A 66,397-nucleotide genomic window follows, 5' to 3' on the forward strand; every position below is an offset into this window, starting at 1 on the left:
AATGTTGTTTTTTTGTTATTGCTATTTCTGTTCACCAAAGAGGATAGAGGAAAAAAAATATTTTGCATAACTAAAATAACTGTTTTTAGCATCATAATGAGAAATTATGTATCATGTGGCACTGAAGACCAGAGTAATTTTTTTATTTTTGTTATTTAATTACTAAAATTCTATATATTATATTTTATTTAAATATTAATATAAATAATAATAAAATCACATGCTACAGACCATACGAACTTTACAGTGTGAAAAAGCTTGAAACCCTGTATTACATTTTGTATTTTGTGTGTGTGTGTGTGTGTGTGTAGGAGGCTGAGAGTCTTTATAAAAACATGGTGAAGCGCTTCAAACAAGAGGGAGCTGTGTATCTGAGCTATGGCACCTTCTTGCTACGACAGCATCAGAGCGATGCTGCAAACGCCCTTCTGCAGAGGGCGCTGCAAAGCCTGTCCAATAAAGAACGTGAGTGCCAGCCACACTACAGACCTGCATGCTTTGAGACCAAGGATAGATTTGTTTATAATTAGGAATCTGAAAGATGGTTTAGGTGATCTTCAGGCCATGCAGGTTTTCTGTTAGAAGCTCATGCGTCGTGTCATTGCTGTCTTTCCAGATGTGGACCTGATTGCCAAGTTTGCCAGGTTGGAGTTTCAGTACGGGAGCGCAGAGAGAGCCAAATCCATGTTTGACAAGGTCCTGAGTACCTACCCCAAACGCACAGACCTGTGGTCAGTGTTCATAGACCTGATGGTGAAGTACAGCTCTCAGAAGGAAGTGAGGTAAACACAGCTGCAGGGTGGTACTACACACGTTTTATTTCATGCAGCTCGTATTATGAGTTCTTAAAGGGATAGTTCACCCAAAAAACAAGTCACTCAACCCTGCCTCTTTACAAACCTGTATGAATTTCTTTCTTCTGTTTATATACTGAAGACTGTGAGTAACTGAACATTTGACGGCAGCCATTGATTTCCAAAGTCAGTGGCTACCGGCAACCGTTTGGTTATTCACACTCTTTTTAAAATATCATCTATAAAAAATTAAAAAAATCTTGAGGATGAGTAAATTGTGATTTTAGATTTTTGGTTGAACTATTAGTTCAACCTTAACATTTTACTTAAACTTAACATTTTTTATCACTTTTTGCCGTTTCATCCAGGGAGCTTTTTGATCGTGTGATTCACCTGAGCGTCTCCGTGAAGAAGATCAAGTTCTTCTTCAAGCGTTACCTGGAGTACGAGAAGAAGAACGGCACACCTCAGAGCATCCAGACGGTCAAACAGAAAGCCCTAGAATATGTGGAATCCAAAGGAGCAGAAGCTGACAGCTAGTGCCGTCTATTTTACCTTAACATTTATTGGATATTTGAGGAGCATCTTTAATCCCCCATTTGTTTTATTTTATCTTTTGTTTACCTTTTTTTTTACATATTTCTGGAGCTGTGTTTGTTTCCCGAGCTTTAGTGTCATACAGTGTCTGTGACCACATTTGCCCATTTCATAAATGATTATCATGAATTTAATAATATTGCTGCAATATGAAATCATAAATGTTTTGCAATAAAAATCCAGCTATCGAAACGCTTCAGGTCCAGCATTTCTTTCATAAAAATGAAAGTTAACCACAAAAACATGACATTTTATTCAAAAACAAACAATACAAAATAACAATGAAAAGGGAACAATTCAAGCAATGGACACGATATTGGATAAGAACTGCTGGTTACTGATTATATATTTAATATTTCTGTAAGGACTACGCAGGATCTTCTTGAAGACCTGTAGTACCGGTCAAACGGACAGTGCACTACACCTATTATCACATATATACGGCTGTCCACCGACAGCAGAAGTTTAACTGCCGAAGTTTAATGTTTTCTTTTGTTGCCTGGTTAGATCCCCTGAGGCAAACTCCTGAGATATTTACCTCTCGTTTTAACATCCGTTACCCAGCATGCACGGTGCGTCTCACGCTTTAGAACCTCGGCACGATACTACTTTTAAAGATTATTGTGGCACGATAATATAGGAGATTATTCTTATGTTTGGCTACTGGCGATATGGTACTGAATCACTAGTGTCGTCCTGGTTTCCCCGCGTTCTCTGGGTCCGCTGTGGCGGTGCATATAGATGGCTTTGGTGAGCCTTGGCAGGTCACATGATATGTTCTATCAGTCGCAGAACTTGAGGGTGTTAAGTCTGGCCGTGGGCCGTACAGTTTCTGGGGTCACACCTCCTCGGGGTCTTGTAGCCCCTCGGCTCCTCGGGGGGCGTCGGTGTTGTGGAGACGCATGATGGGTTTATTGCACATCGGGCAGACGCTGCGGATCTCTAGCCATTTCAGCAGGCACCTGCAAGTCACGCAAATGGCAAACTTTTTTTTTTTTTTACACTTTTACTTGTCGATGCAAAAAGTGCCACCGCAATGTTAGGTTGTTGCTTGTTAGGGTTTGTTTAGCAGTCAGAAGCGTTGTGCATATATAAACATACATTCTTCAAACAAATTGCATTGCTTCGATATTCATTTTAAAACGTTATCTTTATTCATTGATGAATAGGAGTGTGTAAATGGATTTATTCCGTTAAAATACACTGCATTACTAATTTGTATTTATAATAAAGTTCAAAGGTATGATTTTTGAATGTATTTGAGGTGTTTTTAATGCTCGCTGCGTTTCGATTAAAAATAGAATTCTGTAGAATTCTCCTGGCTGTTCTAAAGCAAGTCTTGGCATGGAGTAAATGTTACATTTCCTATTAAGCAAACACTTGTTTCAGTGAAACTCACTTCTTATGGAAGGTGTGTGAACACGGGCAGACGCCCAGCTCGTCTCTGGTCTTGAATTCCTCTAGACACACGGCGCAGGGCTGCTGTGATACACAAGAAACAAGCTATTTTAGTCTCCTTTTCTTTTACACATATAACTCAATTGCTTCAGTAGGATGCAACAGGAATGCGGGCTGTAAGTTTGCCAACATTTCTCTTTGTTTTGGCTTCAGCCACGCTTTTTCCTACTGCATGACGGTACACGGGGCCTGGAGTTCCATTCTATTCTACTGGATATCGCATCTGGATACCCATAATGCAGGTCACCAGTTGGTTGAGAGGACCAGAAAATCCTGCAGAGGTCTGTTTGCATAATCAAGAGTCCACCCTGAGGTTTTTAGAAATCATATGAGCACATCATAACCTAGCCTCGCTCGTAAAGGAATTTTTAATGCACTGCGAGGGAGATCTGAAATGCAGCATCTTTGATTCTGATGCTCGAAAAATAGTCACATAATTTACTCTGCTGGACCTTGTTTATTGTGCAATGCAAATACATTCAAATAAAATTCAGCAGCCAATGTGCCTGTTCATATCTATTAGGCTACATTGTATTAATCTTTTTTCGCTTTTGTTAAAAATGTAATTTTCAATTTGCCCCATATATTTTATGTTTGCTTTTTTATTTTATTTCTTAAGACATTTTCCCCTTTAAAGTAATGCTTTGATACTAAGATCATACACTTTGCACACCACACAACAGTCACACCCAGAGAGCTTATGACACTTACTCCCAGCAGGCTCAGCTTCTTTCCCGCGCCTTTCAACACCACCTTTCATAGAAGAAGAAGAAAACAAAAGAGCAATGTGTTGTTTGTATTTTTACAGTAAACCACTTCAAGTTCAAAAGAGTAATTTCAGAGCTACTGCATCCATTGAACGGGACTGCATTTTCGAGAACAGCTCTACGAACTCGACCGCCGTCGGCCATTGGTCGAACGAACAAATAGCCCCGCCCCCAGACGCATGCTATTGGTCGAGTCAGCGTTGAATCCAGAGCCGTTGAGAGCTCGTTCGGAACCGTTGAGAAACACCTCAGAGGACTATAAAACTAAAAAATAACTTCACAGCGACACCGGTTTATCCTTTTTGAGGTATATTACTATATTACTATACAGTTATCTTTACTTTGAGAAATGTACCTTTCCCAGCCACTGTGAACGAGTAAGTTGCTTTAAGTAACTGGCAATAGTCACGTGCTAGGAGTGCTAGGAGTTTACATAGCATTTTCTTTGAAAACAGTACACCAATGATTTTTAAAAGTAGTTCCCATATTTTATTGTGAGGCCCAGCTATTTTAGAATAATTGGCCTATTATCTGACATAAAATCAAATAAGCTTGATAAACATTATGAAGGTTAAGTACCTCCTTTTGAAAAAGACTAAATTAATTTTTAAGGCTCAGGTTTTAGCGCTCTTGGTTTGAAAATAGCATCCTGTCTTTCTTGTGTCATATAATGCACGGTTCGTATAATAATCCATATATAAAAGTATCGCATCTCACGTTCGCAAACTATACGAGGAGCAAAGCCTATCACGAAGGTCATCTTTTAGATTGGATTTCGTCAAGACTATGGCTAAGACTGTGCTATGTTTTAACCGCATTGTTTCAGGCCCACCTCGTTGTAGCTGTACTGCTCCCTTGTACCTTGCTGTTTCAATCTGTAAAGAGAAGAGGAAAAAAATGAAACACTTCTGCACTTCCTGAGCGTAACTGCAAAACTGCTGTGGGTGGTGCAAAAGAGAGATGTTGTGATTGTGTAATTCATTTTCCTGCAGCATTTCCTGTGTCAAACTCTTATTATGCACACAATACACTTCCACATAATATATGCTAATAATTTACGACGTGTAGACTCAAAGTCTGATTAAATATAGCATTCAGGAAGTCACGTAAATCGCACCATTTAAAAAAAAAAAACAGTGAATAAGATGACTGTATTCATTTTGCGAAGTCTCAGATGTCTCTTTCTGTGTCTCTCTACGTGTCTTTACAGGAGCAGAGAGCAACAGAGGACGGATCTGATTTGTGTAACAGCAGTTGTGCGGGTGTGGTGGATGTATTTGGGTTCTTGCCTGAACAGATAGCAGCAGAAGATTACACTGAGCATGAAGATGAACATGCCTATGCCCAGTACGATGACGTACACGTTGAGCGGCAGACGGTAGATGTCTTCCTCTGACATATCACAGTCTGAATGCTGCAGTCCTAGACCACAGAGGCAGCCTGCACACAAACACACGCTTTAAATAACACAAAGATGTCTCGAAAATATCTGAGCAGGAAGCACGCGGTTCTTTAGTGCGCCCATTTTCAGGAAATTCTGGGAAATTAGCTATGTACAAAACAAATACGAACAACTGTGTAGTTGCCGCCAACAAACCACCATCTGGCCTTTTAGGAAGCCATATGCGCGTTAAAAAAATGTACAATTGATACTTGACTGTTTTCTAACCCTGCTAAGTTCATCTTCATTCATATTCTCCTGTCAGTCAGCATAAGAGTTAAAGATTAACGCAGCGTCTGCAAGAAACCCCCTCGAGAATGATTCATCTAAGGTGCTTATATAGAGGGGCTTCCACAGAGATTATTGTAAGCTTGTGTCATTCTGATGAGATGGTAAAGTGCGATTTAACGTGTGCCATATGCATTCAATTTGTATTATTATTATTATTATTATTATCACTAAATTAGGATATTGAATGAATATCAATTTTTTTCATTCAGAGAATACCATAGTATTACCAGTATATTTGTATTAGTGATTACTGTCATGTTCCTTTGTAGTGCATACAATTTTTATAATTTAAAAAATTGTATGCACTACAAAGGTAAATGGCAGGTCCACATTTGTTAATGCTTTATTCAGAAGAAGTTTGCTTGCTCAGCAGCATCCTGTATACATATGTTTGCACATATACATACACATATTTATGTATGTATTATTCAAAAGTTTGGGGTCAGTAGGATTTAATTAAATTTTTAGCAGTATTTTATTTATTGGTTTACAGAAAAAATACAACCTTTTTAAATCAAAGACCACATTAGATGCATCAAAAATATATTTTTACATAAGATTGACATAAGATTTATATTTTAGAGACAATGCAGTCCTTTGAATGTTATATTCTGCAAGGATCCTGACAAAAATGAAGTACTTTCCATAAAAATATACTTCATATGTTCATTATATTAATGATTTCTGTAGGATCATGTGACACTGAAGAGTGGTTTAAAGTTTTGCATCACAGGAATAAATTATGTCTACAATACATTAAAATAGAGATTAGTCATTTTAAATTGTAATAAAATGTTAATATTTATATATAATGTTTTTCTTGTATTTTTTATCAAATAAATACAACAGGGTGAGCATAAAAGACTTCATTTAAGAACCAATCATACTAACTTTTGAATGGTATGCACGGTATTTGCATACCCAAAAGTCTTGATAATATATAAATATGCCAGTACGCCAGCTGTTTTGTTTGTTTTATCTGGTTAAGTCAATCCAGTTGACGCGTTTACTCAACATATGACATATATAATCAGAATCTGAGCAATTTCTGCTAATAATCAGAATGCAGTCCTCATCTACTTCCTTGGTTATTGAACATTTGCCTCGTTATAGGCCGATCCGTGTTTTTATCTAAAAATAAAACTCTAGACATATCAGTTTTCAGAAGAGCAAAAGGCTGACAGCATGCGGGTTGTTAAAAACAGTCTAGGCATTGCACGTATACTTCTACAATCTTGACAAGCTACTCTTGACCTTTCCAAATAGTTCCCCTTGACTTCTTCAAACTGGCTTCAACATCCCGAGCGGCGAAACCACTTCAGTGTCTAATGCTGGTGGAAAAAACAAACTCAAGTTCAGCTTGGACTTTTCTCGCAAAGGCCACTCACCGTTACACCATTGGAATGGTTGCATGTAATCTGACTCCAAGCACTGCCGCTGCAAACTCACTGCTTGTCTGGAACAGGCAATGCGGGGGCTGGAGGACACAAGCAAAAGCTTGATTCCGGGTTCACTTATTCTCAACAATTTTCCTGACGTTCTTCCCGTAGGTCAGACGGGTCTCAAAAGCAGCTCTTCAAATGACAGGGTGTGCTGTCTTGATTATAGTTCAATTATTCCTCCATTCATCCCACTTTTATGATGTCAGCATCGAAGAACAAAAGATTTCAATCACTCTTTGGCTCCGCTGATGTGAATATGCACAAGGTGCTTTGTTACACAGACAAAGGGAGCATAATGTGCCCTTGATATTCTTCTTGTCGCTGAGATCCAGTCCGTATGTGGCCGGATGGCACTTCTTTGTGTTGTCATACACAGAAGTTGCCAAATTCCTTAATAATAATTCCTGCGTATGGTGGTTTAGCGAGCACTAAACATCCACAACATCCAAACTGACACAAGACTCCATCTACAGTCTTCCCTCAAATCCTCATTGCAAAAGACTTTGGCATGTCTCTCTCTGTCGATTATTCTAGCTCCTCTTCCTTGACGTCGCTCTCGATCCGTCTGTTTTGGGGTTTTTTTAGGTATATTCCTTTATCGAACATCAAGCGGTTTAGAGATCGAAGAGAACTGTATTTTCGCCACCATCCAGCCGCTGGAGTGTTTATGTGTTCGCCTGTGTGGGGGAGTATTTTTTCTCTCCACCTAAAACCATCTGCTCCCTCAGTCCTTCCATCAAGAAAGTGAACCAAAAAACCCCCCCGAACAGTCCCTTAGCTCATTCAACAAATATCCGAGCCAAAACGCAAGCATCTGGGGGTTAAAGATGTGTTCTAGTCGGGCCAGCCAGTAATATTCTCCAGGAAGGCTCCTGCGTCTTTCCTGGCCGCACAGTTTCAGTTTGTAAACAGATCTGCGCTCATGTGATCCTGGTTTGCCTCGCAACTCTGTCCTCCAATCCCTCCCTCCCTTCCTGAGCGATTCCCCTCCTCCAATCCTCTGCACGACTGCAGTCACAGGATGGCCTCCGCTGCCTCTATATGTCTCGCTCAGAGGGCTGCAACATTTTAAAGGAAGTAAGGCCGCATGCATGCGCGCTGCTGCGGAAGCCGAAGGTGACAGACAAAACAATGAGAAAAAGCAACAGTAAAAAAAAAAATAGGGCAGATTGAATTCGCGAACGCAGTGACACGTATATGCAGAGGATCTGATGCAGATCATGTTGCTGTCTGACCTACTAAAGCATTGGCATGATCAAAGCCTGTTTATGTTCAACCGCGGGAATATAATTGTAGCTTTTAAACAGAAAAGGGGGGGGGGGATATAACAGACTCAGGCGACCAACCCCCAACACTATAGTGCAGGTTTCAGCTCTAGAGACAACAGCTGCTGCTTGCCTAACAACCATGTGCTCTTTGTTTCTCTGTTTGTTGCACTCAGCGATCTTGACTTGTCTACGAATTGAGTTTCGCGTTAAGCTGATTGTTAGCTGGTTATCTAACAAATCGCAGATTACACTTCATTCTGAGAATGCCATTCGCAGTCATACAGGTGTTTTTTGATTTTTTTTTCCCAGAGTTGTTAATGGAAACTATAACTATTAAACATAGTTTTTGGTAATTAAAATATAGATATTGGATGAAAAACACTAACTTCAATGAAAATTTATTTGAAATGTTGCCTTGGCAAATAACTGAAACATGCAATTAAGTTTAAAAGGTTAGTTCACCCCAAAATGACAGTTCTGACATTTATTGTTCACCCCCATGTTTCAAACTCGCAAGGCCTTCGTTCAATTTTTGGAGCAGAATTTAAATTTTTGGGTGAACTACACCTTTAAGTTGAAACTAACAGTGAAATATGTATAAATAAAAGCAAAACAGAAATAAGGCAAAAGCATAAGGCATAAACGTAAGGCAAAAGCACATAACAGAATAACTAAAACTTGGAAAAAATCTAAATTGTAAAGATGAATCAATTTTACAATATAAAACAACACAGGCTTATTCAGTGTAATGTGATTACTAAAATGACCAATTAATTATTACTTTTTTGTTAAATTAAAATCACATTTTTATTTGCGTAAAGTTCACTTTATATTTCCTAATATGCAGATTTTATTGTTATGCACATAATTTATCCATAATATTTGTAATGAATTTTGACATTTTTAAAAGTTAAAAATTTAAATATGAATAAAATAATGACACATTCAGTATTAATTGTGCAGAAATTATATATATATGTATATATATACACACACACACACACACACATTTAGTGGGAAATTACATTGACTACCAGAGTGTCAAATGTGGGGATATGTGCTGTATAGTGGCCTCTGGTGGCACAAAGCAAGACAGCATATTATTTAAAATCTTGTGTTTTATTCATCATCTGCTCACATTAATTTACAATTATACTGATATATTTTGCAGAAAGTAGAACAAATAATATCAAATTAGAATTATGATTTTTTGCCTTGGTTATATAATGTGATACATAACTGAAAAGATCTTATATAGTATTTCGATGGTTGAGACAACATACAATAACCAATATAGTAGTATTCCTAGTCATAAATATAAAATAATCTCAAACCTTGCTATAATACACTGCCCATGCTTTTCTATGAGTATTGCATGGAGAAAAGACACCACCATTCACAAATCCATTTTGGCTTAAACTAGCATTGCTACGTCTATTCGTAAAACCGTTTTGTTCTATGCTAAAGCTAGCATTCTCATGTCCCTTGCCAGAATCACTTTGGCCAATATCAAGGCCAGGATTCACATAACCACATTTGAAGCCATTTTGTCCCTCATTAAGGTCAGTTTTATCACAGATATTTTGGTCTTCATTTTTATTAGGATTCATGCTACAATCGCCATTCTGTCCAGTGTTAGCATCCCCAATTTTTTTCAGACTTAGAGGAGGTTTGCACGTGTGCCAGTCCCACAGCACCTTATTCATGGTGTCCTGACGCCGAACGCCCATCAGTTTGTCTTCTTCTGTAGCAGGCTTATCGTCCTCATCGCTATCATCATGTGAATGATCATGAAAGGGTTGAATCTCACCGCTAATACCCTCAAAGTATTGCTTAATGCAGATCTTGGCGAAACTTTTGGCATGTTCTGTGCAAGTCTCGTCAAACATCTTGCGCTCCGTGTCTACATAGTGGGACCAGTATTTGGTTTTGAGAAAGGCAGCCTGAGTGAAGCAGGGACGAATTGCTCTGATCAGGAAAGCAGTGATTGTGATGATCAACAAGAACAACCATCCAAAGGCCTGTAATTAGAATACAAAGAAAGAAAATGCATGTATCAGTATTTTTAGACTCATTGTACAATACCATTAAAACAGGAAGACCATACATTATTTCCAGATGCATTCTGGCCAGGATTTCTATATTGCTTTAATTCAAAGTACCTTCAGAGTGTTTGAAAATGTAAAGAATCAGTGTCATACACTGATTGGTCTGCACATGCAAACAAAGCCAAAACCTAGACATTTTAGGCCATATCGAAATCTTGGCCAGGACGCATCCAGGAAAAATGGCACGTATGGTCACCCTAATTAAAAGTCAAAATTTTTAAGTTAGTCTATGCCAGGGGTCATCAAACCTGATCCTGAAGGGCCGGTGTCCTGCAGAGTTTAGTGCCATCTTGCCTCAACACACCTGCCTGGAGGTTTCTATTATATCTAGTAAGACCTTGATTACCTGCTTCAGGTGTGTTTGATTAGGGATGGACGGGCCTAAACTCTGCAGGACACCAGCCCTCCGGGACCGAACTTGGTGACCCCTGGTCTACACTAATAGTATTAGGCTAGAACACAAATTAAGGATTTTGGATGAAATCAAAGAGCTTTCAGAAAGAACGCAAAAACAATGACTTCTCTTCAGTGTCACCATCTACTGCCCAAGAGTACCACGATGCATGCCTGAAAGAGACTACTTACGAGAATAAAGTACTTATTTTTGTTTTCTTTGCGCACCATATTCTTGTACCTTTTAAAAAATTACAGTTCAGTCACTGATGTCACATGGAGTATTTTAACAAACGTTTTACTACTTTCTGGTAATTCCCTTTCTGTCAGAGAGCTGTTGGATTTCATTAAAAATAACTTAAGTTGTGTTCCGAAGATGAACGAAGGTCCTACTGGTGAGAATGAGTAGTTAATGACAGACTGCAGTAAGCAGATCATCTTACCTGTGAAATGCAGTTTATGTATCTGGTGGCCGCCTCTCTCGATAGGATGTGCTGACCATCATATATATTGTTGCATGGTATTTTAGCCAGTGTTCGTAAGAGTTCCTCCTGAGATAGTCCGTGTCCACTTACATTCTTGTCAAATTCAGACATGTCCAGGTCCATACTATAGGCACACAGGAAGCTTTTACCATCCATTAGAGTCACTGAGATCCAAACGGCTGGTGCGATGAGGGACCGCTGAGATATGGAAACACACATGTACCGCATGACCGCCGGGTCCTTCCTCCGCTGTCCCACCGGCCGTTTCCACTCCTCCGCCAGCATCGAGACATTGTTGTTTAGTACAAAACCCAAAAGGAAGAACCATATAGGTGGAATAACTAGCATACTGATCCCATACGAGTAGTTGTATTCAGGGATACAGGGACAGTTGAATTCAAAAGACGTGTAGAGCTGAGCACTCGCCAGAGCCATGACGCCACAAATACCGTTCATAAAAGACTCTTGGTTGGACTGGAGAATCTGGGCCATCATACGAAACTTATCCATGTTGATACCTTGGACTGGTCTGTCCGAATATTACCCTGTATGAGAAGAAATTTTTCTTGCTTAAGGGTCTTAATGTTGATATTTTACATGCAGAACGTCTTCTGTTTTCTACAATCTTAAAAGTAAAAGGAGAGATATGAATTTTTCAAGGTTAAAAGGTCAGAGGTTTACAATAAATAACAAACTGAGCTAACATGAATATTTTTCATGAACTAACATAATTAGGTTAATGCTATAAATATGCATTGTTCTCTGTTAGTTCATGTTAGTGACAGCATTAAATGTGAACAAACGAGACCTCATTGTAAAGTGTTACCGAAAAATGGACAGTATGCAGTAAAATGTAAACCTTTTTTTTTTCAGAATAATGCACACAGCTGAATTACATGATTAGACGACGTACTGTAAATAGGGTTACGGACCAACTTATTAAAAACGTAATCATGTGCGTCTGAAATAATTGAGCAGCAAAATGCTGTAAAGAAAACTGTCTACTTACAGAATTTTGCAATGTGCTGCCAAATATTCATCCACCTGTCAAAGCAAATGATTCTGTGTCATCTGTTTCAGCCCTAATTATCACTCTCTGACATACAAAACAGCATACACACCTTCTTCCACGTCACGAGAAAGACTCTGAATGGTGAAAATGTGAATCTGTTGATATCCTAATCTTCCGTCTGCTTGTATTTTTGTCTTTACGAACATCACAATTTCAGTATCGATGTAAAAAAGTGTCTATGTATTTTATCATAGTATATATAGTTGATTGCATGTATTTACATAGGTGCTGATACCATGGTAACAGGCGGTGTGGCTCAGAGCACATGCAAAAGTATTGCCTCTCCCTATTCAAATGAAATCTTCTGTGGGATTGCAGGTACAGTTGGTGAAAACTTTTGAATTGTTTACAATGATTATTAAATCAACTATATTTCCTTTAAAACCATCATGATATATATATATATATATATATATATATATATATATATATATATATATATACAGTACATAGTATGTAACCCAGTTTGTACATACAGTACGTAGTATGTATCTCCATTTTTTTTTAAACATGACAGTTACAGGATTGCAGTTATTTGAGTGATCAAAGACTTGTGTCTTAACAAGGTAAGTGGACACAAGCATCATTAAAGAAAACCAAATTAAACAACCATTTTTAACTTCAAAGAGTCCACATGCTTCATTGCTGTGGCATGAACCTCAGCTGGCATCTCTATTGAGACTTTTCAACAACTTTATTCTAACAAAAAATTATTTTTAATAAAATAGGAAAACATATAATATACTCATACTACAAGATTCTAAAAGTTTTCCATTGAATAGTTTAAAATGCACTACTAATGAGTTTATTTTAAATACTGACTGATTTACATTTTTGATTTGGTCCATACTTGCATATAACATTTTATGTAGAGGTGTACTATTTTAAAAAAGAGGAAGGGTTGTTTGACAGCACACTTCCTGAACACTGCTGTCAAACTCTGAGAAAGTACATCCTGTATGAGAAGCAAAAACCCGAACAGAGCTCTGCAAACGCATTTTTAGCCAACTTATCTTTTCGGATTTACACCTGAGAGATTCAGTTATTTGGCCATAAAGTTGAGGTTCTGAAAGGTAAGTTGTGTAATCACATAAAAAATTATCTATTAATCAATAGTGGGTAATGTAAATGAAATAATATTTCAGAATGACGGACACTGGTGCTGCCGGAACTCTAAAGCTAACAAAAAATTTTTTCGAAAGCGATTATTACTTGATGTTTTATTGCTAATTATGTGTTTTATGAATATTTTCACAGAGAATATACAGTTTTGTGTGCAGGAAATAACCTTCTTTACACTTTTACACAGGATGGAAGACACATTGCTAAAGATGTTTGTTGTGGTCGTCAGTCTGCTCCTCTCAAAGGATCACACTGTCTTTCACGACCAGGATGACGACATCATGGTGAGCATGCAAAACCATGAGCATTTTCTATTGGAGGAGGGGGCAAAGCTAGAACAAGGGGAGCACATTGTTGCCATGGAGCTGCCACATTCAAATCAGGAAGAGTCACAAAGTCGTCGCAGGGTGCCGAGAGGAGAGGGGGACACATCAGATGTTCAACGAATTATGCCAAATGTCAAGACCACGGTACTGCACGAGGAGCAAATGTCCCCAGTGGGAGAACAAAAAGACTTCCGCCAAAAGGCATTTGCACCAGATGACCAGGGAATATTGGATATTGACACAGACAAACTGACGCTGCATATGTCAAAGGGAGACCTAACACATGAGCATGTCAGTGTGGACCAGAATGTCTCTCAGGGGGATGCCGCACACCCGGAAATACCACAAACTGGCCAGATTGACACCCATCATGAACATCAAGTTAATCAGGGATTACTCATCAACCCAAAAATACCAACTTCGAGTCAAAGACTGACAACTGTAACTCAATCTAGTGACCAAGAGGACACCTACAGTTGGTACCTTTGGAAGACACTCTCCTTGATTTCATTTTTCCGTATTTTAAAAAACTTGCTCAGAAAGGGTTCTAAACTGCAAAGGAAGATGCTGAGATGCCTGAACATCTCCCAAATTTCAGATTTTGATTCCAAGACCTTAACTAACTTCCATAACAACTGTATCCTAGTTCCACTCAGTCACAGTTGGCAAACTTGTGAGTTTGTAGAGGGTTTTGTAAATGACCTGCTAGAAGCTGTGAGGACTATAGGTTCAGACATGGAGATTGAGGACTTTGTTGGCGTTGGGAGTTTATACGAGCAATGGGCTTTAAGGAAGAGCATGGTGTGTGACTTACATGTACTCATAATCCCTCCAAAGCCATATAGCTTCGAGTTTGAGGTTTTGAAAGAAAGTAGAGGTTCTTCTTCCAGCCAGTACTGCTGCAGAGTCAAGATGGTCAAAGGTGGCGCCAATTCAACCATCTGCCCATCTTGCAGCAATTCCAACCTAGATGACGATACATTGTGTCTTCTACATCCAGATAAAAAAGAAGACCACGTGACTGAAAAGTACATTAATGACCTTCTTTGCCAAGAAAATAGCCCATATCTTGCTAAAACGCATGTTGTGAAGTGGTTTAAGTCAGCTATTAGGAAAGCATGGGATGGGATTAGTCACAAGTATGAGTTTGACCTACTATTCAAGAATAGAGAAAACTCTGGAAGTCTCAAAGTTCGTTTCAGGTCAGGTCGGGTCATTCTGTTCAATCTCACACCTGTGGTCAGATTTAAAGACTCAGAGGTACATCTGATCCCATATTCACACTCTGACATATTTTCGGACACCCACTGGCCTGTATGTTTTACACGCTACGAAAACGCCCTTCTTCAACACATGACCAAAACGCTTCCAGACAACTCATGCCATATTCACTGCCTACAGATCCTTTCCTTCCTACACAAACACCAGACCGGCCTCACTGGACCATGTGGGCTAACAAACTACCACTTGAAGAATGCAGTGTTACATTTTCTGGTCAACAAATCCTTATCTTGGGACCCTGAGCAGATGGCTTGCAGACTTAATGATCTGCTAAATTTTTTACAGCAGAAACTCAAAGCGAAATCACTAAACCATGCTCTGGTTGGGAATCCTCTTGTTCCTAGTGTTATTGGACTTCCAAAAGAGTTCGGAGTAGCAAAAACTGTTAACTTGTTTCTGCCTTTCTTAAATGAAGAGTTGTACTTAAAAACAAGTAGACACTTACTGGAGATGATTAGAAACATGCCAGTGCTGGTATATGAATATGGATCAATGAGAAACAGTATATAACTTTTTTTTCTTAATGAGATGAAAAATGTACTTTTGCACAAGTGTTCATTTGGTTTATGACAAATGTAAAGAGACAAGAAATTTGTGAAATCAGTTTATTAACTTCACAAGGCATAACTACATAGTTGGGCCCTTTTACAAAAGGCCTTAACATCTTCCTAATCATCATCAGATTCCCAGAACAACTCAAAGTCACCATGGCCTAAAAATTCAGGCACAGACTCTTCTGGTGAAGGAGGTGATAAGGCTTCTGGGCCCATCTTCAAATTCCAAGAGTCACTGGTGATAATTGTCTTGCCTGGTGAAACAGGAAAAGTATTATATAAAAATGGTTAACATGAGGAAAAAGAAAAAAAACCCACACACTTAATTTAGGAAGTTAATCAATTTGTACAGACCAGACGCAACTGGAGGAGCAGAACAAGTTGATTCACAACAGTTGCAGACTGTGGAATCTCCATATAACTCAGTCCAACTGCAGCACACAAACATCTATAATTAATATTCTCAGACTTGGTTGATGAATTTAAAACTTAACCCATACACATCACAAGATTACACAGTTACGCATTTTGGGAGTACATTTGTGCTTAAACTCACTTCTTGGTTTTTCCGTTATAAGTGCACGCCTTGGCACTTGGTGTAGGAGTCTGTGGTCCAAAGTCCAGCTCACAATGCATAAACATGGTCTACAAAGGGGAAGAGGAATTTTAAAGAGATCCAACTAACCAGGAATTTATTCAAATGAACCGTGTTTTTACCTTTTTGGAATGTGGCAGAGAAACCATATTTTTAAACAGAAAAGCTTCAACACAAAGCCTCACAGTCTTCTTATTAGCACTGGTATGGAACTTCGTCAGAACGCTGTTCTTACTGTCCACCAGGCATCTATGCATGGATGATATTAAAGTTGGAATGAAATGGAAAAGTTGTAGTGAATCTCATTATTTTGACAGTCTAATGAAACAGATTTTTGTATGATGAGCAGAACCAAAAAAGGGGGAGGGTTAAGATTATCTATTGTTTTGAGAAATAGATATTAACCTTTTATTATTCAGTCAATTGACCACTTCTATTAAACAGAGAGGGGGTATGACGAGATCATTTACCCATAGTTCTCAACCACAGCATATTTCTCCTTTGACAGAGGGCTGGGAGAGGAAGTGACAAAACAACGGTTCAGGTACAGCCGTTTACCAGCCTCACTGTTGGGGGCTTTGGCTTCAAAGCATATTGGTTTGCCAAGAACAAAACTCTTGCCATCAACAAGCAAGTTCCAAGATTCTGAAACCACAAGCTACAAATAAGCATTTTCAGTTCAGAGCAAATTAAATCAACAGAATTTAGGACACAATGCAGATTCATTAAGTATTAATTTGCCCACTTCCTCAAACAATGCAACAAGCAAGCAAATGGGGCCAATCATTGCAGACCTAAACAGAAATGAAAATGAAAAAGAAAAATCTCCATACCATCCATTGCCACGATTGAGTGCCCTGCATCAGTTTGTAGGCCCCTGTACAAGGTTCCACCTGCTACTTTGGGTATAAAGCCAACCTGATAAGAGCGATGAAACCTTAGAAAAATGAAGAAGGAGTATTTTAAGCCTACTTTAAAATAAATATTATAATAAAAACAGACTTTAAAAATATATATAACTCCAAAAAATTACTTTGTGTAGCTACAACCAATAGACATCGAGAACGGCAGGTCCCTCACAATCAACCCAGAGACAGCTGGTTCATAGCGGAGAGTGTTTTTGTAAGTCACTCGATTGGCATCCTCCTGAAATAAAACATTTTACCAAAAGGCCGCGTACACACTGTAAAGTTTCAGGAGTGACACCGCATTAAACAGGCGGCAGAAGTCTGCCATAGACTCGCTACCAATCCCCGTAAGAGTTTCAATACATTAACATACTGCGGTGAATTCTTAATTAACGGAACTTAGCTAGCCGTGTAGCCAAATAGTCACCCACCTCTCGCTTTATGTCACATCCTTTCAGATAGTACAGAAAATAATAGTGAGTAGCCGTGGCTTTATTGACAGCACACGTTCCCAGTTTCAGGTATCTCCACGATCCGGGTCTGGTAAAGAAACTCTTAAGGACTCTCACTAACATCCGGTCGAAATGACACAAAACCTCCACCGTCTTCGCCGCACTGGAGACAGAGCCCGCCGGTTTTGGGGCAGGTACTTGGGGCAGAAGTATTGACTTAACCCGCTGAGGCATAGGTTTAAAGCCCCTTTCTGGGGCGAAGAGTTCTTTGTGTAGTTCAGCCGCTTTTATTCGTACCGAAAACGGCAGCTTTAGTGGAGGAGCCGGTTTTGATGCCGCTTTTATTTTTGGCATAAACAAATCGCTGTCGAAGTAATCTTTGCTCGGTATTAAACTTTCCACCGAGTCCCATTCATCCTCTGGATCAATTTCAACAGGTTCCGAAAACAACGAGTCCACTAAATGATAAGTGTTAAGAAAAACAATCAAAAGACAGTTAAGCCACATCCTCTGCTGTCTCCCGTTAACGTTTCTGTGCTTCATTACTTTTCCGAAGCTGTCCAGCCACCTCAATAAGGTGAAACTGCTGAAAGGACATTTGTAGTAACAGTGTGACAAGAATCACCTGCTCTTAATTGGCTCAAACCTGTCAACCAAAGATTATTAAAGAAGACCACAAAAAATAAAGGTAAGGTTTAAGAATTTTCTTCCACTGCTTCATATAAAATTGAAATAATGACTTGGTATATAAACGTTTTCCAGTTTTGTTGCCTTTTTCGTTTCATGGCTTATATTATTTAAAAAGAGATAATGTAAGAAATTGAATATATTTTTATTTAAACACCAAATAATGGAACATATGATGAGATCACACCCTTTTTTAATGTGCTATGTATATATATATATATATATATATATATATATATATATATATATATATATATATATATGAATAACGTGACAACATTAAACAAAATGTTTTGCTCCCAGCTAGAGTGATGTGTGTGGCAAACGACTCTATAGCCTATATTTTGGGGTTGGAACCTCAAGGGAAGTTCACCCTCGTCCAAAAACCTCACAAAAGTTGATTGCGTGTATCAGCTTGTCACGGATTGTGTTGATATCGCTGTATTTGGGAAGAATTAATCTTCCAAAGCAGGTCTGGGCCTCTGGCAGTCGGTCTTCTGCATCAGGACAGTCTGAGAGTAAAATCTTCAGAGAGCGCTTTGAGAAACCTCCCACAGGTACACGGTCCGTCCCATACAAGAAGACTAGAGAAGAATAAGTCATGTGAGGATGTGAGGCAAATAATAATAATCTAACTTAAATAATGTCAAGACAGTCATGATCAAGACCAAACCTACTCAGAAACCTTTTCTTGTTCTCTTCAGAGAGCTCAAAGAAAACAGCCCAGAAGTTCTTGATGAGCTCGTCAGAGGCAGAACAGTTTTCATAGGAAGCACACTGAAGAAGAAGCAGAAAAACTCAGGTACTGTGAAATATTTAAAAACTGACAAGTTTCTTGAACACGTTTACCTGCTGAAGCTCATTCCACTCATATTTAGGAGAGCCTTGGAGAAGCTGCTGGAGTTCCTCAGGGTGGAACATGCTCCAGACATCGAGCGGACAGCCCTTAGAGAAACCTCTTGAGAAATGTTTGAACGGTTTCTTCACAGATTTGTTGAAAATGAAGTCGACATACAAATCCACATAATTCTGTCTGAAAAAAAAAATCTTATTTTGCAATTCGCGAAAAGCAGGGCTCAGCAGGTTTGGTCCTGGAGGGCTGGTGTTCTGTAGAGTTTAGCTACTACTTCAAAGCACCTGCCTCAAAGTTTCACATATAGCCTAGGAAGATCTAGCTAGCTGATTAGCTAGTTGAGATGTGTTTGATTAGGGTTGTAGCTGAACATCAGCAGTTCAGGATCAAGTTTTATGACCCCCGATCTACTGCATCTATAGACTAATTTGCCTTTTTATGTTGTTTTGTCATGTTTGTATTTCAGAAGCAATGTATAATTCTATTGTAACATCAAGAGGACATTTAGAAAACAAATGTGTCACCAGTTGACTCTGGTCAGATGGATAAATAGTTTATACCTATTAACTTTGGTCACTTGAATTTGATCTCCGTTTGGAATGAGCTTTCTTCCTTTGACCTGAAGGAGGTAAATAAAAGCACAAATGTATGCATTTAAACAAAGGCTGTGCAAACTTTTATACAAATGGACCACAGAAACTGTATTACCGTGAAATCCAAAAAGAGCATATCCACTACTTCGTCCTCGTCCTCCTCAAGAAGGCTTTTCAGACATCTAATGAGAATCATGAAATACAATTATGAATAAGACCTGCTCTAAAATACTACTGTGAAAGCCTAATTTGACATCGTCTTTAATGGTTTACCTGGCCTCCACAGGAGACAGTTCCTCCAGATCATTCAGAGTGGGACTCTGCTGGAGGAGTTTCTTGAACAAGGCCAGTGGGAAGCCAATGTTTATATAATGATGGTTGTAAAGTGCCATTCCACAGATAACACCAAGATAGTAAAAATCTCTATTAGCTTGCATGCCCTGAAAAAACACAAGCATGCTGGCAAATATACTTGATGTACGAGAAAGACCACATTAGGAATAATGAATGTTTGGTGTAAAGCTTACGTCAGGATTGAACCAAACCAGTGAACTCTCATGGACGTCAAGTACGTTCTTCTCCCATTTCAGAAGAGACTGGGAAAGTAGGGAGAAGAATTCTGCAGATAAACCCCTCATATCTATTCCATTTTCTCCAATGAACGTAACCTGCACAGGAGATTTTCATTAAAATGCCATATCAGACATTTAAACTCTGATTTCAACTTTGTACTTATTTTACCTGCAAAGGATTACAAAATGCATGTTTTTTTTGTCTGAGATACGCAAATGTGTCCAACCACACTGATTCCCTGTTTATGTGCAACACATTGCAGTTGGTCCTCGGTTTGTAGAGTTGGCACTGCAAGTACTAAAATAGAACTTTTGCTTAACATCATAGTTTCTGCATATTCATGGATGACATATGTATGACTGAGTACATCCTCATGTCTGCTACTCACATGAAACATTCTCCGTTTAGATACAGTGTCAGCCACAAAAGGGAACATGGCCAATATGCTAATAGTTCCCTGAAAGAAAAATTCAATAATGTAATATAATATTTCTGATAGTTATTATATGTAATAAAAATCTCTTTGAAAATAATTAATATGCATCATGTCTGGAGCCTTCAATACCCACCAAGTAGTAATCTTTCAGTTTTAGCATGTCCTTACACTCATCGGGAATAGGTGACCGCAATAACTGCAATATCCACAATAACTGCAATAGCGGATCCTGCAAGGTTGCCCGCAGCTATTGATGAAGAAAAAATCAAATGTGATTTGGTTTCCCTCCGAAAATCTCTTTGTTTCACAGAATTCACTATTGTTTTGGTTCTTACTGTATCTAATAGATCACTGATCTCATGGATGATGAAATCCCTGTTTGGGATGTCTCTGTTTGCACTGCAGCAGACCTTTACAATGAAGTATAAACAACTATTACACAATGATGGATCAAAATACACCTTTGATTCAAAAAAGCATCCTTGTTAAAAGTAAAGCACCTGAGAGATCATCTGAAGGACCTTCAAAAGCTTCTTCAGGCGTTTAGTTAGGTTATAGCCCTTTTTACCATAAGAAATCTGAACAATCAGCTCAGCAGATGGTTTGCGAAATAACTTCACCAGGCCTTTGAGCCAATCATCAGGGAGTTTAGACCAGTACTTCTCTGAGAATACAACATAAAAACACTTAGATAAAACAAAGCCAAAAACACAAGCCAACGGCTAAAACGTCTTCCATCTTTACCTAACACCTTGTGAGCATCAGGACCCAGTTGAAGGATTTTGGAGGCCAGAGCTTCAGAAAGATCAGTTTTTTGCTTCTTGACACGTCTGATGAGTTCAGGGAGGAGAAGATAAACTCTCAGTGATTCCACACCAGTTTTATTCTCTGGATTGAGAGATGATAGCAGTGTCTGCTGAACCACCTTCACTATCTGAGGTACAGAAAATAAAGACAATCTGCAGCATCTAAAATGTAACTAAAAATGTTTAGAAATGTTGGATTTATCATTACCTCCGATATTAAACTTTTATTCTCTGATAACTTTGCAAAGGATGTTTCAACCAGATAAAAATCCAAACCACAATGCTCTTCAGATGTCTGATAATGATCATCACAACTGCAAAAACAGACATTTACATTAATATCTGTAATGGAAGGAGTCACGAAATTGAGAAAATATTACATAGAACAACTTAATTTTTACCTTGTTTTGAGAAAACTTCCATTGAGACAGGCAGCAGAGGAGAACACTGTGTTTATTTCCCTGTAAATAACAAAAAAACCGTTTAATAATTATTAAGTCCATTTATATATACTCTTCTATTTACATAATAGTGAGAATCCATCATAAGATCGAGATTTACTCACTGGATTGTGTGAATCAACATTATTTTAATTATTTACTGAATTATTTCTACTATTTAATAGTATGTTTAAAAAGAAAGACACAGAGTTTCCCAGTATTTCTAGAATAATAGACATAAACTCTGGATTTATATCAGTATCAGTAAATGAAAAAACAATGAAACCCTTACTGTTTTATTATTGACCATGAATCAGCTCCAGACAGCCAGCGATCAATCATTCTGTCATTTAATGTCAAAACCCCTCTGTTTGGATTGGATTTGGCCTTACTTTCAAGTTCCTAAAAATACAAGTAAAACATCAGTAATCACGGTGCAATAATTATGTTAAACTATTAATGAATAAAAACATCATGTCCTACTTTGAAAAACAAGGCAAAGGAATGATTCTCCCCAGCGATGATTTTTTCAATCGTATATTCATGATTACATTCTGTGTGCAACAAATGCTTAGTTTAGGTCTTTGAGCATCATCAATAATAAAAACATTCATAATAAAATACCCCATACTGCTAAAAGTTGATTTATATACCAGTTGGCAGATCCACGGGGAAAGGCAGAGACTGCTTGATCAATTCTCCGTTTCCCAGCTGCCCTTGCGTCCCACATCCAAATGAGTAGATCAGCTTTGACGATGTGACTGATACGAGTGTGTGATGTCTTTGAAAGAAAGACTCAATACTGAACTCAACTTAAACCATACAACAACTACAATTGATCTTGTGAGGAACTGATACGTTATGGTAGAATGAGTGCTAAATAGGGTGCATAAAAAGATATACAGTATTTCTCCAAAAACTGATTGCTTATGAACAGTCTTCACCTTCCACATGTGACCTGTGACACTTCAGACCCCCAGAGTTCAGCAACCACCCGCGGATGATGTTCATCTCTAAATGAGTTGTGTCCGAGCTGACCAGAACCTCCCGACCCAAACGTGAACACTGTGCCGCCCTGAAACATGAACCATTACACTTTCTGTCCTGTTTGTTGTATGCTAAATATGGATATATAAAATATTACCAAATAACACCTTTGATAAAGTGGCAGTGTGTTCCCCTCCACATGAGATGGACACAGTTTTCTTCTGGTTCAGACTATTTACAACTGTTGGGACGTGTCTGTCTGTGGTGGAAAAACAGTAAACTCATCAGTTTCATACAGTTATTGATTTAGCTTTTACGTGAAGAAACAAGAAGACCTGTAGTGTCTCCGAGGCCCAGCTGTCCAGCAGAGTTCTTTCCCCATCCAAACACGACTCCAGAGAGAGACAACACAAAGCTGTGGTCTCCTCCAGCGCTGATCTGAGCCAGCGGGATCCCACTCAGACTCTGAACATGTTCAGCAGACGAAGAGTCGGGATGATCTTCCCTCAAACCCAGCTGACCGTGAGAGTTCTTACCCCATACAAACACCTGACCCTCTGAAAGAGCAACGGATCTGAACATCTACACTCAAAGCTCAGTCAGTGCATGTCAATCATAAGATATCAAACGATCAAAACAAAATGTTAGATGAAATACCGCTGGTTAGTGCCATTGAATGATGGTCTCCACAAGCGATCTGAATCACCTGCCTGTGATCCAGACCTTTGAGAGGCCTGCAGAGACAAGACAGACTGTCAGATAGATGTTATTATCATTTATGGTGATTTATAATGTTTTGCCTGCATAAACATACTTGCACACAGTAGCTTTGTCCATAATGAGAACATTTCCTGAATGAGAAAGAAGCACCGCACCATCTCCTCCACAGACAATCAGTCTGACTTTGTGATTCTTTAGCTGAAGTTGCACTGGAGTATATAAAGTATTTTCATTGGTAAAATTAAACAAACAAATTTCATTACGATCATTTCATTAACAGTAGGCTATATTTCAGTGAATAAAGATTTACTGCAATACAACCTGCTGTACTAAATATTCGAGATCTATCTAGGCCGCCTATACTTTCACATACAGACTAGGCATTTTTCTTACATTTGTAACTTGACACAAAGTGAGATTTAGAGCACCATACTTAGTTTTCCATCCTGATTACGATATTCGCTGCGCAATCTCAGGACCGAGACCTTCCCATCCAGGATAAATCCTGCAAGACTCTTTCCGGCTGACATGTCCTGAAGATTTGTTTTCGGACACACAGATCGTATTCCACATTTTCCGTGTTTGACCTGGTCGGGCTTCACCAGCCCCAAACCCTCTCTGACCTGCGCTCCCCAAAAACACAACATGATGACAGCTGATGCACAAGATGATCAGACTCCTGAAGAACACACTCATGTTAAACTGAAAGTAAACAAGTCAAGTTAAACAGCAAACGCTGATTTCGGGCTAAACGAAACTTCTTTAATTTCCAACACATTGAAAGCTTCATCTACCATGTTTGTAGTTTTTCTAATAGAGAGTAATTAGCTACCCTATGGAAAGATTTTATTCGGGGGCTAAAACGGGCTTCCATACAAAAGCACGAATAACGTTGCAAATAAAGATACGATCGCCATTTTAGAATTGTATTCATTTGACTAAAAACTAAAAGAGAAAGCCTAACTTAGCTCAGTTCAATATGTAGTTCAACGCTTTACTTCCGTCTTGCTCGAAAGTGTTTATAGCCCTGATGAACAAAAACAGCATGTGTATGTTAAGCGGGTCCTTCTCTGCCACCCCAGCTTTAAAACATACCTAAACTATCTATTTTTATCAGGGAGCGCCACCTTCTGTAGGATTTTCCACACAGTTTGTGTACTTACATTCCTTACATGTTGATATATGTATGCTTTTTATTCATTTTGTCCCGGTAGGTTGTTCAGATTTGTCCAGCAGGTGGTGATGCAACTAAAAATGGTAGACGATTATGTCTGACTGTACGTTATTAATGAACCTTAAATGAGGGAAAATTGCTGGAAAATTGATGATACACTGGGCAACTTTTTGAGCACTGTTGCCTGTATCATCAGCCTAACAGTGTGACAAGAAACACCGGCAAAAAAATGGCCTCAAACGTCTAAAACAAAAAGATTATGAAGGAGCACTACGAAACAAAAATAGCTTGTATAGCATATTAACAAAATATGCAATTGTGAAAACACTGTTAGTTAAATCAAAACAATTACTCGATGTTCAAACTTATTTTATTATTGTTTTGTTGCCTCCATGTGTAAATGTGATGAATATAACTTAAAAATGGATAAAACAGACATTCACTAGAACATGCATTTGTTTGCTGACTAAGTGTTTGAAGAAACACTAAGTAACAAAACGTACAGTAAGTTAGAGTTGACATGCCAGAATATGTGTATATTAATGCATTATATTAGGCTATATCAAATCACAAATTGTTTTAAGTTATACTACCAGCAGTAAAGCATAAACTATAAAAGGTATTTTAAATAAATCACAGTGTCTTTTTTACATATACAAGCAATCTCTATGATGTCTAACCTATAGAAATATAGTAACTAGACAGTATGAGTGTTCCATAGCCAATAAGCTTAGCAGCATATGTTTGACTGCGTAGGATCTGGAATCTGAAGGGAATTTCACGCTCGTCCAAACACCTTGCAAAAGTTGATTGCGTGTATCAGCTTGTCACGGATTGTGTTGATATCGCTGTATTTGGGAAGTATTAATCTTCCAAAGCAGGTCTGGGCCTCTGGCAGTCGGTCTTCTGCATCAGGACAGTCTGAGAGTAAAATCTTCAGAGAGCGCTTTGAGAAACCTCCCACAGGTACACGGTCCGTCCCATACAAGAAGACTAGAGAAGAATAAGTCACGTGAGGATGTGAGGCAAATAATAATAATCTAACTTAAATAATGTCAAGACAGTCATGATCAAGACCAAACCTACTCAGAAACCTTTTCTTGTTCTCTTCAGAGAGCTCAAAGAAAACAGTCCAGAAGTTCTTGATGAGCTCGTCAGAGGCAGAACAGTTTTCATAGGAAGCACACTGAGGAAGAAGCAGAAAAACTCAGGTACTGTGAAATATTTAAAAACTGACAAGTTCCTTGAACACGTTTACCTGCTGAAGCTCATTCCACTCATATTTAGGAGAGCCTTGGAGAAGCTGCTGGAGTTCCTCAGGGTGGAACATGCTCCAGACATCGAGCGGACAGCCCTTAGAGAAACCTCTTGAGAAATGCTCGAACTGACTTTTTACTGACTTGTTGAAAATGAAGTCGACATACAAATCCACGTACTTCTGTCTGCAAAAAAAGAAGAGTTTTTATCATGCAGTGATTGATTGTCCATGACCGCCATCAGAGGACACTCCTCCCATCTCCATTGCTTTTTCATCATGAACTTCACTTCCCTTTAGCTCCTGCCTGGACTCATCATTGCCTGGACACTTCCACATGTTTATCACTACCTTATTAACTCCTTTATAACTCTATATGTCATAACATCAAGAGGATATTTAGAAAGCAAACGTTTTGTCAAGATAAGCTTGATCGAAACAATTATTTTGAACAGATATTTTGAAGAGTTGGCAAATAGATCTGTTTCTACCTATTAGCTTTGGTCACTCGAGTCTGATCTCCATTTGTTACAAGATTTTTTCCTTTGACCTGAAGGAGGTGAATAAGAGCATAAATTTAAACAACAGCTATGTACACTAGTACATGTGGAACGTAGAAACTGTATTACCGTGAAATCAAAACTGAGCATATCCACTACATCGTCCTCGTCCTCCTCAAGAAGGCTTTTCAAAGTTCTAATGTGAGATTTTTGAAATACAATTATAAATATGACTTGCTCTGTAACACTACAATGTATAAAGTCTAATGTCTCGTTTTCTTTGATGGTTTACCTGGCCTCCACAGGAGACAGTTCCTCCAGATCATTCAGAGTGGGACTGTGCTGGAGGAGTTTCTTGAACAAGGCCAGTGGGAAGCCAATGTTTATATAATGATGGTTGTAGATCGCCATTCCACAGATAACACCAAGATAGTAAATATCTCGATTAGTTTCCGTATTCTGAAAAAAAAACAAGAACAAAATAGAACACTAGAAAGTGGGACATATATGAGAGAGAGCACATTAGGAATAATGAATGTTTGGTGTAAAACGTACGTCAGGATTGAACCAAACCAGTGAACTCTCATGGATTTCCAGCACCTTCTTCTCCCATTTCAGAAGAGACTGGGAAAGTAGGGAGAAGAATTCTGCAGATAAACCCCTCATATCTATTCCATTTTCTCCAATGAACACCACCTGCACAGGAGATTTTCATTAAAATACCATATCAGACATTTAAACTGTCTTTCAATTCTGTAATTCTTTTACCTGCAATGGATAAAAAAATGAGTGGGTTTTTTGTCTGAGGTACTTTAACGTGTCTGTCAACACTGATTTCCTGTTTATGTGCAACACATTTCCAGTTAAATCGTTCCTGTCTGAGTCTGGAAAGCTCTGTAAACGTTGACTCTGCAAATACTAAAAATAGTAAAATTAGGTTAGCTTTAATGGGATAATCCACTCAAAAATGTCACCATTTACTCATATAACTTTATTTCTTCCGCATAACACAAATATCCTAAAGAATGCTGGTAACCTTTTTGGTGTCCATTTATTTTCATTGTACAGTAAAAAAGGGCATTTCTCTTATTTGTCACATGTATGTTTGGCAGATGTATGACATCCACGTCTGACTTACACAAAACATCCTCTGTTTAGATACAGTGTCAGCCACAAAAGGGAACCTGACCAATATGTTAATGGTTTCCTGAAAGAAAAATGCATTGAAGTAATATAAGGTTTCACAAAGTAATTGAACAAGAATACATAAAATGTCAAGCATCGTGTATAATGTCGGCAGCCTTTAATACTCACGAAGCAGTAATCTTTTAATTTCACCATATCCTCCCAATCACTGGTAAAAGTAGAACACAAAAATGGCAATAACAGTTTCTCCAAGGCGTCTCGCAGCTATTGATGTAGAAAAAGAATTCTGTAGTTATTTGCTTTCCCTCAAAAAATCTCTTTGTTTCACAGAATTCACTATTGTTTTGGTTCTTACTGTATCTAGTAGATCACTGATCTCATGGATGATGAAATCCCTGTTTGGGATGTCTCTGTTTGCACTGCAGCAGACCTTTACAATGAAGTATAAACAACTATTATACAATGATAGATTGAAATACACCTTTGCATCTTTGAAAAGTCACCTGATAGATCATCTGAAGAACATTCAAAAACTTCTTCAGGTTTCTGGTCAAGTCGTGGCCTATTTCACAGCAAGAAATCTGAACAATCAGCTCAGCAGATGGTTTGCGACATAACTTCACCAGGCCTTTGAGCCAATCATCAGGGAGTTTGGACCAGTACTTCTCTGAGAATACAACATAAAAACACTTAGATAAAACAAAGCCAAAAACACAAGCCAACGGCTAAAATGTCTTCCATCTTTACCTAACACCTTGTGAGCATCAGGACCCAGTTGAAGGATTTTGGAGGCCAGAGCTTCAGAAAGATCAGTTTTTTGCTTCTTGACACGTCTGATGAGTTCAGGGAGGAGAAGATAAACTCTGAGTGATTCCACACCAGTTTTATTCTCTGGATTGAGAGATGATAGCAGTGTCTGCTGAACCACCTTCACTATCTGAGGTACAGAAAATAAAGACAATCTGCAGCATCTAAAATGTAATTAAAAATGTTTAGAAATGTTGGATTTATCATTACCTCCGATATTAAACTTTTATTCTCTGATAACTTTGCAAAGGATGTTTCAACCAGATCAAAATCCAAACCACAATGCTCTTCAGATGTCTGATAATGATCATCACAACTGCAAAAATAGACATTTACATTAATATCTGTAATGGAAGGAGTCACAAAATTGAGAAAATATTAAAACAATTTTTACCTTGTTTTGAGAAAACTTCCATTGAGACAGGCAGCAGAGGAGAACACTGTGTTTATTTCCCTGTAAATAACAAAAAAACGTTTAATAATTATTAAGTCCATTTATATATACAATTTCTCAAATATATTATTAGGGTACAACTCTTCTATTTACATAATAGTGAGAATCCATCATAAGATCGAGATTTACTCACTGGATTGTGTGAATAAACATTATTTTAATTATTTACTGAATTATTTCTACTATTTAATAGTATGTTTAAAAAGAAAGACACAGAGTTTCCCAGTATTTCTAGAATAATAGACATAAACTCTGGATTTATATCAGTATCAGTAAATGAAAAACACAATGAAACCCTTACTGTTTTATTATTGACCATGAATCAGCTCCAGACAGCCAGCGATCAATCATTCTGTCATTTAATGTCAAAACCCCTCTGTTTGGATTGGATTTGGCCTCACTTTCAAGTTCCTAAAAATACAAGTAAAACATCAGTAATCACGATGCAATAATTATGTTAAACTATTAATGAATAAAAACATCATGTCCTACTTTGAAAAACAAGGCAAAGGAATGATTCTCCCCAGCGATTATTTTTTCAATCGTATATTCATGATTACATTCTGTGTGCAACAAATGCTTAGTTTAGGTCTTTGAGCATCATCACGAATAATAAATATATTCATAATAAAATACCCCATACTGCTAAAAGTGGATTTATATACCAGTTGGCAGATCCACGGGGAAAGGCAGAGACTGCTTGATCAATTCTCCGTTTCCCAGCTGCCCTTGCGTCCCACATCCAAATGAGTAGATCAGCTTTGACGATGTGACTGATACGAGTGTGTGATGTCTTTGAAAGAAAGACTCAATACTGAACTCAACTTAAACCATACAACAACTACAACTGATCTTGTGAGGAACTGATACGTTATGGTAGTATGAGTGCATAAAGAGATATGCTGTATTTCTCAGAACACTGATTGCTTATGAACAGTCTTTACCTTCCACATGTGACCTTTGACACTTCAGACCCCCAGAGTTCAGCAACCACCCGCGGATGATGTTCATCTCTAAATGAGTTGTGTCCGAGCTGACCAGAACCTCCCGACCCAAACGTGAACACTGTGCCGCCCTGAAACATGAACCATTACACTTTCTGTCCAGTTTGTTGTATGCTAAATATGGATATATGAAATATTACAAAATAACACCTTTGATAAAGTGGCAGTGTGTTCCCCTCCACATGAGATGGACACAGTTTTCTTCTGGTTCAGACTATGTACAACTGTTGGGACGTGTCTGTCTGTGGTGGAAAAACAGTAAACTCATCAGTTTCATACGGTTATTGATTTAGCTTTTACGTGAAGAAACAAGAAGACCTGTAGTGTCTCCGAGGCCCAGCTGTCCAGCAGAGTTCTTTCCCCATCCAAACACGACTCCAGAGAGAGACAACACAAAGCTGTGGTCTCCTCCAGCGCTGATCTGAGCCAGCGGGATCCCACTCAGACTCTGAACATGTTCAGCAGACGAAGAGTCGGGATGATCTTCCCTCAAACCCAGCTGACCGTGAGAGTTCTTACCCCATACAAACACCTGACCCTCTGAAAGAGCAACAGATCTGAACATCTACACTCAAAGCTTGGTTTATTAAAATAGCAGATGTTAGATGGAATAGCTGTAAATACCCTTTGTTAGTGCCAATGAATGATGGTCTCCACAAGCTATCTGAATCACCTGCCTGTTATTCAGACCTTTGAGAGGCCTGCAGAGATGAGAAAATCTGTCAGATATTATCATTTATGGTCATTGACAGTGTTTTGCCTACACAAACATACTTGCACACAGTAGATGTGTCCATAATGAGAACATTTCCCCCATAAGCAAGAAGAACCGCACCATCTCCTCCACAGACAATCAGTCTGATTTTATTCTTTAGCTGTAGTTGCTCTGGAGTAAATAAAATATTTATAGTCTAAACAAATAGACACGTATTTAATTATGATTAATAACATTAATACGTCACAATTTACTTTTAAATATAAACATATACAGGTGATGAAACATAATGACGATTTCAAATTTATGAACAAAATAAAGTATAATTTGGTGCATCGTACTTAGTTTTCCATCATTGTTGTAGTCTTCGCTGCGCAATCTCAGGACCGAGACCTTCCCATCCCGGATAAATCCAAGAAAACTCTTTCCGGCTGACATGTCCTGAAGATTTGTTTTCGGACACACAGATCGTATTCCACATTTTCCGTGTTTGACCTGGTCGGGCTTCACCAGCCCCAAACCCTCTCTGACCTGCGCTCCCCAAAAACACAACATGATGACAGCTGATGCACAAGATGATCAGACTCCTGAAGAGACTCTCTTCCATCCTGGACTGACTCACTCATATAAAACTGAAAGCGAATACGAAAGTTAAACAGGAACTCCTGAAGAGGAAAGGCTGGCTTCAGGCTAAACGATACTTATTCCACTTCTCACAAAATGAAAGTATTGAATCTTATCTTCTATATTTGTTGTTTCTGACACTGAGGGAATTAAAAAGGGCATTAGCTGTGAGATAGGACAACCTATACACAGTGACTTTCATTTCTTCCACAGATCATAGACGTGATGATAGGTAAAATACCAGGGAGTGAAAAACAGAAGTCACAATTCACTCTTATGTTTTCCAAATAAAAACAGGAATAGTGACCGTGATGATTAAATAAAATAAAATAAAAATAAAATCAGATACATTTAGTCGCCACGAGTCATCATGTAATCAATACATCATACATCATCAGTCAATATCCACGTTTAGAACGCCTACTACAGCTTCTCATCACTCATTGGTTTAAATCCACGTCAGTCACATTAGCCTGACCAATCATCTGATTGAACCGACGACGACACACAGGAATCTGATTGGCTCATATGTATTTTCCTTCACAGGCAGCTTGTGCGCGGCTAAAAAAAACCCGACGCTGAGAAAAAAATATTACATAAAATCTTACATATGTATTAACCCATTAATTCCAACAAATACATAACAGATATCATTGTTTATATATAAATAGGAGAGGTAAGTAACAAATAAAATACTAGAAAATATACAAAATTCGCTGTCTCCTGTGGTGAAACCCGCTTGCTAGCAGCGCCGAAAGCGCGAGGATTCATCCCAATTTTGCTTGTTGTTATGAATGTTTACGCAGAAACAATGCACTTATTGTATAATTTATATCTCTTTCAGCTGTTTTGCGTTATGTTTTGTTTGAAACTCGCATAACGTTAAAGAGTGCTTTGAAGGTTTTGCTAGCTTGTTATATAAGCGGGGTGTTGCGTCATGTTTATTTACCTTTCTATTCATATTTAACTTGTTGATTCTTCTCTTGTGTATCAATTATTCGGTTATTCCCATTAGAAATGGCTGTATTTATGTTGTTTTTGCAGGTTATGGGTTAATAATGTGTGAATTGTGGTATGAATTAAATAGGGGGTGGGGCACTGTCGTGTATAATGTGTTATTGAAAGCCTCCATTGAGACAGGCAGTCTGTTTAGTATTTAAGCAAAGGTTTTATAACCTAACCAGCTGACTACCTATGCAGCATTTCAAGGCATGTATTCTATGCATATGTCTTATGTTTTTAATGAGTGACTTCAATGGGAGGGGCTGTAAGCAAATTATTGAAACAAAGGTTGTGTTTTAAGGCTGTGTTTTAAATCCCAGTGAGCTGACTACCTAGTAGCTATTTTTGGAAATCGTAGGTGAATGACTTGCGCTGTCTGTGCATGCATCTACGTTATAAAACCGCTGAACTCTAGGGATTAACAAGCCTCGGGGGAAGTCATTCATTTGTTATTTTCCTTGTTTTTCAGAGAACTGCACTGATTTTTGAAGCACATTTAAGGGATATTTGTTTCAGACTCTTCCTGCCTTTTTTTTAGAAAGTTTGGTACCCTGCCACTGAGCATGTCAGTGGCTCTTCTCGTGCGATATGCCACGCTCAGCGGGTCCCGTGTCTGCTGCAGAGCTGCCCTCGGCCTAACCAGCGTCCACCAAGAAGACCCGAAACGGGCTCTACACACACCATCATCTCCTCGGTGCAGCAACTCTCGCTTTGATCCAGACAGCAGTGGCCGTCCAACTACCTGGGACTCCTTTGGGATCTGGGACAACCGCATCGATGAGCCCATCTTGCTTCCGTCGAGCATTAGATATGGTAAACCTATTCCCAAAGTTAGCCTGTCTAAGGTGGGCTGCGCGTCGCAGATTGGCCAGCGGAAGGTGAATGAAGACCGCTATCAGCTGTCGCAGATGAAGGACAACATCATGTACTTTGCAGTGTTTGATGGGCACGGAGGTGCAGAGGCTGCTGAATTCTGCCACAGAAACATGGAGAAATATATTAAGTAAGGATCGGTTGACCTATAGTTGTGGCCCAATTTTCTTAGTGTTTTCACAGCTAAAAAATGGTTTTAAGTCAGTTATTTCTATCTTCTGCTGTAGTGACAGAAGGAATTATTGGCAAAGATTTTTTTGCTGTGAATTTACTAGTGTTCTAATAATTTCTGCTTTGCCCTGTTGCTGTTTTTTTGTTTTGTTTTGGGGTTTTTTTGGAGAAATGTAGCATTACATCATTAGCTCACCAATGGATCCTCTGTAGTGAATGGGTGCCAAGAGAGCAAGAGTTAAAACGGCTGATAAAAACATTACAGTAATCCACATGACCCTACTTCATCAGGTAATATCTTGTGAAATAAAAAAAGCCCCATGCAAAAAAAGAATTTTGATCTTGCTTCAAAAACCACAATACCTTTCTTTCCTGATTCAGAGAATATTTTCCTCTGGATCAATCAATATTATTATAATAATTTAAAGGTATAGTTCACCCAAAAATGATAATTACCTCATCTCTTGAGCCCAAGCCATGCTAGGTGTACATGAGTCATCCCGGCTCTTCCAAGCTTGGTAATGCTCGTGGATAGCGGCCGTTATTTTGAAGCTCCATAAATCGGATATAGCCATTTACACCTTCAGGGGGTTATCACATGTCCTCTGAAGCAGATCAATGGGTGTTTGTAACAAAAATATTTCTAGTTTACATATTATAACGTAAAAAACTTGCTGGACTTCTTGACTGACTTCTGACAGTGTCCAAGAAGCTGGAGCTCGGCGCTCTCGCAGAAGAAAAATCCACGAGATTGGAGGAGCCAGGATAAATTAAAAAAACAACAACCTCTAACTGTGTTCGTCTGAAAAAAGCCATATACACCTAGGATTGGGGGTAAAATATGCTGTAATTAAAATTTTTGGGTGAACTATTCCTTTAAAATTCTTAATGTAAAATGTTTGCTTCACAGGTTGTTAATTCCGATGGACTGGAGTCGTGTGGATTAGCTATTTGTGGGTTATTGTGATGTTTTGTTGGGTTCTGATTTTGATTAATTGTTGGGAGAAATATTTAATTAGTGGGCTTGTCTTTTATTTTCATATCTCTTTGTTTCATATAAAATGCTCATGATTTTACTCACATAGAGCTCTCTGTCATGATGCAAGCTCTGCATTTGCTAATATGAGACTAGTTCTTGGAATTGCTTTAAGAGGTTTCTAAACCTGTTGAAATTATTCCAGTATGGGCTACTGAATTAGGGCACAGGGTGTTTCTCAGTAACCGGCTGTTGATGTTGCGTTCTTTATTTGTGTTTCAGAGACATAGCGGAGGAGGAGGATAACTTGGAATTAGTTTTAACCAAAGCATTTCTTGAGGTGGACAAAGCGTTAGCAAGGCATCTTCATTTCAGTGCAGATGGTAGGTCCTATTTTACTGATTTCTGTTCTCGAAGCATGTTTAGTCTCTCAGCTGTTGTTTTTAGAGTCTTAAAGTATTGCTTAAGTATTGCTTTGATGCATCAGGTAAACATGTAACAGAGCCAAATGGACATTTGTGAGCAGAACATAACAATGCAGACTAAATATATGATTTTGACAGCGATCACTAATACAGAGCAGTGAAGACCTTTATAATCGTATAGTCGTATTTATTCACAGATTTCTCTTTGGCTCTGTAAAATGCGTCCATCCCAACATAGATAGCACTTACATGCTTGTGTATACTAGAGGTGGGTTAAAAATGATTCCTAGATGCATCTGTATTCTTATTTTTACAAACCTTTTTTATTATAAAAAATTAATACATAAATGGTAGCTATTTATTTATAAAAAAATATATATATATATAATTTATTTATTTATTTATTTTTTTTTTTTTTTATGTGCCAGTTTTATCAGGTAAATTTAAGGAACTCTCCTTTTTAAAAGATTCTTTTCCTTAAATTATTTGATAAATTTGACATGAAACCAGAAGTGTGTTATCAGAAAATGCTTGTTAACTGTACAGTTGATTCAACTAGTCATATATCTTCACTGTGGCACTCAAAACCTTTATGATTGTATAATAGGAGTTGTTTTATTGTCATTGGGTTTTTTTTCTATTTGTATTTTAGAGCTTATATAGTATGTTATTGCACTCATTTATTCAATTATTGTTCATCTTAACAGCTGACAGATTGCACCTAATGCCTTTGCTGAAAAAAAATAATTATAGCATCATCAAGATGACCTTTGATTCCCACCTTTAGTATATAATATTAACGCATAGTTATATATATATATATTTTAGTTTTTTAGATTCATCTTTGTTGATAAGGATATTAAATGCTGTTGTGATAGAATAAATACGATTATATACTAGGTCCATCATATTCATGTAGTGTGCGGCCCGCTAGTGTGGCCTGCTGCGTGACATGTCCAATCTTGCCCTGTGTGTGTGCGTGTTATATTTACAACAGCCGCGGACCCAGCTTACCCCTATAAGAGCTGCAGCTCTGCGGTACCTTTATGGAGGCCGGAGGGTTAGATTGCTCCAGCGGGTCCTTGGGTGGACTTTTGGAAGGTTCCTGACCTTTCTCTCTTTCTTTCCTTTCCGTCTCTCTCTTTATCTCTCTTTACTGTGCTCTGCCTTCTTCACATGTGTTGGTTGCTGGAAAATGATTGATTAGCTGTTGTGTTCAAAGCTTGTTTTTTGTGTATGGATAACACTAGCTTTATTTGATGTCAGAGAAAAGCACATTTAGAATATTTACAGTGGGAGTCATTTTCACGAGAAGAAATGCTATTGGCTAAAAAGAGAGATACCTCTTATAATCAAATGCTTTTATGCTTTTTTTACTATGCTAAGCATAATGTTTTGTGTAAACTATGGTGTTTACTCTTCTAACATGCTTCCTGTGTGCCTTAGCTAGTCAAAAGTGCACAATTGTACCTGCTTGCCTTGACCACTCCGGTACATAATCTCTTTTGGAAACTCCCTTTTTATGTTTCAGTTTACAATTGTTTTTATCGGAAGCTTGATTGTGTTACCAAGCAATCTCATAAATGTAGTATAGCGCATTAGCAATAAATGCAAATCTAAGAACAGGACTAAGAGTAAGTCGCTGTTTAGTTTCTGTTTGTGATTGTGCTAAAACGGATGCAAACTCTGTATTTCGTGTTGTATTGTTTGCGCGATCCTCAACGCGTCACGAACTAACCCTTCTGCCTCGCTCTCTGGTGTGTTACAGCCTCTCTGTTGAGTGCAGGGACCACGGCCACTGTGGCCCTTCTGAGAGACGGGATCGAGCTGGTCGTGGGGAGCGTGGGGGATAGCCGAGCAATGCTGTGCCGCAAAGGCAAAGCCCTCAAACTCACCGTGGATCACACGCCAGAGAGAAAGGATGAAAAAGAGAGGTACACTAACTGCTCCGAGCAGGCCGAGACATCGCATTGCAGAAAGCATGCGTTTTAACCCCTGTGCGTTTGTTTCTGAAGGATACGGAAAAGCGGAGGTTGCATTACGTGGAACAGTTTGGGTCAGCCTCATGTCAATGGCAGACTGGCCATGACACGCAGCATTGGAGATTTCGACCTCAAAACGTCAGGTGTCATCGCAGAACCAGAGACCAAGAGGACCTCGGTGAGAGCATTTTCTTTTAAGTTCCCTTTCACGTATTCAAAACGTGTTGTATTGATTTAAGTCTACCCGTGTTGTCAGTTGCATCACGTGCATGACTCCTTTCTGGCTCTCACCACCGATGGCATTAACTTCATCATGAACAGTCAGGAGATCTGTGACATCATTAACCAATGTAACGACCCTAAAGAGGCAGCGCAGCGCATATCTGAGCAGGTGAGTCATAGAAACAAACATTTTATGGGAAAAATAAATTGTTCAATGATTGAAAATGTTACCCCAGATTTTCCAAAAAAAAATGTTTAAACATGATTAAGATTTGCATAAGAACTTCTTCATAGGGTTTTTTTGTCATGCACTTCTGTCCCTCTCAGGCTCTTCAGTACGGATCTGAAGACAACAGCACAATCATCGTGGTACCGTTCGGTGCCTGGGGCAAACACAAAAGCTCTGACGTGAGCTTCTCCTTCAGTCGCAGTTTCGTCTCCAGTGGCCGCTGGGCCTAAGAAAAAAATAAGACAATGATGGTTTAACTGTTACACAGAAGTGACTCCCTAGTCTGAAATTACCAATGTGCAATACTATCCTAATCCATCCTGTGAGGATCACATCAAAAAAAGACCATTACAGCCAGAACCCACATTTAATGTGGTTTTGGAGTTAATATTGACTTAGCAGAATGAAACAGAGCTATTTTGCTTAGAGAAGTGGTTGTCTGAACCGCTGGAGTTCAAGCTCCTCTGAGGTTCCAGTTTATTGTTATCTGGAAAATGGTTCTCATCCGCTTTTAGCCCCTAACCCGTGGTGCTATCTTTAATTTGGTTACCTTGGTTGTGGTTTTCACTTTCACAGATACCGTACTTTAGAATAGTGTGTTATAGTGAAATCAACAATTATTCACCGCACTGTTATTGTGAATCTCATTTCATTTTCAGAACAGGAATTTTAAGCACTTTCAGATTTTGGGAGGTTCCATATTTTTGTAATCCACGTACCTCTAGTTTTTGAGCATTATCTGACATGCAGAAGCACGTTTCGGTGGTCCACAGGCTTTGATAGAGCAGTGTACATACAGAAGTTTGGACTCCTGTTCCTCATGCAAGCACATATTTCTATAACTCTGTCTCCTACTCGTAGTGTGAAAATTCATTCATGCTTTATTCCAACTTAACAACCAGCAATTTTAAAGCTACTCTAAAAAAAAAAAAATTCCAACTTGACTGAATTTGAAACCTAACGTAAGGACCATTTCACAAACGAATCAATGATTTTTCTGTGCCTTTCCCATAAATATCTGTTCTTTTCTGACGTGCTTGAGTCGTTCTGGTAAGGAACTCAACTTATAACTGAAGTTTTAAACTGTGACTTGCGCTTGTTTAGTGTTACTAGACAAACTATTTTTGTTCAGATTGTACAGTTCAGTGGTATTACCTACAGCGCATAGAGCAAAGTCCAGATATTCGTTTTATGTTATTTATATAATGTACATGATGGACAGCTAACTCTATGGTATATGTGATTGTATATTATATTTAAATACATCTTTTCTTCTAAGTCTCCTTAAGCAGAAATGTAAAATATCATTCATCCATCCACTGATATGATTGTAAATGCAGGCATTCTGCTGTAACTTTAAAACCTAAAGCTTTTAATTGGAAAGGCTTCTGTCATAATCTCTGATTTCCAGTGATTTTTATTTGTAGAGCCATACACATGTGACCTCAACAAGTCAGTGTCTTTGTTTTGATGCTGTTTTTGAACTCATCATTCAGCATTTACTCTCATTTTAGACTTTTAACAACCTTTAATGTCTTCCTCTTTAAGGTCCAAAAGCACATCCATTTCTTTCTTTTTTTTTCTCCATATGTACTGTTTTTCGATCAATATGTTTCTGTAAGATTGTATTATATACAGTGTTGATCTTGTGCATGGATCTTGCCCAGAACAATCTGTAATACAACTGCAGTGTTTCCTGCTCTATATATGGACCTAAGTTTGCTTTATTGATATGCAGTTTATTGTGAAGTATAATGCAGCTGTGAATAAAGTAACAGAAACATCTCTGTTGGATGAACATGATTTATTTTTGCCTGTTTATTTGTTGTCTGATCTATATGTTATATTCAAGGGGTTATCAAAAGGCTCGTCTCAACAAATTGTTCTTTAGTTCATTATTAAACATGTATTTTGTGTTCCAGTAATATAAATGTATTGCAGAAAAATGTTCAATGGAGGTTCAAACCCTGATTCATGTGCCCAGATCCCTCCCTCCGCTCCATCTATATAAGATCTCTGCCTCACCGCCTCAAGCACAGTCAGATTAGAGTTTTTCCCCCAGCTGATACTCCTGAGAAGAGCTTAAACCCCAGACGTCCAGCAGCCACTGCAGCAGCTCAAGGAGGTAAGCATCTTTCTCTAATGCTTGATCTATGTTATATTAATACTGTAAATTGAAGCTTGTGCAGTATTTTGGTGCACCACGCTTTTTTTTTTTTTTTTTTTCTTACAAATACATATAGATTAAAAAATGTTTTGTTTTTAAACCTGTCAGAAGATGACTGATAATGCTGTCTTTGAGCATGATCTAATCACTGAGGAGACGGGCAGAAATGGGATGTCTGGGTCAAATGTCATCGCCATGGAGCTCGTAAAGAAGCAACACGGAGCTACCGTCAGTTTCCACGGCATCCGTTATAGAGTAGAGCAGAAGAGCGGACCCATCTGCAGAAGGACGGCAGTCCTTAAAGAGATTCTGGTGGACCTCAAGTAAGTCAATATCACGCAGACAAAAAGGAAGAGGGCTCATTTACTCTCCAATATGTTAAACGTTCAAACTATTTTTTTTTAGTTAAGCTTCTGATGTTCTTGCAACCTTTTTTTTTATTGTTATATTAATTCTACTGAAGTATTCAGCAACATTTTTCCATCATTAGAATTTTAAAAAAGGTTCTCCTATGATTTTCTATGACAACAGTAATTTAGAAAGGTTCTTCTCTAATTAATTCTCCTACTGCAGTAGCATTGTTCTGCTTTGAAATCATTCAATTCACAATTTTATTGACAACCTAGCGCATATATTTTCATTATGTTTTATAAGCATTTTATTGCCACGCCATGTCTTCAAGAACATGCTACTTATAGTTACTATGTTTTTCATATATGCTACTGCATATATATTTACCTCACAATGTGATTAGGAGTCCTTGGCATAAACAAAAAATAAAAACATAAAACTTTGTACAGTGGCACCTATGGAACTTAAAACTGTTTTGTGGCTTTACAGCAACAGCTCATATGATTCATACGAAAGGTCTCTTGTGACATCAAGGAAACTTCGATATGTTCTCCTGTGGCATGAGGCTGTATAAAACCCTTTTACCTTTAACATGTGCTGCATAACTTGTGCTCACCAGAACAATGGGCTGCAGAAAACCAAAATGCTTCTTCTAAAGGCATTAAATGAGCTTGACATTTCCCAGAGCCAAGCGCATAGTTTCCTTGGACATTCTCTCTATAGAGTTAGTGTCAATTATATGATATTATGAATGGGTTTGTGAGTCTAATCTCTTGATCTCTTGGCTTGCAAACCACCAGGGTTAAATGCAGTCAAGTGTGATCTTGACCTAATAAAAGACTTTAAAACTGAGAGTCTCAGCATCACCTCGAAGATGGCCCAGTTTTAACAGTATTATAGTATGATACCCATATCTCCTAAGTGTTTCGCCAGGAATGCAGCGACTTACAGATTTGTTGCCTCGTTTTTTCCACAGCGCCTGATGAATTCCATAGCTAGTGACATGAACATAATCTCATTTTTATCTCCCTTTTCAGTGGGATCATGAGACCTGGTTTAAACGCTATTTTGGGTCCTACGGGAAGTGGCAAATCTTCGTGAGTACCTATTTGCCACATCTTAATGAGATATCATTTCCAAATGGATTCCGGAATCGTTTAACAAGCTTTCGGAGTAACTCTCCTGAGAGTTTCCTCCAATAACGTTCAATCTGTTTCGATGAATGCTAATGAAACGTTACCGTCAAGTCCAGTGTCTCTCTGTTTCAGGTTTTTGGACATACTCGCAGCCCGGAAGGATCCTGCGGGACTTTCTGGCGAAGTTCTCATCAACGGATCCCAACAGCCACCTAATTTCAAATGTCTTTCTGGTTATGTTGTCCAGGTACAGTGCACGATCGCTGTATTGAGATGTCAGATCTTAATGGCTTTTAGACGCTTAAATAAGTTTTCATGCAGACCACACTAATACGTTATCTACAACGTTTGTGGTTATGCCTTAAGGATGACATAGTGATGGGGACTCTGACGGTGAGAGAGAACCTCTGTTTCTCAGCCGCGCTACGTTTGTCCTCCCAAATCAGTCCAAGAGAGAAAGAGGCGAGAGTGAACCACCTCATCTCAGAGTTGGGCCTCAATAAAGTCGCTGAAGCAAAGGTGAAGTAGTATATATGATATGGTCTCTGTATTCTTCACCAACTTTTTGGAGTGAATTCTAGCATTCTGGTACCACTAGGATATAAATCATAAGTGTACATGTGTGCAGGTGGGCACTCAGCTGATCCGAGGTATCTCAGGCGGAGAGAGAAAGAGGACGAGCATTGGGATGGAGCTGATCATAGACCCCTCTGTGCTGTTTCTGGACGAGCCCACCACCGGTTTGGATGCTAGCACGGCTTACTCTGTGCTCCTGCTTCTGAAGAGGTCTGTATGTTCATATACAGACATCGTAAAAAATGAAATTGTAAATTGAAGCAGCCACTGGTTGAGCTTCTGTTTTCAGTATCCTTTTAATAATAAAATATATTATGCTTAATTTGTTCCAATTTACAGTCAAAACTTTATTATAAATGTAAATATTCAAACTGCCTGTTTACTATATTTAAGATTTAATTATCATAATTATGTATATATAATTACAGTAATATATTTCTGTGACGCAAAGCTGTATTTTGAGCATTGTTACTCCAGTCTTCAGTGTCACATGATCCGTCGTAAATCACACCTATGTGCTGTTACTATTAATGCTTAATATTTTTGTTAAAACTATTATGCTTTTTTTTCAGGATTCTTTGAAAAAATATAAAGTCCATAAAACGAAATCTACACTTTGTTTTAGGTTGTCCTTGTTGCAGTGTAATTATACATTTAAGTGCTGAGTAATATTAACATGCACATGTTACATGGCTAGGGTTACAATTCGGTTTGGGCGTAGGTTTTCTTGCTTGTGATTATGCACAGTTTATTGTTATAATATTAGTAAGTAACGTAACCTTAAAGCAGGGGTGTCAAACTCAATTCCTGGAGGGCCGGAGCCCTGCAGAGTTTAGATTCAACCCTGCTAAAACACATATACTATGTATGTCTGAAGTACTTGATTAGCTGGATCAGGTGTGTTTAATCAGGGTTGCATCTAAACTCTGCAGGGCTCCGGTCCTCCAGGAATTGAGTTTGACACCCCTGCCTTAAAGGGTTACCCTGTGTCTGTTTTCAGAATGGCCGGTCAGGGACGCACCATCATTATGTCTATCCATCAGCCACGATACTCCATTTACCGGCTCTTCGACAGCCTCACCCTGCTGGCCAACGGCAAACAAGTTTATCACGGACCCGCTCAAGATGCTATAGACTACTTCGCCAACATTGGTAGAATAATTTATCTTAAATATCCAAAAGTTTCTAATTCGTTAAAAACTATTAGTTCCAAGAGATGACCTGTCAGGTGTCAAAAGATGTAAATGCTTTACAGGACTACCATTTGAAATACTAATATTTTTCCCCAAATGATATTATAGGATATGCTTGTGAAGCTCATAACAACCCGGCTGATTTCTTTTTGGACATCATTAATGGCAGCTCTGCAGCCGTCAACGTGACAAAGAGTCCGAATAATGGAGGTAATTGGTTATATTTCTATTCAAATGTTTTTTTAATTTGTTGCTAAATGATTTCCTCATCAGATATGTAATGTGAAGCATGCTAACAATTGGCAATAGCGCTTCTTGCTTCTAGTTAAAAGGCCTTTGTGTTCATATAATATTAACAGCTTGTCTTCAGCAGTCTAGATTCTGAATTGCGTATGACTTGCATGAATTTACACAGTGTGTGTGTGATGCTGTTGGCAGAGTTTGAAGTGGCTGCCGTTGGCCAGCAGTCTATTGAGGATCAGCTGGTGGAGAAGTACAAGGGCTGCAGTTATGCACGGAGCATCAAAGCTGAGCTAGAGCGCATCACCCGGGTCAAAGACGACAGCATCCGAGCCAAGTGTCACAGCATCACCTACAACAGCTCGTTCTTCCACCAGCTCCACTGGGTGTTGTGGAGAACCTTCTGGAACCTAATGCTGAACCCTCAGACTTCAGTAGCACAGGTACCACTGTTTTTATGGCTACGGTTCCCACTTGATATGCCTGTCTGAACTTGAATGTGCATTTATAAGCAGCGCTGTCTCTTTAAAACATGATGTGGATCTGACACATCACATTCTGTTTTCTCCAAACTCTTTACGGTCGATTAAGACATTTAATGTTTGTATTCTTATAATTTGTATTTTCCTCCCAATTCCTATTACTGTAATGCCAGAAAAATGTTTACAGTAAATATTGTACCACCTGTCTGATTTTCTTATAGAAAGAACAATTATTTTACGCTTTATGGTACAATTATGATAAGCAATAATTACGTTTTATTTCTGTATAGCAAAACTGTAGTGTGAAAAATTGAAAGCGATGATAAGAGATCGTCTAAATCGAATGGTTCTGATATAGACATAATCGTTTTAATGGAAAAACATAATTCTGGTAACACTTTAGTATTGAGACCGATTCTCACTGTTAACTAGTTGCTTATTAGTATGCCAATCATTCAAATATTGTCTGTTTATTAGCACATATTGTTCATAACCATATTCTTTATCCCTAATCCTACGCAATACCGAAACCTGACAACTACCTTACTAATTATTAATAAGCAGCAAATTAGGAGTTAACTGAGGAACGTTGTAGTTAATGGTTTGATGGTAGCGAGAAATGTACCTACATAAAATAAAGTATGACCATAATTCCTAATGTTTTCATGAGATTTAAGCATGATTACACTAAACTGGGATTTATTGCCCAATGGTTTAGATCGATTCCCTCCCTCCCGACCATTATCCCGCTCCAGATTTTCCTCAAAAGAGACTTCGTGGAGCTCATTAACCACCAAATACCATCAGAGGAGCCCTCAATTTACAAATCGTTAACAGCTGATTGCTCCCAGAGGCTTTCCACTAACTTCTCGAAGTCAAAGCTTAGCGGATTTGGCGATCTGGCGCCGCGCAGATCTGAAGTGATATGATTTCTGACCATGCAGTGCGGAAAAATAACAATTATTGGACAAATAGCAAACACCTGACTGGAGTTAGCTCTGCTGTATTTGCTTAGCCTTTTACCCTGGGAACCGCTTTCACACCGCTCAGACACTCTTAAGCTGTCAAGAGATTATTGTCAAACTCCCTGACCGTCACTCCTTCTGCCCATTACCTTTATTGAGTAAATGATCGTGTGCGGATGCCAAGATGTTCAATTTGTTGAACTGGTTCGTAGTTATTTCCTGTAGCCTCAAAATAATGTCGTGATGAAAGCTTGTTCGTTATTTTTGGCAGCTGGCTGTCACGACCCTCATGGCTGCCATTGTTGGGGCAATCTTCTATGGAGTCAAAGATGACCAGAGTGGCATACAAAACAGGCGAGTTAATCATTGTACCGTACTAACATCATTTGTGCATGAGAAAAACAAGCAAGAGCGTACTATTAAATGCAAATGTCGCTGTTTTTTTTCCAGGTTTGGCGTTTTGTTCTTTATCACAACGAATCAGTGCTTCAGCACACTCTCGGCTGCCGAACTCTTCATCACCGAGCGCAAACTGTTTATGTGAGTGCTTCAACACCTGCTTGATGTTTAGGAAGGCTCGAGATTTTATTTGTCAGATGCTGGGGTGCTGGGTAATTTTCGAGCAAACAACCACACAAAAATAAAGAGAAACTTGAAAACAAGTTCTAGCGAATGATTTTTATAGTCACATATCCTGGAGTCTCTAAATAATTTGTAATAATGCATTACTATAAAAAAACTTGGGTCAGTTTATTTTTTTATGTTTTACAATTTATTTTATTATAATTATTACAACAATATAATAAATATACAATTTACAATTTAAAGTATAAATTAAATGAATGAAAATATAATAATATACATAATATAATTCTATATTTTTGCATTATTTCTCTACTTAATCTCTGTGACTCATCCTTTTTTTATGCAGGTTCAGATGCATCTTCTGTTCCACCTCTACAGTATAAATTAGCATGTTATTAATTACCTTTTTTAACGTTTTCTGCAGTCATGAATACACAAGCGGGTACTACAGAGTGTCTGTCTACTTCCTGTCTAAGATCCTGTCTGACATCATCACTCAGCGCACAGTCCCCAGCGTACTCTTCACCTGTGTTGTTTATTTCATGATCGGTATGTTGTAAATGATCTTACCTTAAAGAAACGGTGCATCATTTCTTAATAGCTTAATTGAATTGCAAGATCCACCCGTTTTCTGTAAACATTAATGTACCGTTTTAATTGATGTGGAAGTCTTTGTTCTGCAGGCTTAAAGCCCACAGTGGCAGCGTTCTTCATCTTCATGTTGACCGTGATCCTGGTTTCTTGTGCGGCTGCATCCATGACCATGGCCATCTCAGCCGACCAATCAGTGGTGGCCGTGGCCAACATCTTCATGACCATCAGCTTCATCTTCATGATGGCAAGTTCATACAATCACATGCCTCAGAACAATCTTTTTACCTGTTCTTCTAACTAGAACTGAACATGTGTGTGCAGATCTTCTCTGGTCTGCTGGTTAACCTGAAGAGCATCATGGACTGGCTGTCCTGGCTGAAGTACCTCAGCATCCCTCGCTATGGCCTCGAGGTGTGAACTTCCGCTTCTGGCTCTATATCTGAGTGGCTAAAAACTTTTTGTTGAGATGATATTTTAACGATGGTTGAGGAATGTCTAATTCTTCAAACAGGCATTGGAGATAAATGAGTTTGCGGGGCTGAAGTTTTGTGGGAATGTCTCTGCCATGATGAGCAGCCCTGCTGCTGACATCCTCATGTATGTAAAAAATATATATGTGTGTGTGTGTAAATTATATATATATGAACTACTAGTCTTCTAAATATTTAGTGTTTGCAATATTTCTAATTGTGTGCAGAGTAGTGCCACTTAACTATACCACTTTATCTTAATAATTAGTAGAGTTGCAAAAAGTACATTTTCGAAACATTCCAGATATTTTTTGGAATCTTCTAGGACTTTTGTGAAGTTTACCAGAATTTTTTCACCCCTTTGCAACCCGACTAATTGGTTTAAGAACAAAATTAGTTACACCATGTATTACTTCAGTGTTTCAAAATTTCATTCAAATGTTTTGGTGCCAGTACGATGATATATATGCGATAGATTTTTTTATTTATCTGTATTTTACAGGTGCACAGGAGAACAGCATCTGACGTTTCAAGGAATCGATTACTCCTCCTGGGGTTTATGGCACAACCACTTAGCCCTTGCAGGCATGACTTTGATTTTCCTCCTCATCGCTTACATCAAGCTCAGATTCATCCCTATGTTCTCGTAAATATTCAATTAACGTTAGCTTAACGAATCATCGCGCATTAACGCACTCAATTCTCGATATCTTCCGATATGATTTTTACTCTACAGTAAGGATGAACGTAGATGGGACGGCTGTGCTTTCTTTCAGTATTGATTTAATCTCAAATTCAAGTTATATTAAAACGTGCTTACTTTTACCGAAATGGTTTATTACAAGTAAAAAGTAAATATTTTGTCATCTCTCTTTCATTGATCCGTCAGCCTCAGGCCTGGTACGGCTCGCTTCATAATCCGTGTAACTGGTCTTAATGTGCCCTAATCCGCAGCAAACATCAATGAACCACGAATAAAAGCTAGTAAACTTTGCGACTCTGCTGATAACTACACAATATCCCTATTGTACAGATCTTAGTCGCTTCGTTAAAGGGCATTAGGACTGGGATCAAGCCAAATAATGAGCACATGAGTCTGAATGGATTTTATTATGAATGACTGTCATATTAAACTGTAGAGTACCACAGAGAGTTACAGAGGAAATTGCACAAAAAAAAAAGTTGACTTTTCACTTAGCTTTTAAAAGAAGTAGTGTATAATTTCTGGTTCTTTAGCAGCAACAAACACCGATTTGTTTGAGCGACCCATTTGGCACAAGTGACCACCTGTTTATTCATACAACTTCTGAAAATTGATGCTAGTTGCGCAGAAACAACACACGTAACATTTAGGGAATCATGAAAAGCTCTGTAAATCCTATCTTAAGACAAATACACATGGGTTTCCCATGAAATTAGATGCACTCCAAATCGAAGTTTGTTTAAAAAAAACGCAAAACGTATCAAAATGATTGAATCAAAATTATTACAAATATATGTGTATATGTTCGGCAAACCATGCAGCGCTTGTACTAAAGCGAGGTGAGATGCAAAGCAAACCGCAAACGGAGGGAAAATTGCACCGAAGCTCATTACCAAATACACAGTTTATATATAAAACATTGTGTGACCGCCTTCGTCGTTTACTTTTCATGTGAGAAATGCATTATAAGCTATATTTTCAGACATTATTCCATTTCATCACATATACATAAACATACTGTTCCTTGTTGAACATCATATCCTTCGTTACATTCGTTACTGTAAACTTTCCATCTGGTTTCTTCATTACGGATGTAAATGGACTTTAATACTGTGGACTTTAATACTGTGAAAGCGTAATGCATATCTAATAAAAACTGCATTTCATCCACACTGTAAGCAGTGCATTCAACCGTAGTAGGATACAGTACAAAAAATGTGATATAAAATATACACAATATACTTTTTTTCCAAGCCATTTTTACAATAACATATAACCAAATGGTGACAAGGTGATTTTTTTGTGACTATAAAGGTTCACATACAGTAGATGTATCAATTACATTTTTTTTGCTTAGAGGCTGCTACTAATGTAATGAAAATGGTTTAAGAGAATTTTTGGGATGAATGCATAATAAGACGCTGAATAAAAGTAATCATAGCTAAGAGAAAAAGCAAAATGTACCTCAATTTCAAAATGCATTTAAATGTACCTGGTTAATACATGTTAATACGAGCGAACCAAAGCTAAGCTGCCACTGGCTGATCTTAAAATCTAATTAGTTTCATTAGCATATCCACACAACTGTGTTTTTATTTAGTAATAATGAAACCGTGTTTTAGAACTTCCTTGTCCCATAAAAAACATTTTAACTTTCGCATTATAAAGCCCTGTTAACTTTAATATAAAGAAACCCAAATAAATAGCTTTTTGCAGGACTATTTAACTCTACTGCTGTGCCTTTGGGGCGGACCTTTAATACCGTTTGAGTAAATTCTGCCCAGTGCACTGCGCTGGAGAACAAACGGACCTATCGGTAAGCCCCTCCCCTCAAAGGCAGATGAGCCAATGGCGGTCGCGCATCAGCTGCACGGAGAGCGGAACTCGGACATCTGTAGGTTTCCGCTGGAAGACTCGTTTTTATGCGGTTTGTGCTTCAAAAAAAAAGGGAAAACGACGTGTCTAGAGCACTTGTAACACTGATTCCAGCTATCTCGGGAGGATGGGCAATAAAATTTCCTGAATTCGAACAAAACGAAGCAAAACGCCCCTAAGCATTCAGCGTCGATCCGGATGAAGACAAAAACTTTCATTTTCTGGTTGTCACACACTCGTTAAAATCACTATTTTCATCTGCTCAAGAAGATTTGTTAAAACTAGAGACATTAATGCGTCCACGCTTCATGCTAATGTACGAAGAACTCACTGTTCTCGCGTCTTGTACAGCGTAGGTCAAAAACACAAAGTTCTACACTGTCTCTTCATATTAAACTGGTTAAAAGCACATGAATTTAATCGTACCCTGCGATACATGAACAGTGTTGATTCGGTAGCTAGGGGGGCGGGGCTTACCCATAGGTCACTTGTGGACTTGATGAGCTGTTTTTACAATCAAAACTCTTCACATGTGGGCGGCCACGCTGGTCGCACCATCTGGGCCCTCGTTGGACAGAGAGGAGGGTGAGCGGGAACTGCGTGGGCGGAGCTGAGTTGATGGGATGATGGGAGTGGCCTGATGGTGGCTCACCTGTGACATGGTGTCATCAGACTCCCAGCGCTCTAGTTCTTCTCTCACCAGCCTGTCCATTTGCTCTCGGTGCAGCTCTGGATCTCGGCCCATTCTCTCATCCTGTGAGAATCAATTTGTATTTCTTAATTTTAATTTACAACTCAAAACATAAAAATGACTAAAGTCTCAAAACCTACAGTTTTGATGCAATTTGGGGGAACTGTAAGCACAGTCCTGACACGCTATCTCCATTTCCTGACAACTAAATTGTCTAAAAGCAAAAATGCTCAACAGTAATAAATTGTTTATAGGATTACAATTCTATTAAAGTACTAAATTATTCTGGAAAGTACTAAATATTTTAAATTACGTTTTATAAATAAATAGTAATTTAACTAATGAAGTAAAAAAAATTTTTTACATGAAATGTACACTACCAAGAAAATGTTTGGAAAAAATGTATTTCTAATTTTACTTTTATTCAACATTAATGCATTCATTTAATTTAATCAAAAGTTACAAAAAAAAAAAAAAAAAGTCTATTTCAATGCTGTCTAACACTGATTAATAATTAGCATCTTTATTAATAATTGAGCACCAAATCAGCATTAGACTGATTTCTGAATAATCATATGACAATGAAAACTGTGAGTCATAATGGTCCAAAATCTTTAATCTAAATTACATTTTAAATATATTCAAATAGAAAAAAAAGTTTACCATTTTTAAACTATTATTAAAAAAAATTTATCTATTATTTAAATTTTAATAATAGTTTCACAATACTACTTTTTTTACTTTTATAAATGCAACCATGGCTTCTTTCAAAAGCACTTCATCATTAAAACTTTGACTGGTGTGTATAATGCATTCAAAAAAAACGTAACGCACGCATATTTGTAAAGTTAAACCTTGTTTATCATCACCTCCATGACTCCATCCAGGATCCGTCCAAGCACATCTCTCCTCTTCATCTTGGCTCTCTCCATGACCTCTAACTTCACGATAACGGCGTCAATCTTTGACACGATGCTGCCGATGGAGTGCTCCATGCGGTCCACTCGACGCACAAGCCTGATGGGCCACAACAAGCACAGAACAATTTTCTAATTTAAACATATAACGTTCAATATATTGTGAAAATGTAGCTAAAAGATATTGAGTGTCAGGTGATGTTTACACTTGGAACTCCTCGTATGACACGCCCCCTGAGCTGCTGCCACGGCGACGAGAGCTGTGTCCACTGTCCTCATCATCGTCCTCCTCAGAGTCGTCCTGGCTGCGTGAGAAGCTCCGCCCACTCACTGGCCTAGGCAGCGAACTGTGCTCCAGATCCAAGTCCTCCTGGCGAGTGTTCAAGAGAAACTAAGCATCCGTTCCAGTTTCATTTAGCAAATTTGTTTCCTTGTTTTACATGTTCCAACTGTGTCCAGAAGGTCACGGGTTCAATTCCCAAAGGAAACAATAACTTAACACATGCATAGCTTCATTAAAAAAAAATTCTGCGACAACCCGTAGCGTTAGTTTTTCACTCACTCTCTCTTTCTCCAGGTCATCTCTCATTTGTTGGTGCTCGTGCTCGGTAAGTTCCTGATCTCCGTCAAGGTCATACTTGGCAAATATGGCTTCGATCTCAGCATCCGAATGGCCCTTTCTGTGTACAAAAGCACATAAAACATTTCACACTGATAGCGGCAGGGGTTTCATTTGTGTCACACAGTGGTGGTAAATGTTTCTCACCCTCTGAGGTCTTGCCGGAGCTCATCAAAGCTGAGTTTGCCTGCAGCCTGGTGCAAACTGTCTGGGATGTCATTGATGGAGGTCTTCTTCAGCTTGAGTTTCACCATCGCTCTGTTGTAGCCCTTCTTGATGAGGTCTGTGATCTCCATCTCTGACCTCTGCTGGGCCATGTCAGCTTTCACCTCAGAGTAAGTGTCATTGATGATGGCCAAGAACATGTTCTGAACAAAACCACAGGCCCAGTTAAACATTAGCATTTTTACATTAAGCATCGATTTCGTGAGATTTAGGTTGCGTTTACCAGAAGAATCATGAAGATGAAGAACACAAAGGTGGTGAAATAAATCGGACCCAATACGCTATCGGCCTCTTCGATTTCTGAGAAGTCAAAATCTCCAAGAATGATCCGGAACTGTGTGAAACTTTGAGCAACAGAAACCACCAACATAAATAATATTCATAATGTATTCAAATATTTAAAAAAAACTAAATGTTCAACCATAAAAGTCAAAAACTCAACAAAATGTTTCAACCATGAGTTTAATAGTATGAATTTCCATATTAAAAGTTAAAACGTAAATGACAGAATTTTAAATTTGGGTGGACTGATTAATTTAAAATAATTAATAGATAAAAGGAATGTTATAAAAAGACACTTTATGTACATTTTATGTAGTTGTATAAAAGGCAGTAGTGAAAGCAGTTGTTCTTCTTTGTTCCCCAACATGTATCCAAAAATAAAAATAAATTGGAATAGTTAACCCTAAAATGTTAGATTTTTGTCATCATTTACTCACCCTCAAGTAGTTCCAAGTCTGCATGTATTTCTATGTTCTGCCGAACACAAAGGAATGAAGAAAATAACCAGATCACCAAACTTCCACAGTACAAGCCAAAACAGCAATGTTTTGTGTTAGAATTTATTCATATTTGGATCATTCATATTTTGAACTACTCGAGAGCGAGTAAATAATTACATTATTCCTTTAAACCGCCCAAAATAGCTATTGTGCATAGTATTAGTATTAGTGCATATTATTCATATAATATTTTATGTTTTTAATATTTTTCATTATTTAATAGGGGTGGGACGATACATTGATGCATTGCGAATCGAGAAATGATTCAGCGTCGATTCTGATATTTTCTGAATTTGAGTGTGCGGATAAAAGCAAGATTTGAGCTCCATCTGCTGTTGAAATATAGGTTTAGAAACAATTCCAGAGGAATCGTGATGCACTCTGAAAATCTCTGAATCGATCCACCAATTGATTCTGCATGGATGTGTCATCCCAGCCCTATTATTTAGATGCCTATAAAACTCACATGCAGGCCTGGAAGGTGCTGAAGTCGTTGACTTGAGTTCCAAACACTAAATACGCCAGCTGAGCGTAGGCCAGGAACACGATGAAAAACATGATAGCGAAGCCCATCAGGTCCTTGGCACAGCGTGACATGGTGGTGGACAGCTGATTCATGGTCTTGTTGAAATTAATAAACTTAAAAAGCTGTGGGAAAAGTAGGATGGCTGTATTGTGATGAAACGACAACAAAAATGGTTTGTGCATGTCAGATATTGAAACGATACCTCACCTTCACCCATGAGAGGAAGACAATGACGGCAGCCAGGTTGTTGAAGTGAACCTGAAGGCGAGCAAGAGGCTCAAAGTTGGGGTATGTGCTGTGGTTCTCCAGCAGGAAGTGAAGTCTGTGACTGACAGCTGACGTTCTGCAGATGTTCATAATGATGGCTGGAAGGCTGAGCTGTGATGAACAGGATGAACAAAGACCAAAGGGGTCACAGTCGGTAGCACAATGGCATTGGCTCAGAATCATTCATTGTGCACTTGACCTACCGCGACAATGAAAACATCCAAGCAGTTCCACAGGCTCTTGAAGTAACGCAAACGATGCAGGCGGATCTCTAGAACTTCCTCCACCAGGTAATACAGCACAAAGAAGCAGAAGGCCACTTCACACATCCCCACAAAGTAGTCCCAGCTGGACACGTAGCGGAGAAGACGCACCGTCTGGAACTGCCAGGAGGTCACGGCTCCCCCTGTGGCTGGAAACTCCACCAGTAACCTACAGCAAAGCGATCAGTGACAGATCTGGAGGTTAAAGCTATGCTATATTTTATTACATAAAATGTACAAATCATACCTATGATATATGTAAAAACTATAATACTAATAACAAAATCATGGCCACAAATTAAGAATTTTCTCCCAAAGTTTAAGAATTTGTTTCATCTTTTAAACCAAATTGTGGCTTGGGTTTTACTAAATAGAGGGAACAAATGCTTAATACGTGGAACCAAAATCTTGTGAGTTTGGGAATCTTTTGTTTCAATGTCTTACAATTAAATAGTCAATCAAATCATTTTAGATTTTTAAATAAATGCAAAAAAAAGAGAGCCTATAAATGGTAGGAAAATTACACCGCCACAAATGCTAAACGTTAGACCTAAAAATAAAATAAAAATATAAAAAGTTATACTTCATAAGTTAAAAATACGGGAAGTTAAAAATACAGATTATAAACCAACGCTATATTTTATTTTAAAAAACATCTATTTAAATGCAGTTAATGGTTATTTGGGTGTATATTAAATTTAGTAGTAATTTTTTTTTCTGCAAATGGGTGGAAATACAAAAATTGGCATTCTTGGTTTAATCATTTCTATAGTATCAATCAAACACGAGCATGAAATCTTTTGTAACACAATCTTATAACTCAGCTTCAGTTCATTACCTGACAATACAAAACAGGTTAACGTTGCCATTGTAGATGGAGAAATCCAGGAACACTGCTCTAGTGCCACGGTCCAACCAGAGGTTGTTTTTTAACTGCTGCAGCTGATTGGCCGACTTCTCTCGCGTGCGTGACAGGTCCTGGTAGTATCCTCCACCGCCGTAGGTCGACACCTGACCCCAGTAGCTGCTCTCACCCAGCCTGCTCTCCTCAGAGTACCTCCACCTGACAAATAAACGGAATGACAATCCCATTTAAGACCAAAAATCAGCCACTATTTTATTATCCAAATTATATGCGCATTTTTACATACGCCGTGCCATTCTTCGGTCCGAATGGTGATTTGTCCTCATTAGCAGGAGAATAGATACTGTAGCAGTCATAAACCTCATCCCGCAGGTCTTCATGGACAGAACAGGACTCATTGCGTACTTTGAGTTGCCGGAGACGTGGGACGCCCAACAGGAGGTTCTCGTAGTAGATCAGACTCTGGTTTTCTGGGAGGCTCTTGTTGTTGTACCAAAACTCCCAATACATGCCATTAAGAAAAGGGCCTTCTGTGAACTACAGATAATGTTTTCATTAACATCTGTTGTGTAATTGCAACTAATATGCATTTACGTACTGTAAAAGAGTGTTTAAAGTCAGTGGTATAATTACTTTCCAGAAGTCCTCCATGGTTGAAAGAGTTTTGAAGGTTGTCGGTTCTCCGTTTGTCAGCGGTGTATCCAAGAAAAGTTGGGACATGACTTTGGTGTAGTAGTACATGTTGGTGCTCACCATCCCATAGGTTACTGAAATAATAATGAATAATGTGTTTTAAACAGATTAACGTCTTGTTTTTGTAGCTTGTAGAGCGTATTGGAGAGAGGTTAGATGCTTCTAACAATTCCCAATGTATAAAATGTTGTGCACTTTTAATATGGATGCATTTATTTGTGTCATGGGTTCAATTCCCAAACGATACATTAAATGATAAAATGCACTGTACATGCAACGTATCTTAAATGCATAAATATAAAATAAAAATGCATTTGAGCAGACTCTAAATGCTCAAAAATGTTTAATTGTTGCTGTGGCTGTTATGCCTGGAGCTGGAGCAGACCAGAGAAACTGACTTCAAGGTCACGTAAAGGGAAGGAAATGTAAAACATTTAAAAAAATATTAATGCAACACGGTACGCGTTAAAATAGTCAAGCATGAGACTGTTCAATATTCAGCTTACATATACAGAGGGTGACCAGAAAGAGGATGTAGGTGATCATTTCTCGTAGGATGGTTTTCAGGTACATCTCTCTGTTGCTGTTGCTCTCACCCAAAAGACGGGTATCCCATAGCACTGAAAAAGATCAAGAAATAAATCTTCCACTAATTTACAAAATACCTAGTTAGATACACACACACACACACACACACACACATACATACATACATACATACATATATATATAAAAATATAATGATCACTTACAAATTAAGATTATCATAATTAATGCAGACTAAATATTAACTTCAGAAGTTACAAGGAAATGTAAATATTATTGCCTTTTTAAAATAACGGTTTTGTTTTTAAATATAGTTTATTCCTGTAATGCAAAACTGATTTTTCAGTATCATTACTCAAGTGTTCAGTGTCAAATGATCAGCAATCTAATTCTAATATGATGATTTGATGCTCAAGATGCTCATTTCTTCATACTTCCCAGCTGAATAAAATTTTTTTGGAGACCATGATACTTGCTTGTGATGCTTTAGTTAAGCACATTATAAATATTACTTAAACATTATCTTGGACCTTTATGAAAGGATAACTTTATCAAAAGTGTAACCCAACCATGCAAGGCTATTACAAGTTTTACTATATGTGACCCTGGAGCATAAGTTTTTGCACCCTCAGGTTGTAGCTTTCCAAATATTTTCCTACCCTAACAAAATCTATAGAAAGCTTATTTATTCAGATTGAAAATGAATCCGTATGACTGGTGGTTTTGTGGTCCGGGGTCACACGTTTAAGTTGACATTATCAGCGTAGTGAAACATAACCACAAAGTTTCACCTCTCATTTTTTGCAGTATCCTCTTCCCACAGCTGCTGTGTTCCTGTGCTGCTGGAGTCGGATACAGTCCTCTGTTGATCCGAGCGCTGATGCTGCTGCTGGACGCCGTGGACACAGACCTCCGGCCGGGGCTCGCCGGAGGCCAGTCCGCTTCCATCATTCCCTCCTCCGGCTCAAAACCTGGGTTATCCCGGCTCCAAGCCTGTCTGGAGCTGGAGGTGGGTGGAGAGGGGGTCTCTTCGGGCACTCCGAGGCCCACTTCATGATGCATTTTTTCCATCTCTATCCCTTCATAAGGCGGAGAGGGCGCGGATGCCGCCTGGGCCTGCGGTGCTTGAGGACGGACGCGAGCGGAGCTCATCGTGTCATTTACAGTAACCTAACATAAACAAAAGTCTTCATTGTAGACGACGGGTTATTGGAAAGCTGACTGTGTGCAAAGTGATGCCAAAACTATCAAAAACCTCGGATTTGCATCCCGTCAAGTCAGAGTCATCGGATAGTTGTCTTAACCCTTTAAAATCGACAAATCCGCTTTTACGATGTTATGCAATAGAAAAACGCGAGAAAATCCGATTTAAAGTTTCAAACAGCGGCAGAAAAACCGCAGAAATGTACGTTATACGTCTGTAAAAAGAAACGCTTTGAAAGATAAGGATAGTTTATGACTTACTTGCATGTTTTTCTCTGAGTGGCTTCAGTCCTGATTTTGTGAGAGTTTGGAAAAGCAGTTTTCCAGTCCACCCTCAGCCATCTTGTTCCCAGTTGTTCCCAGACTGGAGGAATCCAGTTACACTGACATCAACCTCTGGAAACTTCAACATCCCCCTTATTTAGTGCGGCTCCTCCCTTTCTGTCCAACGCACTCTCACAAAACCACCGAAACGCGCTTTTGATAAAAACCTAAGAAATTAATGACGTCATTCTGCAAATGGTTTACACGTCTTTAAATTATTTGCGAATCGTTTAAAGAATGCTCGTTTAAATAAATGTCATGCATTTGTATCAGTGGGGCTGAAAGAGCGAGTATACATTTGTTGCATATATTTGCAATCGCTTTTAAAACTACGCGAATTCACTGATTGCTTCTGGTTGTTGTTTGCGACTCTCGCTTCCAAGCAACAAGATGTAGATGTCGCCCCCTCTCGGGGATTGGACGAGGGAGTCTGACTGACAGTTCGTTGAACCAATCAAAAAGTCAAATCCCGCGCGGACCTATACTTGTATGCGAGTAATGGATTTTGCCTCAGAAGTTTTAAACATTATAAATATATACACATATTACTATGATTTACTTTAATATATGGATTTGCATTCCAATCACTACTACTCTTAAAAATCTACTCTTAACTGAAGCATCTTTAACATCCTTTAACATCCTTTCGCTGAATCCTTTCCAATAAACAATTAGGTAGGCTACTTTATGGTGGAAAATAGTTATTTTAAATATTACAAATTTTCCTTTAAGAGCTGTTCAATGTAAGTGAATTCATTAATATTAACATTGACAAGCTTAATATTTACACAATTCACAAAAAAAGTTATTTACATACATCAGGTGTCTCCATTGATAAAGCACTGAATTTTTGGTCCCAGTGACAGTGACTGGGAATATGAGATTCGTTTAGTTGTTCGGTATGCAATTAAATCTATTGTTTTCTGGTATTTGGCAAAACATGGCAAGTCTACAATATTCTGCCACAAGGGATATTCAGTGAGTCATTTGCAGCCTCAGACAAGTCCAAATACATCTCTCTGATAATGATCAAAACGGCTTTGAAGTAAATATTTTTCATATGAAACAACTGTTTCTGTTTCTGGCATTTCCACATGTCACACCTTTACCCAAATCTCTCCATTGTCTGCCGGTTCCCCTTTGAATTCAGGCCCACCCTGGGATTTACCACGTGTGGAAACATTTGGTTACCTGACCTCCACATAAAAGTGCCCCTGCTTCTCAAGACCCAGGTCACCAACTTATTTATCTTTACGCCTCTGTGGTGAAATCATCTCCTAACACCTGTTAGAACAGCGATCGCTCCCGCCACATACAGATGAAGTCTCAAAAGATATTCAGACATAATTAAAATGTACTTTTTTTCCCAATAAATAAAGTCATTTAGTCAATGCCTTAGGTGATTTCACAACTTGTGGTGCTCCACAAGCACAGGTTTAAAATAAAGGCATATAAAAGGCACGCTGACAGGATCTTTGCTTCATTTACAGTCATGGATTTTAACGTTGCTCTTGGACTGTTTACAGCACTGGCTGTTCTCACCTTACAGCCATATAATACAGGAGGTATGTTTTAAAGTATTTTATTGCTTAGCTATATCAATGATATCCTTTTGATTGTGTAGCTAAACTTATGCTAAAATTATAAATGAACCAGAAGTAGCTTCAAACTAATATTCGTGTGTGGTATTTCTACAGGTAGAAATGTTATTTGTCGCAAAGATCTGCGCAGTGAGTCATTTTTCATTCGTCTTATATTCAATTTTTTTATTCTAATGTGAATGTGTGTTATGATTGTGAATGCAATCACTGAAGTCTAGACCCAACTGTCCTCTGTTGATCAGAGCTTCAGAAGCGCTCGGGTGAGCATGCCATACTTCTAGAAGGTTATGAAGTTACGCCGAAGGATGAGGAACGAAGCGGTGACTGTGTGGAATACGAGGCATCCGGTCCTTTTCCCTCTCCTGCTCCACAAACAACCGCAGTGTATAAAGTACCAAACACGGTTAAGCCAGTCCCATCCAAAAACCGGTGCTGGGTGTACTATGGTAAACCTGTGAAGCTGTATCTACGCATGAGGAAGTTGCCCACACTCCACAATTCTCAAGAGTACGGGGTGGCCTCTGGACCACATACAGGGGGAATAAATGGTTTTGTTAATAGCCGGCCCAGGGTGGTGTGTGGGAAAGTGCTAACTGCAACGGGAACTTTCCCTAAAGAGCTTCAGTATTACTCTAACGGAAACCAGGGAAAGCAAAATAATAAAGGGCCAGGGACGGCTAAGCCAATAGTGGGCAGGCCTGCGATGGCTATTCAGGTTTCCAAAAGTGGAAGTTCCATGTTTTACAACTTTCTAAAATCTTATCAGGGAGTGCTGGCTGCTCAGAGGACCAGGGGAAGTTCAGTTTCTTCTCGCTGTGTTTAATGTGCAGGGCAGAGCACTAGATGAGTTTTTTCGTATGCTAATTTCAATTTTCATGTAAATAGCTAACTGCTTCCTTTCAGCATGCTCAAAATGGGCTTCATGCAATGCAGATCAACTGGCGGTGAGATCAAAGTGAAGGTGGTGATTGTCACAGTGTGTACATGTATGTATTTGAACATCATTGTATAACCTTTTATTTTGAAATATAGTTGTGTTGTACCACTATGAAACATGTCTTTGTTAAAAAAAAAAAAACAACTTTTGTACAAATGGCATTTCTGACAGTTTTTGTATGCTTCAGCACATGACTATGTAATTAATATAACCGCAAAACATTATTATAACTGTGGAATACATACTTAAAAAACCCTGTGTGTGTTTTTAATCGATTAATCATGTGCAATGAATATTAATGCACAATTAAACAGTGACACAAATAATAAAAAATGCAATCAAAATGTAAGTTAAATACAAACATTAATAAATTTACTAGCAGTGATATTAAAGAAAACCCACAAAAATATAAAAGTTATAGTTACCTAAAATTATAGCTTTGTTTAAGAAAAAAAGAAAGAAAAAAAATCGTATTCCTATATAAACTTTATATTGAGTCAGTGAGGTCCACACAAATTATAAAGCCTAAGGGACTTTTTCTATACAATGCACAACACGATTGGATTGGCTGCGTTATATTTTCCCCGGCATGTTATCCCACAAGTCCCTCCCTCGACTTGATACTTGTTTGCTTTGGTTTCCACGGCTATGTGAACGACTTCTCAAGTGTCCAATCGCGATCGGCTTTAAAATCAGTCTGACCAATCAGATGGTCTAGTAGGCGGAGACTTGACGAGCGAGAGGCGGGACTTACCGGGGCCTCCATCACTTCCCGTGCCGCAGCCTGTAAACCTCTACGCTTCCTTTTGGGTTTCAGTGCGCACACAGTGGACCCGGCACTTCATCAAAACATCTCCTTCGAATATATATTGCACTGTTTATTTGTTTACCCATTAAGTGCATATTGAGCGGCTCAGGATGGAGACGTCTGGTAACTCGAGTAAGAAGCAGAAACTGAGTAACGCGCCCGAGAGCTGGGTGAGTAAACGATAACTGTTAGCGGCTGGATATTAAGATATGTTTTGCATTACTAACGTGGTACAGTTACAGTAACACACCTCGTTTTATTAACATGCTGTTTTTGCTTGTGCTTAATCTGACCCCGTTTTTAACTGATAACATAAGCGAAACCCAGAAAAAAAATCGTGCTTGTGTAACAGAGGTCCTTAGTTATGTGATAGATGTAACGTTATGAAAAAGATGCGTATGATTATTTTATACGTATATATTACCTTAAAACCTAGTGTGATGCCGGCCTAGACAGCACATGTACGAGTGTTATCACTTTTTGGACATTACTACAATACCAACATGGCTTCTAGGACGTATTACTTATATCAAAGGTAGTACAAACAGTGTTTTTGATATATAGGTGTGTGCAATGGTTTTGAATATCACTAATAAAACGACATTCATTTGGACATGGTACTGTGATATAGCATTTTATTTGGTGCATGTATTATGGCATTAAAATGTGTGTGTGTGTGTGTGCATAATATATATATATATATATATATATATATATATATATATATATATATATATATAACATATGTAAATTATTATTAAAAATAACATCATCAAGAAGCGACATGTCTGTCTATTCATGATATACAGTGACAGCGAATAAAGAATGCATTACAGGAAACAAATTTTAATTGAAAACTTTCACTTGCATCAGTCAGAGAGGAAATCATTGCTAGAGATAAGACAGAAGTGATATGAACGTGTTTCCTGCAATTTGTGAAGGGGATGCAAAGAGCCACCAATGTGACGTACCAGGCCCATCATGTGAGCAGAAATAAGCGTGGCCAGGTAGTCGGCACTAGAGGAGGATTTAGAGGATGCACCGTGTGGCTTACAGGTATTCTATCAACCACTCTGCTCTTCTTTTGTGAAATGAATAACTTGAGTATCACGCGAATATCATGACCTGTTTGTTCTGCGTCCTCAGGTTTGTCTGGTGCGGGAAAGACGACGGTCAGCATGGCTCTGGAGGAGTATCTGGTGTGTCACGGCATCCCATGCTACACTCTGGATGGAGATAACATTAGACAGGGCCTCAATAAGAACCTGGGCTTCAGCCCTGAAGACCGCGAGGAGAACATTCGTCGTATCGCAGAAGTGGCAAAGCTGTTTGCTGACGCTGGGCTTGTGTGCATCGCTAGCTTCATTTCCCCATACGGCAGGGTGAGAAACATGCAGAAACATGCTTTTTTTTCTGTGTGTCTAAAAGACTTGTGAAGCTTGACTTATGAAATAACATTCAGGAAAAACCTTTATGCCCCATATAGTCTGATATATGGAGCTTGTGCTTCAGACCCAAACTTAAACATGCATGTAAAGCTGATTTAGTCCAGAAGGTGTTTGTCTTAGTCTGGATTTCAGGGCTAAAACACACAATGCCTTGTGAAATGCATGCATTAACTATGTTGCAGTGGGTTTCATTAGATTAAAATCTGTTTGTATCTGCTGCCTGTCCTCAGGATCGTCTGAATGCAAGGAAGATCCATGAAGGTGCCGGCCTTCCGTTCTTTGAGGTGTTTGTAGATGCTCCTCTGGATGTGTGTGAGCAGAGAGATGTGAAGGGGCTCTATAAGAGGGCTAGAGCGGGAGAAATCAGAGGTATGGCCTTATTTCAGAAAATACGTGCACAAGCATCACTCTTGGCAGTCTTTTGATGTAAATATGCTGTGTTTTATGGCTCAGATTTAATCTCTAAATGGTCAGTAGTCAGTAGAACAGTCAGTCCTGAAGTGCTGTGTCAACAAACCCAAAGCATTCTCTTAACTGGTGTGACCTATTTGTGCATAAATATATGAAATCAGGAGATGAGACAAGGCAAGGGTTGCTTTAATGCCCTAAAGATAAAAATAAAACAAAACAAGAGTTCTTCGATTTTTGCAAAATGTTTAAAATTGGAGATTTTGGGCTTATTGGTGCGCATTGCATTTCATTTGCAATGTGATGTGAGCAGTAGCTAAGGAGTAAGGTCTTCAAGAGGACTTAAAAAACATGTGGAGCAAAATTGATTTATATCCCTTTTGGTTTTCTGAAGAGATTGGGAGGTTTCTGGTAGGAGATGAGTGCCGCAGATCAAGAAACGGTAAATCAGGTGAAGAGTGACGCAGGAAAGATGCAGAACGTCTTGTGAATAGAATGATTTGGGTTTATATCAGGAAGTGTCTTTTTCTCATGTGCATGCAAACTGATACATGAGCAAAGCATGAGTTGCTTTCAGTGGTAAAAAAAACAACAAATCATTTCAGCGCTACTAATAACTGTTTCCAGTCCTATTGAATGGAAAATTGGTTCATGTAGTGCATTCAAAGTATGCCTGTTTCTGCTGGTGAATTATTTTTTATATATATATAATGGATTACTTCTGTTGTCCTCAGGGTTCACTGGAATAGACTCTGAGTATGAGAAGCCAGAGGCTCCTGAACTTGTACTGAAGACAGATTCTTGCAGTGTGAATGAATGCATCCAGCAGCTTCTGGACCTCTTGCAGGAGAGAGTAAGTACATTTCTTCTATTCATGTTGAATTCAATGTAAGCCTTAGATTATATATATATATATTTATACACAATATATATATATATATATATATATATATATATATATATATATATATATATATATATATACACTATATATATATATATATGCATACACACACACACACACACACACACAGATGTCTTGCTTGCGTATTTCAAATGAATGGTTGCAGTATAAAAGAACTTGGCACAGAAATGTTTGTCATGTTTACATGCAAAAATATATTCTGATACTAGTCTGAATGTTACATTTAGAGTTAGTATAAAGACATGTAAATAGCACAGTCTGACTGCTGTTTGCCATAACTGGAAAATGCCCATTTTAATTGGAAATGTGTTGCATGTATAAACCTTATTCACAAAATATACTGAAAGAAGATATTATAAGAGTAACACATGATGTTGTTTTATGTACATTTCATCTTGATCATTATCACATTACTTGATGGGATATTTTGATATGTACTGACATCCTTATTTAATTAACACAAGGCCAGAGTTGTACTTTTAACACTTGATTCTTATATAAAAAAGTTAATTAAGTTGTCTTATCAGTGTGTCTCATCCTTTCATCGTACTTGGATATAAATGACAGTGATCTCTGTTTGCAGGACATTGTTCCTGTGGACGCATCCTACGAGGTCAAGGAGCTCTACGTGCATGAGAACAAGCTGGACTTGGCGAAGGCTGATGCAGAGACCCTTCCGGCAGTGGAGATCACAAAGGTATCTTCCCTTCTCCTATACCACTCGAAAACAGATCTAAACTCCTGCAAATGGTTTGCTCCCGCCGCCAATGTGTGTTCTGTGTCGGTGTGTTAGGTTGACCTGCAGTGGGTTCAGGTGCTCGCTGAGGGCTGGGCCACTCCTTTGAACGGCTTCATGAGGGAAAGAGAGTACCTACAGTGCCTGCACTTCAACTGTCTGCTCGATGGTAAGTAGATGACCTTATGTGATCTCAGGTCTTGTCATGGAGTTCTGTTTCTAAATGCACCACTAGATGGCGACACACAACAGCAAAATGCACCTTTTTCTGCCGGCCACTATTACATTCAGAGGTGCATCACCTTTAAGCATGTTTGGATTTATGATAGAGTGAAGAAACCATTTTTAGAAATATTTTGTTTATGTAAAACAAAAAAAGCTAATTGATTGGAAACCAACATCCGGTAGGGCATGAAGAAACCCTCCTCAAAGAGGAGAACAAGAACCTACCAGTGCATTTGAGCGCTTCGGGGTAGAACCAGGAGAACAACTCAGACCAATCAAAAAACATTTAGTTTCAGTGAGGGAATCTGAATGCTCAGCAAGTGGATTTTAAATGTTAATTAGTGGTGGAAATAAAAGAGCTATTATAGTTTTAATGGTGGCTTGGGTGATGTTGATTGCATGCTCTCAAGCCAGTTTCAGAAACCCGATCGTATGAATTAAAAAGTCGGCACCTTTTTGATTACAAGAACGACAAATGTGCGAATGGCTTTTTAAAAGCCATAATGCGGTCCTCGCATTTATAGAACTAGGTAATTACAGCAATTTCCCACATCAAGCTTGAGTTTCCAAAAAGTGTCAATTTAGTTTTACAGCCTCATAACACTCTGCTGTGTGTTGTCCTGCCTAGTATTCAAATTTGCGTTCAAGGTATGCATTGACACTCACACATACTTGCGCCAATTAAGATTAAAAAAAGTGGGTCTAATAGATGCTTGAGTGTAATTGTGACAGAATGCATCAAAAGAAAGCCATTAGGTGTTCGAGCATTACATCAACAGCTTCATTAGACTTGATTACTGTACATCACACCTTGTGTTATTGTTTTAATTCTTCCAATATGCCCAGTTAGACTCTTATTGGACCAGACCGCCATCTTTATGAAGCGGACAGATTTGTGCATGTTGAGGCCTGATACTAGTTTAATTTGGATTGAGCTGAAATGGGATGCTCGCAGGGCTCTTTCTTATGGAAAACAGCTGTTTCTGCTATGATGTGTGTGTGTGTGTGTGTGTGTTTCATCCTGAAAATGGATTTTAAAAGCTTCCCGCTCATATTGCTTTAATCAAGGTGTTGGACCTCTAACTTTTTTTTTTTTTAGAAAACTCACCACTTTCACATTCAAGAGTTCTTTGTCTTATCTTGCCCTATAAGTCATCACGGGACTCTTCTTTTTCAGGCCTTTAAAAGTGGTCGGTTTTTCAAAGCCTCAGTCTGGTAGATATATGTACCGTGCATCTGACCTCTTTTTATAGGTGGGGTTATTAACCTGTCGGTGCCGGTGGTCCTCCCGGTTTCAAGTGCCGATAAGGAGCGTCTGGATGGCAGCACTGCGTTCGCTCTGGCCTATGGTGGTCGGAGGGTCGCGATACTGCGGAACCCGGAGTTCTACGAACATCGCAAGGAAGAGCGCTGTGCCCGGCAGTGGGGCACCACATGCAAGGATCACCCATACATCAAGGTCAGGAGGTCAATGTAGACAAAAACCTGTATGATTACTAACAGTTTCCTAAATTTCTGCATGACCTGACACAATCACAGGTGTTTAGATTACTCTAATTAGATTACTGTACTACATTACTATAATTACCTTTCTCTGACCAACTCGCTTCTTAGAATTATGCGTTTAAATTTCAACGCTGTTAATTCCAAATGAGTTGGTGTAATTCGAGTAATCAATAGACAAAACCACAATACGGGAAGTTGGACAAATGCCTTGTTAATAAACACAGTGTTTTTGCGGGACAGTGGGTAGGCGTTTAACGCTGCTAGCTAAATTAAACTGCATTGCATGTCAATTGTAGGAAATATTAAATAGAAATATTGCAAATAACTGCATTATAGTGCTAAAGCCACTGCCAATTTAGAGTTTACATGTAATAGTTACAATATACGCTAGTAGTTACAAGTATGAGAATTAGAGTGCATTTTACAGGTTGGAAATGTACTAAACCTCTGGTGCTGCTCAAAAATAAATGTTTTAGTTTTTTCTTGTTTAGAAAAGGCATTACAGGAGACACATCTCCTCTGTGTCTCATTGTGTCAGTATAGCACCAGATATTTGAAGAATATCCACAATATCTATATGTATTTTCATTTTGAGGTGGAGTAACCCTTTAAATTATATTTGGAGCAGAGACTTATGTTTGGTGTCTTTTTTTTTTTTTTTTTGCTATGAATAGTACATGTGTGAATATTTAACCTTTTTAAATCATGTCCCTAATTCTTTTGTGTTCAAATAGCAAGTGCCAAAAACTTTCCCAAGTTTTGCACAATTCCAATGAAGTAAAAAAAAACCCAAAAACGAAGCATAAACCTTTTTGGTCAAAAATGACCGAACTGCATAGAGGGTAGTTCTGACGTTGAATGAACGCATCTCTATACACCAGTGTGGAGCTGGATTTTGGACTAATGAGATTTCGTCGTGCTATTTAACCACGTGTATGTAAACCTGACCATAGACTTGATCCTGGTTAAGATAAAATTGTTGATAAAATATTTCTCTCAACTTATGTAAGCAGTTGGAAATGATTAACGGCGTCCTGCATCTAATTTTTGTTGTCAGCTCCCTCCCTTTTCTTTCTTTTTCTGACTCACAAACCACCTGGAAAGTCCCGATTATATGCATGCAGTGAATGAGAGCACTGTTTAGACTACATACATGTTAATAAGAAAGCAGAATCACGGTGATTCAGCAGCATGATCCATTAATGCATCACTTTTCACCTGTCTGAGACGGAGCACCTTTTTACGGGAATAATGTAGCGGTTGCTTCATTGCTCTTTAGTGATGTTTGCTCTTGCTTTGGTTTCGATCTGAATCTCAACCCGCCGTGTTGAGCTAAAGACAATTACAGATTAAATCGGCTGTTTTCTTAAAGGACACCTAAGGGACATCGTGACTCTTGAGGGAGGTTCCAGGGAAGTTTTCTTTCAAAATGAAGTTTTGTTTGTATCTGCAATTGTGTTTAACATTAGAGGTTTTCCGCTTATGTGCCGTTTTTTTGAAGGTAAAGTCATGGATGGCTAGCGAGAAACAGCTGACC

General features: G+C 38.5%; 11 protein-coding genes across 18 annotated transcripts in view; 5 read left to right on the forward strand and 6 right to left on the reverse strand.

Moving 5' to 3' along the window:
• Positions 1 to 1,625: 1,625 nt before the first annotated feature.
• Positions 1,626 to 7,779, reverse strand: zgc:175214 (uncharacterized protein LOC557610 homolog). Its single transcript, XM_043252642.1, has 6 exons — positions 6,737 to 7,779; positions 4,906 to 5,056; positions 4,449 to 4,491; positions 3,561 to 3,602; positions 2,791 to 2,873; positions 1,626 to 2,353 (listed from the first exon to the last, which is right to left on the reverse strand). Exons 1-6 carry the CDS (start codon positions 6,759 to 6,761, stop codon positions 2,230 to 2,232), a joined length of 468 nt encoding a protein of 155 aa, XP_043108577.1. The 5' UTR covers positions 6,762 to 7,779; the 3' UTR covers positions 1,626 to 2,229.
• A 1,497-nt stretch (positions 7,780 to 9,276) lies between these two features.
• LOC122351310 (calcium homeostasis modulator protein 1) lies at positions 9,277 to 12,411 on the reverse strand. The gene is made up of 3 exons (XM_043248280.1): positions 12,054 to 12,411; positions 11,003 to 11,669; positions 9,277 to 10,079 (listed from the first exon to the last, which is right to left on the reverse strand). Exons 2-3 carry the CDS (start codon positions 11,552 to 11,554, stop codon positions 9,387 to 9,389), a joined length of 1,245 nt encoding a protein of 414 aa, XP_043104215.1. The 5' UTR covers positions 11,555 to 11,669; positions 12,054 to 12,411; the 3' UTR covers positions 9,277 to 9,386.
• Positions 12,412 to 13,064: 653 nt separating this feature from the next.
• LOC122341621 (inositol 1,4,5-trisphosphate receptor-interacting protein) lies at positions 13,065 to 15,366 on the forward strand. Its single transcript, XM_043235113.1, has 2 exons — positions 13,065 to 13,189; positions 13,426 to 15,366. The coding sequence occupies exon 2, from the start codon at positions 13,427 to 13,429 to the stop codon at positions 15,353 to 15,355; it is 1,929 nt and encodes a 642-aa protein (XP_043091048.1). The 5' UTR covers positions 13,065 to 13,189; position 13,426; the 3' UTR covers positions 15,356 to 15,366.
• Positions 15,367 to 15,436: 70 nt separating this feature from the next.
• Positions 15,437 to 18,034, reverse strand: zp3c (zona pellucida glycoprotein 3c). Its single transcript, XM_043235125.1, has 8 exons — positions 17,334 to 18,034; positions 17,028 to 17,140; positions 16,828 to 16,931; positions 16,465 to 16,639; positions 16,117 to 16,243; positions 15,956 to 16,044; positions 15,754 to 15,830; positions 15,437 to 15,653 (listed from the first exon to the last, which is right to left on the reverse strand). Exons 1-8 carry the CDS (start codon positions 17,895 to 17,897, stop codon positions 15,514 to 15,516), a joined length of 1,389 nt encoding a protein of 462 aa, XP_043091060.1. The 5' UTR covers positions 17,898 to 18,034; the 3' UTR covers positions 15,437 to 15,513.
• Positions 18,035 to 18,167: 133 nt separating this feature from the next.
• On the reverse strand, positions 18,168 to 24,678 carry LOC122341589 (probable E3 ubiquitin-protein ligase HERC4). Of its 4 annotated transcripts, XM_043235067.1 has the most exons (25): positions 24,613 to 24,678; positions 23,883 to 24,072; positions 23,544 to 23,658; positions 23,387 to 23,463; positions 23,065 to 23,286; positions 22,897 to 22,988; positions 22,687 to 22,817; positions 22,396 to 22,523; positions 22,226 to 22,296; positions 22,035 to 22,144; positions 21,704 to 21,763; positions 21,511 to 21,616; positions 21,241 to 21,430; positions 20,997 to 21,160; positions 20,832 to 20,906; positions 20,630 to 20,743; positions 20,449 to 20,517; positions 20,229 to 20,357; positions 20,015 to 20,155; positions 19,761 to 19,927; positions 19,603 to 19,669; positions 19,455 to 19,513; positions 18,891 to 19,074; positions 18,719 to 18,818; positions 18,168 to 18,625 (listed from the first exon to the last, which is right to left on the reverse strand). In XM_043235067.1, exons 2-25 carry the CDS (start codon positions 23,977 to 23,979, stop codon positions 18,411 to 18,413), a joined length of 2,883 nt encoding a protein of 960 aa, XP_043091002.1. In that variant the 5' UTR covers positions 23,980 to 24,072; positions 24,613 to 24,678; the 3' UTR covers positions 18,168 to 18,410. The 4 variants fall into 4 exon arrangements, with proteins under 4 accessions (XP_043091002.1, XP_043090994.1, XP_043090987.1 ...); XM_043235059.1 differs by lacking the exon at positions 24,613 to 24,678 and having other exon boundaries at positions 18,891 to 18,999; positions 23,883 to 24,392; XM_043235052.1 differs by lacking the exon at positions 24,613 to 24,678 and having other exon boundaries at positions 23,883 to 24,391.
• A 300-nt stretch (positions 24,679 to 24,978) lies between these two features.
• On the reverse strand, positions 24,979 to 31,139 carry LOC122341607 (probable E3 ubiquitin-protein ligase HERC4). Of its 3 annotated transcripts, none has more exons than XM_043235086.1 (24): positions 30,846 to 31,139; positions 30,564 to 30,675; positions 30,414 to 30,490; positions 30,108 to 30,329; positions 29,940 to 30,031; positions 29,730 to 29,860; positions 29,451 to 29,578; positions 29,278 to 29,348; positions 29,087 to 29,196; positions 28,726 to 28,785; positions 28,542 to 28,647; positions 28,272 to 28,461; positions 28,028 to 28,191; positions 27,880 to 27,954; positions 27,693 to 27,788; positions 27,517 to 27,585; positions 27,147 to 27,296; positions 26,934 to 27,074; positions 26,671 to 26,837; positions 26,508 to 26,574; positions 26,370 to 26,428; positions 25,882 to 26,065; positions 25,710 to 25,809; positions 24,979 to 25,616 (listed from the first exon to the last, which is right to left on the reverse strand). In XM_043235086.1, exons 1-24 carry the CDS (start codon positions 31,057 to 31,059, stop codon positions 25,402 to 25,404), a joined length of 3,000 nt encoding a protein of 999 aa, XP_043091021.1. In that variant the 5' UTR covers positions 31,060 to 31,139; the 3' UTR covers positions 24,979 to 25,401. The 3 variants fall into 3 exon arrangements, with proteins under 3 accessions (XP_043091021.1, XP_043091027.1, XP_043091037.1); XM_043235092.1 differs by having other exon boundaries at positions 30,564 to 30,700; positions 30,846 to 30,983; XM_043235102.1 differs by lacking the exons at positions 24,979 to 25,616; positions 25,710 to 25,809 and having other exon boundaries at positions 25,932 to 26,250.
• Positions 31,140 to 31,657: 518 nt separating this feature from the next.
• Positions 31,658 to 38,811, forward strand: ppm1kb (protein phosphatase, Mg2+/Mn2+ dependent 1Kb). Of its 2 annotated transcripts, none has more exons than XM_043240219.1 (7): positions 31,658 to 31,804; positions 32,600 to 33,133; positions 34,433 to 34,533; positions 36,344 to 36,509; positions 36,591 to 36,735; positions 36,814 to 36,948; positions 37,107 to 38,811. In XM_043240219.1, the coding sequence occupies exons 2-7, from the start codon at positions 32,694 to 32,696 to the stop codon at positions 37,236 to 37,238; spliced, it is 1,119 nt and encodes a 372-aa protein (XP_043096154.1). In that variant the 5' UTR covers positions 31,658 to 31,804; positions 32,600 to 32,693; the 3' UTR covers positions 37,239 to 38,811. The 2 variants fall into 2 exon arrangements, with proteins under 2 accessions (XP_043096154.1, XP_043096146.1); XM_043240211.1 differs by having other exon boundaries at positions 32,669 to 33,133.
• Positions 38,812 to 39,286: 475 nt separating this feature from the next.
• Positions 39,287 to 46,704, forward strand: abcg2d (ATP-binding cassette, sub-family G (WHITE), member 2d). Its single transcript, XM_043241268.1, has 15 exons — positions 39,287 to 39,498; positions 40,564 to 40,623; positions 40,795 to 40,909; positions 41,029 to 41,181; positions 41,291 to 41,448; positions 42,239 to 42,390; positions 42,540 to 42,641; positions 42,870 to 43,114; positions 44,390 to 44,472; positions 44,569 to 44,658; positions 45,128 to 45,252; positions 45,387 to 45,541; positions 45,619 to 45,708; positions 45,809 to 45,894; positions 46,270 to 46,704. Exons 1-15 carry the CDS (start codon positions 39,287 to 39,289, stop codon positions 46,415 to 46,417), a joined length of 1,974 nt encoding a protein of 657 aa, XP_043097203.1. The 3' UTR covers positions 46,418 to 46,704.
• A 154-nt stretch (positions 46,705 to 46,858) lies between these two features.
• Positions 46,859 to 56,624, reverse strand: pkd2 (polycystic kidney disease 2). 2 transcript variants are annotated; one of them, XM_043241256.1, is made up of 15 exons: positions 56,204 to 56,624; positions 55,531 to 55,909; positions 54,700 to 54,813; positions 54,134 to 54,267; positions 53,787 to 54,037; positions 53,474 to 53,698; positions 52,576 to 52,804; positions 52,313 to 52,483; positions 52,046 to 52,227; positions 51,021 to 51,141; positions 50,720 to 50,940; positions 50,516 to 50,633; positions 50,160 to 50,320; positions 49,906 to 50,053; positions 46,859 to 49,099 (listed from the first exon to the last, which is right to left on the reverse strand). In XM_043241256.1, exons 1-15 carry the CDS (start codon positions 56,207 to 56,209, stop codon positions 48,872 to 48,874), a joined length of 2,688 nt encoding a protein of 895 aa, XP_043097191.1. In that variant the 5' UTR covers positions 56,210 to 56,624; the 3' UTR covers positions 46,859 to 48,871. The 2 variants fall into 2 exon arrangements, with proteins under 2 accessions (XP_043097191.1, XP_043097183.1); XM_043241248.1 differs by having other exon boundaries at positions 50,160 to 50,323.
• A 1,068-nt stretch (positions 56,625 to 57,692) lies between these two features.
• On the forward strand, positions 57,693 to 59,027 carry LOC122352094. Its single transcript, XM_043249606.1, has 3 exons — positions 57,693 to 57,831; positions 57,964 to 57,996; positions 58,110 to 59,027. Exons 1-3 carry the CDS (start codon positions 57,759 to 57,761, stop codon positions 58,688 to 58,690), a joined length of 687 nt encoding a protein of 228 aa, XP_043105541.1. The 5' UTR covers positions 57,693 to 57,758; the 3' UTR covers positions 58,691 to 59,027.
• Positions 59,028 to 59,560: 533 nt separating this feature from the next.
• papss1 (3'-phosphoadenosine 5'-phosphosulfate synthase 1) overlaps positions 59,561 to 66,397 on the forward strand; it is a 15,150-nt gene continuing 8,313 nt past the window's right edge. The window contains exons 1-8 of the mRNA XM_043246594.1: positions 59,561 to 59,782; positions 60,554 to 60,668; positions 60,759 to 60,994; positions 61,291 to 61,429; positions 62,203 to 62,321; positions 62,977 to 63,090; positions 63,187 to 63,298; positions 64,608 to 64,813. Coding sequence (XP_043102529.1) covers positions 59,723 to 59,782; positions 60,554 to 60,668; positions 60,759 to 60,994; positions 61,291 to 61,429; positions 62,203 to 62,321; positions 62,977 to 63,090; positions 63,187 to 63,298; positions 64,608 to 64,813 — 1,101 coding nt within the window. The 5' untranslated portion in view covers positions 59,561 to 59,722. The remainder of the gene's footprint in view (positions 59,783 to 60,553; positions 60,669 to 60,758; positions 60,995 to 61,290; positions 61,430 to 62,202; positions 62,322 to 62,976; positions 63,091 to 63,186; positions 63,299 to 64,607; positions 64,814 to 66,397) is intronic.

The sequence above is a fragment of the Puntigrus tetrazona genome, chromosome 1, assembly GCF_018831695.1.
Source record: "Puntigrus tetrazona isolate hp1 chromosome 1, ASM1883169v1, whole genome shotgun sequence".
In the NCBI taxonomy this organism is placed as follows: Eukaryota; Metazoa; Chordata; class Actinopteri; order Cypriniformes; family Cyprinidae; genus Puntigrus; species Puntigrus tetrazona.

What these genes read in the sequence shown, in the direction of transcription:
- zgc:175214 (XM_043252642.1), bottom strand. Translation starts at nt 6,761, where the DNA reads ATGCAACCATTCCAATGGTGTAACG. An exon ending in ACCATTCCAATGGTGTAACG is followed by an intron (nt 5,057 to 6,736) that starts GTGAGTGGCCTT and finishes GTTTGTGTGCAG; the next exon opens with GCTGCCTCTGTGGTCTAGGA. An exon ending in AGAAGCTGAGCCTGCTGGGA is followed by an intron (nt 2,874 to 3,560) that starts GTAAGTGTCATA and finishes TGTGTATCACAG; the next exon opens with CAGCCCTGCGCCGTGTGTCT.
- LOC122351310 (XM_043248280.1), bottom strand. Translation starts at nt 11,554, where the DNA reads ATGGATAAGTTTCGTATGATGGCCCAGATTCTCCAGTCCAACCAAGAG. An exon ending in ACATAAACTGCATTTCACAG is followed by an intron (nt 10,080 to 11,002) that starts GTAAGATGATCT and finishes TTCTAATTACAG; the next exon opens with GCCTTTGGATGGTTGTTCTT.
- LOC122341621 (XM_043235113.1), top strand. Translation starts at nt 13,427, where the DNA reads ATGGAAGACACATTGCTAAAGATGTTTGTTGTGGTCGTCAGTCTGCTC.
- zp3c (XM_043235125.1), bottom strand. Translation starts at nt 17,897, where the DNA reads ATGAAGCACAGAAACGTTAACGGGAGACAGCAGAGGATGTGGCTTAAC. An exon ending in CTCAATCGTGGCAATGGATG is followed by an intron (nt 16,640 to 16,827) that starts GTATGGAGATTT and finishes TTGTGGTTTCAG; the next exon opens with AATCTTGGAACTTGCTTGTT. An exon ending in CTCTGCCACATTCCAAAAAG is followed by an intron (nt 16,045 to 16,116) that starts GTAAAAACACGG and finishes TCCCCTTTGTAG; the next exon opens with ACCATGTTTATGCATTGTGA.
- LOC122341589 (XM_043235052.1), bottom strand. Translation starts at nt 24,096, where the DNA reads ATGTTGTGTTTTTGGGGAGCGCAGGTCAGAGAGGGTTTGGGGCTGGTG. An exon ending in AACTGAAAGATTACTACTTG is followed by an intron (nt 20,518 to 20,629) that starts GTGGGTATTGAA and finishes TTTTTCTTTCAG; the next exon opens with GGAACTATTAGCATATTGGC. An exon ending in TGCTCTTTTTGGATTTCACG is followed by an intron (nt 19,514 to 19,602) that starts GTAATACAGTTT and finishes TACCTCCTTCAG; the next exon opens with GTCAAAGGAAGAAAGCTCAT.
- LOC122341607 (XM_043235086.1), bottom strand. Translation starts at nt 31,059, where the DNA reads ATGTTGTGTTTTTGGGGAGCGCAGGTCAGAGAGGGTTTGGGGCTGGTG. An exon ending in CCCCGTGGATCTGCCAACTG is followed by an intron (nt 29,349 to 29,450) that starts GTATATAAATCC and finishes TGTTGCACACAG; the next exon opens with AATGTAATCATGAATATACG. An exon ending in AATTAAAAGATTACTGCTTC is followed by an intron (nt 27,586 to 27,692) that starts GTGAGTATTAAA and finishes TTTTTCTTTCAG; the next exon opens with GAAACCATTAACATATTGGT.
- ppm1kb (XM_043240219.1), top strand. Translation starts at nt 32,694, where the DNA reads ATGTCAGTGGCTCTTCTCGTGCGATATGCCACGCTCAGCGGGTCCCGT. An exon ending in AGAAAGGATGAAAAAGAGAG is followed by an intron (nt 36,510 to 36,590) that starts GTACACTAACTG and finishes TTGTTTCTGAAG; the next exon opens with GATACGGAAAAGCGGAGGTT. An exon ending in CGCAGCGCATATCTGAGCAG is followed by an intron (nt 36,949 to 37,106) that starts GTGAGTCATAGA and finishes TGTCCCTCTCAG; the next exon opens with GCTCTTCAGTACGGATCTGA.
- abcg2d (XM_043241268.1), top strand. Translation starts at nt 39,287, where the DNA reads ATGACTGATAATGCTGTCTTTGAGCATGATCTAATCACTGAGGAGACG. An exon ending in ACGGGAAGTGGCAAATCTTC is followed by an intron (nt 40,624 to 40,794) that starts GTGAGTACCTAT and finishes TCTCTGTTTCAG; the next exon opens with GTTTTTGGACATACTCGCAG. An exon ending in ATAAAGTCGCTGAAGCAAAG is followed by an intron (nt 41,182 to 41,290) that starts GTGAAGTAGTAT and finishes ACATGTGTGCAG; the next exon opens with GTGGGCACTCAGCTGATCCG.
- pkd2 (XM_043241248.1), bottom strand. An exon ending in GGACCGAAGAATGGCACGGC is followed by an intron (nt 53,699 to 53,786) that starts GTATGTAAAAAT and finishes TTTATTTGTCAG; the next exon opens with GTGGAGGTACTCTGAGGAGA. An exon ending in TCATACGAGGAGTTCCAAGT is followed by an intron (nt 50,054 to 50,159) that starts GTAAACATCACC and finishes GTGGCCCATCAG; the next exon opens with GCTTGTGCGTCGAGTGGACC.
- LOC122352094 (XM_043249606.1), top strand. Translation starts at nt 57,759, where the DNA reads ATGGATTTTAACGTTGCTCTTGGACTGTTTACAGCACTGGCTGTTCTC. An exon ending in ACAGCCATATAATACAGGAG is followed by an intron (nt 57,832 to 57,963) that starts GTATGTTTTAAA and finishes GTATTTCTACAG; the next exon opens with GTAGAAATGTTATTTGTCGC. An exon ending in TTGTCGCAAAGATCTGCGCA is followed by an intron (nt 57,997 to 58,109) that starts GTGAGTCATTTT and finishes TCTGTTGATCAG; the next exon opens with AGCTTCAGAAGCGCTCGGGT.